The 72,089-nt window shown below is 35.2% G+C and overlaps 2 protein-coding genes across 2 annotated transcripts; both read left to right on the top strand.

Moving 5' to 3' along the window:
- Positions 1–24,834: 24,834 nt before the first annotated feature.
- Positions 24,835–47,229, top strand: LOC145954857 (uncharacterized). The gene is made up of 3 exons (XM_083069544.1): positions 24,835–25,395; positions 32,532–37,120; positions 47,169–47,229. Exons 2-3 carry the CDS (start codon positions 35,652–35,654, stop codon positions 47,227–47,229), a joined length of 1,530 nt encoding a protein of 509 aa, XP_082925670.1. The 5' UTR covers positions 24,835–25,395; positions 32,532–35,651.
- Positions 47,230–48,969: 1,740 nt separating this feature from the next.
- LOC109794925 (large ribosomal subunit protein uL6) lies at positions 48,970–50,017 on the top strand. The gene is made up of 3 exons (XM_083068075.1): positions 48,970–49,393; positions 49,478–49,600; positions 49,683–50,017. Exons 1-3 carry the CDS (start codon positions 49,022–49,024, stop codon positions 49,764–49,766), a joined length of 579 nt encoding a protein of 192 aa, XP_082924201.1. The 5' UTR covers positions 48,970–49,021; the 3' UTR covers positions 49,767–50,017.
- Positions 50,018–72,089: the final 22,072 nt, after the last annotated feature.

Here is a 72,089-nt window from a genome sequence, read left to right as displayed (position 1 = left end):
AAAAAAAATTATAATTTCTTTAATAAAATTTTCTACCTTAAAATGATCATTACAAACGAAAATCAATAAATTTAGAATTTACAAAGATGAAAAGAAAAAAAAATATTTTATAGGGACTAAAACCAAAATTTATTTATTTACAATGATAAAAAATAATGTTTACAAATTCTAGAATAATAAAAAAAACAAATTTTTTTTATAGAGACGAAAATCATTTTAAGTCTAATTTTATTTTTAAAGATAATATAAAATATTAATTTACAATTACATAATTAAAAAAAAAAAATTTTAAGTCATCTTAGTCATAAGCTTGAGACGGTCACACCTTCCAACAACGTCCAATGCTAACTTGGAAACAATGTAATTAATGTAATTAGATTTGATTTTATTATTTTAAACATGTACAATAAAATGTATTGTTTATATGTAAAAAAAAAAAATTAACAATTTTTATGCTTTGTTAATCCTCTAGTTTCTCAATTAGAAATTGTAATTGAATGAAAAGGAGTGAAAATTTGAATGGAATAAATTGTAACTAACTTTTATAAATAAAAAAGTATTTTAAAATAATATTTTCTTAATAAGAAGATGGATGTTGCTTCTATATATAAAAAAAGGCAACACTATTATTTTAAAAAATAATTTAGATACATAAAAAATCTATTTGTGTATTAAAAAATATTTTTTTTTAAAATTTTAACAAACGACCTATATCTTTATCCTTCCATAATTTTTCTAGTATTTTAATTTTATTTATTTTAATAATAATAAAATTCATTAGTGGTTTGGACATCTCTTACTCAATTTGAATAGTTTCATTAATTGAAGTTTATTAAGTTTTTCATTAAAGTTTGACATCACACATCACGAACCAACAAACTTCTTAAGGTATATGTTATTCATTTATTTATTTTATTTTTGCATCCTAAAACATGTTATGATAATACTATCCTTAAAATTCTACTCAAAGGACTAGGGTCAACCTAATGGTTAGAAAAAATGGGTTAGGATAGTTAGAAACATAGGAACATAGATTCAATCCCATAACTATCTTTGCAATTTTTCTTATCTTTACTAAAAAAATTTCATTCAAATTACATGCATCGTGCAACAAGTTCACAAAACCCATCTCATGCACACAAATGTGCTTCTCTTATTATCCACTTCAAAATCTTTTAAAACAATTTAATGATAAAAATTGTACAAAACATAAAACCAAATAATGTGAAACTTGAGAATTTTAAAATACTCCTAAAATACAATAAGAAAAGGAGTAGAAACTAGAAAATGAGATAAATTTGAAGTTATTTGATAAAAAGAGAAAATTATATATATATATATATATAAACATTTAAATAACAATATATTTTGATTCTAATTATATAATAATACAAATATATATTTTAATTATATATTATATTATATTATAATATAATCTATTATATATTATTTGTTATATCTCATCATGTTGGCATATGTTAAGCAACATCACAATGTTTTCTTCCTCCTCTAAATTCATTGATTTTATTCATTTTTTAATATATACTTATATATTATAAAATAATTTTTTATTGCATAAACGTATACTACTATGTGACATTACAGTATTTATTATTTTTTTGGTCTAAATTTATGTTTCGATAATTTATAAAAATACATTATTTATTTAAAGCTTAAATATATTCTTAATCTCTATAAAATGAGGGAGTTTTAATTTTAGTCCTTACAAATTTTTATTTGTTTTCATCCTTCTAAAATTTGTAAACATTGGGTCTCAAGTCTTCTTTCTCTTAAAACCTTAACTTTCAATTTTAATAAACATCATCAATTTTCAACAATTGAGTCACCAATAAGCTAAAGAATATTAAAAACTTTAAAAACAACTCTAAAGGTCAAGTTCTCCCCAAGATTTTGAGCTTCTTAGCTAGAATCCAAGCCTATAACACTTGATCTCAACTTCAAGGGAGGATCTAGATGCTCCTAGTGATGTTAGAAGAAGAAAATGTCTTGTTTGCCTCTAAAATTTATCTATCTAAGACTTCTTTGTAGAATTCAGAGAAATGAGTTTATAAAATTCAAGTTCTCTGAAAATCTTATATAATTTCCCTAGTTTTTTTTTGTCAACTTTGACCTTAACTTAAACATTTCTAAACAATTTAGCTCTCAAGTATCCTTTGACCTTTAGAGCTTTAAAAACAACAAAACAACATAACAACTCAAAGCATTATGATGGAAGAGCATGGACCAAGGGTCCAACCACTAGAGCAATGGCCAGAAGGTTACTTGAAGATTTAACTACTTTAGAGCTTAGTGGGCCCAATGGGCTTGGTGGGCCTAGGGTGCTTTTCACTTGGGCTTTACTTGCTTGACACCACTTTTATTGCATATTAATAGAATAGGAATTTACTTTGTTTTGGTCTTGTATTTTGGACCCTAAATTAGGATTTTTGGGCTTTAGGCTTATTGGGCCTAGAACTGGGCTTCACGGGCCTTTGGGTTTTTGATACCCAATATTGGGCTCATTTTCATTCTTGTAATTTTTCCTTTTCATTGTATTTCATTGACCATTGTATTTAGGTCATTAGCATAGGAATTATGGAGGAATAGTTTAGGATGATTAGGCAAACTAGGTTTAATTTAGCTTGCATTTTGAGTCACATGTATGGCGCCACTTGTGGCTGAACATGTGTGACTCAAATTCAACCCTAAATGTGAGTTAAATCAAATCAAGTTGCATTTAGCTCCTTGGTTCACGGCTAAACACATGTGAGTGGAAGATTTGAATTCAAATTTTAAAATTTGAATTCAAATCTTGGCGCCACATGTGAGGTTCACACCTTGGCGCCAAGTGCTCCTAATCCGGTCCTATAAATGCCTTGTTGCCTCCTTTGTGTAATCACTTTTGATGAATAAGAATTTCTGAATCATTTTCAGCCTATTCTTCTCAAGAGTCACCGAGAGAGAGTTTCCCTTCTAGCCTAGGAAATCCTACTCATTTCCTACCATTGAAGTGAGCTTTCACTTTGAGTCTTAAGCTAGGATGCTTCCATCCCTAGCCTAAGTTTTTCCTATTCCATCTTCCTCTTCCATCCAAACATCCATTCAATCGGTGCCAATCTTCAAGAAGGAGATCCTACGTGTGGTGAAGGAAAGGAGGAGCCAATCATTCACTTATCTTGACTCCACCATCAATTTTGGTATCTAGAGCACAGTTTCTTCATTGGAGATAAGTGTACTTGTTTTTGACTGATTGATTTTGTGTTCTTGTGTTCTTGATTGTCACAAATTGAGTTTCTACTTGGATCTATATTTTTTTGAAATCAATTTGTTCCATAGATCCAATTGTTGATTGCACTTTGAGTTTTAATCCGCAATCAATGCACTAGGATTCAACTTGTGCTTAGTTTTGGTTTGATTGAGTCACTTCTTTTGTCATTGTTTTGATTCGGCTATCTCTTTGAGTATGCATGTGTTTTGATTTTGATTTTTTTGAATCTTAGTTTTGTCAAGTCATGTTAGTCCTTAAAATGTCAAAATATTCAAGATGTGCTTGTATGTTCATATGTTGAAATTTTTTTGAGTCTTTTTGGAATTTGGCCAAGATTCATTTCTATTCATATGTGCCTTGCTTGTTTGCTTTTCTATTTGCATAATTGAGTTCATGTTCATCACTAGATCATTGGTGAACTCTTAGTGTTAGGTTTCCATTGTGTACTTGAGTTTTCAAATTTACTTTCCATATCAAATCTTGAATCAATCATTTGTACCTTGAAATTTTAAGTGAACTATTCTACTTCTAGTGCACTACTTGTATTGGATTCAACTTTTATAAGATTGCTTGCTGGAAAACAGAGAAAATACAGAGCATATTAAATCAAAATAGTTAAAAAAAAAGAACAAAAGAATCCAACAAAATTTTCAAATTATAGTGCACTAGTACTTCAATTTTCACTTGAAATTGATCATTCTAGTAGAACCGATTTATATACATTGGATTTGTGAAATTTTTGAGACAAAAAGGCAAGTATCTTCTCTGGAAAAGAAAATTGAATTCAGAAAAGCAAAAGGATTAAAAAAAATAAAAAAAATAAAATATAGCAAGAAAAGCCGAGAAGAACAAATTAGAAGAAAATACATCTTATTTCCCAAAGTAATTGGTCTACTAGTTTGGTTTCACTTTTCTAATTGCTTCCAAAAAAAATTTGGTTTTGTTAATCTACTCTAGTTCCTATCTAGGAGTGTTCCTAATTGTATGCTAGCCTCCTTTGGAGTCTTAATTTTTAGTTTTAATTTTTGGCTATCTTTGAGTCTTGTCTTAAATACTTGATTCTTCAACTTTTGGTATAAGCTTTCTAAATTGTGCTTTTGTTGCTTGTCTAGTTTTCTTTGATTAAAATTCTGTGCTGGAAGTGGCCTCAAATCCTAGCTTAAGAACCAAACATTGACTCAACAATAGTAGGAAAAGAGTTTGACACAAAAGGACTTGAAAACTTTGACCTAATTTAGTGATCAGAAAAAACTCCTAAATTTACCATCACAAGAGTGATTCTTCCATCCACCTTGTGAGCAGCCTACATTCATCCTTTGTTTGTGTTATTTGTGCAGGTTCAAGGAGCATCAAAGAGAAAGGATTAGTGGCAGAATAGAGCACTTAAACAAGTGTTGGAAAATTTGGACAACAAATCCGTCACTAACTTGGTCACTAAAGCCGCCACAAATTTTGTTTTAGGATTAGTTTAATTTCTTGCAATTTTCTTTAAATTTCAATCAATTTGTAAAGCTTGGAGGGAGTATTAAGAAGCTGGTCAGGTATATCTAACCCTTGGTAATCACTCACGTGTAGTACTAGTGGAAGTGGCTTGGAAATTTCATATGTTTCAAGCTTCCACTTAGGGCAAAATGACTGGTCACTTGATATTACTTTCTTTGAATTGTTTGTTCTTTAATTTGTGTATTTTGCTGGCTTATCTCGACTAGCATTGTGTAGAAGTTATTTGCTTACGTTTAGTGTTCAACAAAAACAATTGTGAAAAGCATTCAACATCAGAATTTTGTGAAAATTTTTGTGGAATTGAGAATACCACAAGGAAGTTTAGTGATTTCCACTTGAAAAGGCTTGGTTATTAAGTGACTCTTAGTAGCTCACCTCCCTTGATAGTGCAATTTGTACACTTAGACTTCCAAGTGTTAATCTTGTTCCTAGAAAAGACCAAAAATATTTTGATTTTTTTTGCGTAGCATATAGACTTCTTATTGCTTAATCATGAGTAACCTTTCTCATAGTGATAGTGACATTGAATCTTCTAAAAGTTTTTCTCAAATTGTTAAGGAGATTGAAGCACTAAAACTATGGAGACAAAAATAAGTACTTCAAAAAGAAAAAGAAAAGATTGAAAGAGAAGTACAACTTGTTGCTCTAGAGGAAGAGATAAACAAAATTAAGCAACAAGAAGCCAAACTTTTGGAAAAGCTTAAAAAGAAAAAAAGTCATAAAAGTTCTAATGGCCCCACAAGCCAAGAGGATGCAGGTAGCTTGAATGTGGATGAATATTATCAACCTATACCTAGGAGAGTCATTAAAGAACCAAAGGTTAGGGAATCATGAGTTGATCTTCCTTCCTTTCATGGAAAAGAGGATGTAGATGCCTACTTAGATTGGGAAATGAAAGTGGAGCAAATCTTCACTTATCATCAAGTAGGTGAGGAAAGAAAAGTTCCCTTGGCCACCTTAGCTTTCCAAGGACAAGCTATGTATTGGTGGACATCCTTGGTAAGAGAAAGGCGACTTCATAATGATCCTCCTATAACCTATTGGAATGATTTGAGGAGTGCTATGAGAAGAAGGCACATACCTTCTTATTATAGTAGGGAGCTTATGGATAAGCTCCAAAGACTCCAATAAAAGAACTTAAGTGTGGAGGAGTATAGGCAAAAGATGGAGTTGTATCTAATGAGGGCTGGAATAAGGGAAGAAGAAAGATTGGCCATTTCTAGGTTTTTAAGTGGTCTTAATTTTGATATAAGAGATAGAGTTGAGTTACTCCCTTATAGGGACCTTGATGATTTGGTCCAACTTTGTATAAGGGTGGAACAACAACATTTGAGAAAAAATACTTTTAAGAAAGACAAAACTCAATCTAGCTCTTATATCAAGAAGGATTACAAGAGGGAGGGTCAATTTTCTAAATATGACTCTTCTAAAAACTTTAGCAAAGGTCAAGAGAAAGAAAAAGAAAAAGAGAAAAATAAAAATGTTAACACTTCTAGTAGTAAATCTAGTGAAATCAAGTGCTTTAAATGTTTGGGAGAGGCCACATAGCTTCTCAATGTCCAAATAAAAAAGTCATGATTTTAAAAGGACAAGACATTTATAGTAGCCATGATAAATCTAAGTCTACTACTTCAAGTGATAGTGAGACTAGTGATGAAGACCATCAAGTTGAAAGAGCTTATCCTTATGATGGTCAATTGTTGATGATTAGAAGGCTTCTAGGAAGTCAACCTAATGAATCTCACATTTCACAAAGAGAGAATATTTTCCACACAAGGTTTAAAATTTATGATAAAACTTGTTCTCTCATTGTGGATAGTGGGTCATGTTGCAATTGTTGTAGCACAAGGTTGGTTGAGAAGTTAGACCTAACTCCAATTCCCCATCCAAAACCATATCAACTTCATTGGCTAAATGAACATAGGGATATCGTTGTAGACAAACAAGTGAAAGTCAAGTTCTCCATTGGAAACTATGAAGATCATGTGGTATGTGACATAGTTCCCATGGAAGCTTGCCATATTTTGTTGGGAAGGCCATGACAATTTGACAAGAAAACAATGCATAATAGCCTTAACAATGAAATCACTTTCACTCACAAAGAAAAGAAGTTTGTACTTCATCCTTTGTCTCCATCACAAGTGATAGAGGATCAAGTACATACGAAATTAAAAAGAGAATAAGAAAAAAAAAGTTGAAAAAAAAAGAAGAAAAGAAGCATAAATCTTCAAGGAAGAAGTAGGAAGAGACACCTCTTCCATTAGAAGGAATTCAACAAGAAGGAATTTTGAAACAAACTTTACTTGTTGAAAAGCCTTCTTATATTCTTCTTTGTAGGGGTATGCTTAGTTGTCATAATTTAAAACTTGAACCTAGTTCTCTACCACTTGAAGTTTCACAATTATTAAAAGAATTTGATGATGTATTCCCTAGTGAGGGTCTAATGGGCCTTCCACCTTTTAGGGGTATAGAACATAAAATTGATTTTGTGCTCGGGGCAAGTCTACCCAATAGACCTGCCTATAGGACAAATCCACAAGAAACTAAGGAGATAGAGAACCAAGTTCAAGAATTGTTGGACAAAGGGAGGGTGCAAAAGAGTTTGAGTCCCTGTGTTGTGCCTGTATTGTTAGTGCCCAAGAAAGATGGAAAATGGAGAATGTGTTGTGATTGTAGGGCTATTAACAATATCACAATCAAGTACAGACACCCAATCCCTAGACTTGATGATATGCTTGATGAATAGCATGTTGCTACTATTTTTTTCTAAAATTGATCTTAAGAGTGGTTATCACCAAATAAGAATCAAGGAGGGTGATGAGTGGAAAACTGCTTTTAAGACCAAATTTGGATTGTATGAGTGGCTTGTTATGCCTTTTGGCTTAACCAATGCACCAAGTATATTCATGAGGCTTATGAATCATGTCTTGAGAGAGTGTATAGGGAAGTTTGTTGTTGTTTATTTTGATGACATTCTAATCTATAGTAGATCTCAAGATGATCATTTAGGACATCTTAGAGAAGTTTGTTGAGCTTAGAGGAGTTTGAAGCTTAAAGAAGTTTTGATGATCACAAAATGTGTGTCAAGGGCAACAAAAAACAACAACAACTTAGAAGCACAAAAACAAAGTCAAAGAAAATGTCAAAGAAAATGCTATGTAATAGGAATTAGTGTATAAATTGTTTTGAATGGTTTTATGTGTTGTGTGTGCTTTGTGCATAAGCAAAATCTTTATCTAAACTAAGTAGAGAGTGTATGATGATGAGTTAAGAAGATTAGAAAGTTATTTTGAGACTTAAAACGAAGTTTTGAAAACTAACTCAAAATAATCGATTATCGTTAAATATAATCGATTATTCCAGCAATAGGCAAAATGGGATGCCTTGCTGCAATAATCGATTATTTGTCAAATAATCGATTATCCCAGAAATAACTCTCTGGAATAATCGATTATCCAGCAAAATAATCGATTATATTGTTCTTGGATGGTTTCCAGAAAACCTGAAGAACAAAATAATCGATTATTCTTTAAAATAATCGATTATCTGGGTCTGAAACTTTTATAAATAGTTTGAACTTTTAGAAACATCAGATATGAGTTAGAACTGATAATCAAATTTAGAAAAGCGTTTTTGTGGAGTCTTTGTGACAATCTTGGAGAGTTTTCTTTGTGAATCCAAGAAGAAAAACGTTTGTGAAAAACTTTGAAAGAGGATCATCATCATCATCACATTCTTGAAAGCGGAAGATTAAGATTTTCTTCTGAATTCCAGGTGAATTTGTTCCTTTATTTTGTGTGAATACTTGTAAAATCTTGAGAAGGGTTTCTTAAGTGGTAAGGTTTCTTGTAGTGGGTTTCTACAAAGGGTGCTTTCTTGGGGTCAAGAAAGTGGTTATCTTTAGTGTTGAAGTATATGCATGTGTGGTGTGCTTGTAAACCTTCTTCATTGAGATAGTGAAACAAATCTTGATCAGGTGCTGATTAAGGACTGGATGTAGGTCATATGTGGAGTGACTGAACCAGTATAAAAGACTTGTGCAATCTTCTTCTACCTTTATCTTTTACTTTGAGTAATATCTTGGTTGAACATTAAAGAAGATAATTCTTGATTAACACGTGTGTGTGAATATTGACGGTTTAATCTGAATTAAAGCATTACATTTGAACCTCAGTATTTTGTAATCAAGAAAGCATATAGCATTCATACTTCTATAAACAAGTCTTTGAAGAAACTTCATTGAAAATTCTGTCTTAGAAAAGTTTAAATGAAATAAAGATCCTAAATACTCTGAAATTTTTTAAAGGGTCATAGAATTCAATTCACCCCCCTCTTGGATTGTGCCACTCTTTTCTAACAATTGGTATCAGAGCAAGGTTCTTGAGAGTTATTCAAGATTTCAAAAATGGCCAACAACAACCTACCCTTTGGTGAGGGTGTGTCTATTCATAGACCTCCTGTTTTCAATGGTGAAAACTATGTCTACTGGAAAATTAGGATGAGAATTTTCATTGAAGCTATTGATATTGCTGTATGGGATGCAATAGAAAATGGACCCTATATCCCTATGAAAAAAGATGGTGATGAGCTTAAAGAAAAACATTGGAGTGAGTGGAGTGATGAGGAAAAGCAAAGAGCCCAACATGACAAGAGAGCCAAAAACATCATAACATCTGCATTGTCAATTGATGAATTTTTTAGAATTTCACAATGCATATCGGCTAAAGAAATGTGGGATACTTTGCAAGTCACTCATGAAGGAACAAGTGATGTAAAGAGATCAAGAAAGCATACTCTCATTAGAGAATATGAGTTGTTTAGAATGCAAAATGGTGAATCTATTTCTAATTTTCAAAAGAGATTTACACACTTGATAAATCACCTTGTTGACCTTGGCAGGAAATTTGAGAAAGAAGAGCTGAATTTGAAAGTGCTGTAATGCTTGGACAGATCATGGCAAGCAAAGGTGACAGCCATTGAAGAATCAAAGGATTTGACCTCCTTGACACTTGCTACTCTCTTTGGGAAGCTGAGAGAGCATGAGCAAAAGCTACACATACTTGATGAACATGAGCAGCAGGATAAGAAAGGCAAAGGAGTGTCATTGAAAGCCTTGAAATCCGCCAAAGGAAAAGAGGTGTGTGAAGAATCAAGCTCCGATGATTCCGAGACTGAGAACTTCAATTTGCAGGTGAAGAAGTTCAGAAAGTTCATAAGGAGAAAGAAAAATTCCCCCTACAAATTCAATAAGAAGACAAACAAGAAAGAGGAAGCAAGCACATCCTCCTTCAATTGCTTTGAATGTGGAAAACCAGGACACATGAAAGCTGAGTGTCCAAACCTCTTGAAGAAGCAACAAGAGGAGAAGAAAATCAAGAGAAATGGAAAAGGGAAGAGAGCCTACATTGCTTGGGAAGATAATGACTCAAGCACAACAAGTGATGAATCCGAATGTGAGGAGAACAACTTGTGTTTGATGGCTGGTGCTGACCAAGACACAATTGTAAGTGATTCTGACCTTGAATCTAATCCGGACTATGAACAGCTCCAAGAAGCTTTTATACAAATCCATGAAGAAGCTGTCAAATCAGGTGCCTTAAATTCAAAGCTGAAAAACAAGTTGAAATGGTATGAAAATGCTTTAATTAAAGCTGAACAAGAGCTTGAGGATTTGAAACATGAGCATGAAAATCTTCAAACTATTTTCAAATTTAATGAAGCTCATTGTGAAAACTCCACCTCCTCAAAAGATGTTTGTGAAAATTGCAAGACTTTTGAAAAATAAAATGCTGATTTAAAATCTACTCTTGCAAAGCTCACTAATGGAAATGCAAACTTAAATATTCTTTTGGGAAAACAAAGAAACACTTTTGATAGGAGTGGACTTGGTTTTAATCAAAGCATAAGCATGCCATTTAAGTCAAAGAAAGAAGCTTTTAAGAAAAACCAAAATCTTAGAAAATTTAAAAGCAATTTCTCTAGACAAACAACTTGTTTTTATTGCTGTAAAAGAGGCCATACAATAAGGAACTGCTATTCTAGGAAATATGGAGTTCCAAATGGAGAGATGGTTTGGGTTAAAAAGAGTCAAAGGCTGAGAACTAACCTACAAGGACCCTTCGCATGGGTACCTAAATTTTTTCTCTGAATCTTTGTTGTAGGAATGCTTGAGGGCCAAGAATTTACTTTGGTATCTTGATAGTGGCTGCTCAAGGCATATGACTGGGGATCCATCAAAATTCTCAAGTCTGAAATTGAAGAATGAAGGATATGTTACCTATGGTGACAACAACAAAGGAAGAATACTTGGTCATGGCAATGTTGCTAAGTATAAGTCAACTAAGTGACAAAGGCTTTAAAATTGAATTTGATAATACATGTTGCTTGATATGTGATAAAAAGACTAAAGAAATCAGATTCATAGGAAAAAGGATTGACAATATATACATGCTTGACTTAGAACACTCAATAGCAATTTCAAATACTAAGTGCTTAATAACTCAAGAAGAAAACATATGGCTTTGGCATAGGAGAGCTGCACATATTCATATGGATCATTTGAATAAATTGAGTAGGAAAGAATTAGTGGTTGGTTTGCCTAAACTCAAGTTTAGTAAGGACAAACTATGTGATGCTTGTCAAAAGTGCAAGCAAGTGAAGGCTAGCTTTAAAAGCAAAAATCAGATTTCCACAACTATACCTTTACAATTAATTCACATGGATTTGTTTGGTTCTTCAAGAACCATGAGCTTAGGTGGAAACTACTATGGTTTAGTAATTTTTGATGACTACTCAAGATACACATGGGTCATGTTTCTTGCAAACAAAAATGATGCTTTTAATGCCTTTAGAAAATTTGCCAAGCTTGTTCAAAATGAGAAGTGTTCAAACATTACCTCTATAAGAAGTGACCATGGAGGTGAGTTTCAAAACATAATGTTTCAAAAATTCTGTGAGGAACATGGTATAAACCATAATTTCTCAGCACCTAGGACACCTCAACAAAATGGGGTTGTTGAGAGGAAAAATAGGTCTCTAGAAGAACTTGCTAGGACAATGTTGAATGAAACAAAATTGCCAAAATATTTTTGGGCTGATGCAATTAACACAGCTTGTCATGTGTTAAACAAAGTTCTTATCCGGCCTATATTAAAGAAAATACCCTATGAAATTTACAATGGAAGGAAGCCTAATATTTCATATTTTAGAGTGTTTGGGTGTAAGTGCTATGTGCTGAACAATGGGAAAGAGCAACTTGGAAAATTTGATGCAAAGGCTGATGAAGCAATCTTTCTAGGATACTCAACAAATAGCAAAGCTTATAGAATTTATAATAAGAGAACTCTAGTTGTTGAAGAATCTGTCCATGTGGTATTTGATGAGACAAATAAACAAGAGACAAGGCAAACTGAAACTGAAGATTTAACTGAGTTGCTTGATCAACCTCTACTGGAGAATGAACAAAATGAAGTGCCTAAAGAGAGTGAATCACATGAGAAAATAAAGGAAACAAGTGAACAATTGCCCAAGGAATGGAAAACTTATAGGGACTTATCAATGGATAACATAATTGGAAATATTGGTAAGGGAGTTTCAACTAGGAGTGCCATCAAGAATATTTGCAACACTATGGCATTTGTGTCACAAGTTGAACCTAAGAGCATTGATGAAGCACTAAAAGATGAACATTGGTTAATGGCCATGCAAGAGGAACTAAATCAGTTTGAAAGAAATGAAGTATGGGATTTAGTGCCATTACCAAAAGATCACCCAATTATAGGAACCAAGTGGGTTTTTAGAAATAAGCTTGATGAATCTGGGATAATAATAAGAAATAAGGCAAGACTAGTGGCTAAGGGGTATAATCAAGAAGAGGGAATTGACTATGATGAGACTTTCGCCCCTGTAGCAAGGATAAAGGCCATTAGATTACTTCTTGCTTATTCCTCTATAATGAATTTCAAGCTTTATCAAATGGATGTGAAAAATGTTTTCCTCAATGGGTTGATACAAGAGGAAGTGTATATTGAACAACCACCAGGCTTTGAGGATTTTAAGAATCCTAATCATGTGTACAAGCTCAAAAAGGCACTCTATGGCTTGAAGCAAGCTCCAAGATCATGGTATGACAGGTTAAGCAAATTTTTGATTGAGAATGACTATGAAAGAGGGAAGGTGGATAATACATTGTTTGTCAAGAAGTTTAAAAATGATACAATGTGTGTACAAATCTATGTGGATGATATTGTATTTGGATCTACAAATACCTCTCTATGCAAGGAATTTGCTAAAACCATGCAAAGAGAATTTGAAATGTTAATGATGGGGTAGCTTATATTCTTTTTGGGGTTGCAAATCAAAGCAAATATTGCAATGAACTTCTGAAAAAGTTTGGTATGGAAGGGTGTAAGGAGGCTGCCACACCAATATCAAACAATTGCAATCTTAACTTAGATGAGAAAGGAATAGCTGTTGATAGTTCAAAGTATAGAGGTATCATTGGATCACTCTTGTACTTGACAGCTAGTAAGCCTGATATAATGTTTGCTGTGTGCCTTTGTGCAAGGTTTCAGGCTAATCCTAAAGAATCTCACATGAAGAGTGTGAAGAGAATTCTTAAATATTTGAAAGGTACAACCAATGTAGGTTTGTGGTATCCAAAGGGAGTCTCACTAAGTCTGATAGGCTACTCAGATTCAAACTATGCTAGGTGTAGACTAGATAGAAAGAGCACAAGTGGTACTTGTCACCTACTAGGTAGTGCACTTGTCTCATGGCATAGCAAAAAGCAAGCTTGTGTTGCTCTAAGTACAGCTGAGGCTGAATATATAGCTGCTGGAAGTTGCTGTGCTCAAATTCTTTGGATGAAACAACAATTAAGAGATTATGGAGTTGAGCTGAATAAAATACCTTTGAGGTGTGACAACACAAGTGCAATAAGTCTGAGCAAAAATCCAATTTTGCACTCTAGGACAAAACATATTGAGATAAGACACCACTTCTTAAGAGATCATGTTCAAAGGAATGACTATGTTGTAGAGTTTGTAGAGACTAGCAAACAATTAGCTTATATTTTTACAAAACCTCTACCAAGGGAAAGATTCAACCAATTGAGAATTGAATTAGGGATAATCAATGAATCATGTTTGAATTGATTATGCTTTGAGAGTGAAAGTTAGAGATGTAGGATGCAGTGATACATATATATATATAAGAGTATTCAAGTGGCAAATTTGACTTGGTGTAATTTGAAAGGTTAAAATTGCTGTGAAGCAAATCTTCTCTGGAATAATCGATTATCTTAAGATATAATCGATTATGTTAAGTAAACCCATGATAATAATCGATTATTTGGGTAATAATCGATTATCTGAGACACGAAGAATTCAAAGAGCCACTGGAATAATCGATTATTTTGGGAATAATCGATTATCTGGTAAGAAGAATCTAAAGAGTCACTGTTATAATCGATTATCTAGGGAAATAATCGATTATCTGAGAAGAGGAATCTGAAAGGCCACTGGAATAATCGATTATCTTGGGAAATAATCGATTATCTGGGCAAAGTTAGGAGAAACTACTCTCTGTAATAATCGATTATCTTGAAAATAATCGATTATCCATATCAGATTATGTTTTCAAAGGGATTTTGCTGATGCAAATAATCGATTATTTTCATAAATAATCGATTAACTGGGCGTCGTTTAAAATTTCTGAAGCATTTGAATGGTTAAATACGCGCCAAACCCTTAAAACCTCTTATAACTCTCCCACTCAAAAGTTGTTAGGGCAAAACTTCTTAAAACCTCTCCTTCTCTCATTTTCTCTCATTTTCTCACAAACCCACAAACCCTAACTCTCTCAACTCTCTCATTCTCTCCTTCTTCTTCAATACCCACTTATGGCATCTTCATCAAAGAGACCTAAAAAGCTTGAAGTGAGGGGGAGCAAACGCCCTCTACCCTCTGGGCAACTGATTTCAAAATGGTTTCCTGATGAGAAGACTCAAGAATACTACTTTGAGTGGTACGCTAGGCGAAGAATCATTCCTCCGAAGACTCTTAAGCTTGAATGGTTTAAGAATAAGGGTTTCAATTTTCCAACCCTTCTAGAGCAACAAGAACTGGGAAAGTTTTTGGAAATGGAGGGTCCCTATTATCCTGAGTTGATCAGGTTATTTCTCTGTTTTTCCACAAGCAATGAGGGCATCATGCAATCGGTGGTGAAAGGAAAGATGATTAAGTTGGACGGGCCAACATTGAAGGCTGCTGCGGGGCTGAGTGGTTCTGGACGAGAGAAACCCCAACCCTTCAATTTTGGGGATTTTGAAGAATTGATTACCTTCCGGGACTGTCAAAGGAACCCGGTGAATACCAACTATGAAAAGTTTCTGGCGGGAGATATGAAAAAGAATTCCCGTTTAATCTCTTTTATCATTGCTTGGATGTTGAAACCTCGCTTACATAACCATGCCCAAATGTCAAGAGATGACATTTTACTTATGCATGTGATTAAAAAGAAAATCAAGATTGATTGGGTATCAGTCGTTAATGATTGTATGTGGAAGGCAAGGCGGAAGGAAGATGGACCAATTTCGTATGCTTTGTTATTGTCAAAGATTTTTGAAAATGCAGGTGTGGACTTGACAGGGGAAAGAAAAATTGTTTTACATGCTTCGAACAAGATAGAAAAATCTTCCTTGGATCATATGGGAATGCTTAAACAGGAAGATAAATGGGTGTTTAAAGGAGATGTACCCCCGACTCCTGAACCGGCAACTGATGAGGATGGTGTTCCGTCACACGATGAGGATCAGCCACCACAGGTGGAAGCTGAACCTGGCAGAGAGCCAGAAGTGGAGCCGAAACCGTTTTCACCTTTTGAGCAAATCATGCTAAATAAACTTGATGCGGTGATGGAAATGTGTCGAAGACATGAATCTTTGTTTTCTGGTATTCTTGACAGGTTTGATGATCTTGATCATGAAGTGAAGCTGCTCAAGACTCACCTTGGCATACCTGAAGATGAAGATTGATTTCTGTTCTGTTTTTTTTTGGGTTCGATTTGGTTGTAATAGTCTAAGTTTGGAACAATTTATCTGCTTTATGGTGTTGAACAATTAATTTCTGGTGAAATTCGAAGTCTATATTGCTGATATGATGGGTTGATTGTGATATTAAATTCTGTTTTGCTTGGCTGATGGTATAATGCTCTGTTTTTGAGCATGTTTGTTCATGTTCTATTTTTGTTAAAATTGATATCTTGTGAGCAAATTGTTCTGAGTTGGATTTTGCATCTAGTAATTCTTGATTGATCAGGTGATTCTGGCTGAGATGGTGTTGCACACAAAGATTAAATCTAATGCCTATGTTATGTTATGCTTGTTTTGGTATAATTCTGAGTAATATGCATATGGCTTATATTGTAAAACATAGCTTGTTTTGTTTTTGATATTGCCAAAGGGGGAGAAAGGTTGTTGTGTGTATTGTGTGTGTGTTGGTTTTGCAGGTATTGTGCTTGTGTGTGTGTATGTTTTTGCAGGTTTGGTATGTTGAAATTAGAAGCAAAAATGGTTGGAGCCTAGATTGGTTGTCATCATCAAAAAGGGGGAGATTGTTGAGCTTAGAGGAGTTTGAAGCTTAAAGAAGTTTTGATGATCACAAAATGTGTGTCAAGGGCAACAACAAACAACAACAACTTAGAAGCACAAAAACAAAGTCAAAGAAAATGTCAAAGAAAATGCTATGTAATAGGAATTAGTGTATAAATTGTTTTGAATGGTTTTATGTGTTGTGTGTGCTTTGTGCATAAGCAAAATCTTTATCTAAACTAAGTAGAGAGTGTATGATGATGAGTTAAGAAGATTAGAAAGTTATTTTGAGGCTTAAAACGAAGTTTTGAAAACTAACTCAAAATAATCAATTATCGTTAAATATAATCGATTATTCCAGCAATATGCAAAATGGGATGCCTTCCTGCAATAATCGATTATTTGCCAAATAATCAATTATCCCAGAAATAACTCTCTGGAATAATCGATTATCCAGCAAAATAATCGATTATATTGTTCTTGGATGGTTTCCAGAAAATCTGAAGAACAAAATAATCGATTATTCTTTAAAATAATCGATTATCTGGGTCTGAAACTTTTATAAATAGTTTGAACTTTTAGAAACTTCAGACATGAGTTAGAACTGATAATCAAATTTAGAAAAGCGTTTTTGTGGAGTCTTTGTGACAATCTTGGAGAGTTTTCTTTGTGAATCCAAGAAGAAAAACTTTTGTGAAAAACTTTGAAAGAGGATCATCATCATCATCACATTCTTGAAAGGGGAAGATTAAGATTTGCTTCTGAATTCCAGGTGAATTCGTTCCTTGATTCTGTGTGAATACTTGTAAAATCTTGAGAAGGGTTTCTCAAGTGGTAAGGTTTCTTGTAGTGGGTTTCTACAAGGGGTGCTTTCTTGGGGTCAAGAAAGTGGTTATCTTTAGTGTTGAAGTATATGCATGTGTGGTGTGCTTGTAAACCTTCTTCATTGAGATAGTGAAACAAATATTGATCAGGTGCTGATTAAGGACTAGATGTAGGTCACATGTGGAGTGGCTGAACTAGTATAAAAGACTTGTGCAATCTTCTTCTACCTTTATCTTTTACTTTGAGTAATATCTTGGTTGAACATTAAAGAAGATAATTCTTGATTAACATGTGTGTGTGAATATTGACGGTTTAATCTGAATTAAAGCATTACATTTGAACCTCAGTATTTTGTAATCAAGAAAGCATATAGCATTCATACTTCTATAAACAAGTCTTTGAAGAAACTTCATTGAAAATTCTGTCTTAGAAAAGTTTAAGTGAAATAAAGATCCTAAATACTCTGAAATTTTTTAAAGGGTCATAGAATCCAATTCACCCCCCCTCTTGGATTATGCCATTCTTTTCTAACAAAGTTTTGATGATCCTTAGGAAAAACCACTTGTTTGCTAATGTTGGGAAATGTACTTTTTGTGTAGATTATGTGGTTTTCCTAGGGTTCATTGTGAGTAAAGAAGGGGTTCGTATGGACCCCGAGAAAATCAAGGCTATTCAAGAGTGGCCACAACCAAAGAATGTTAGTGAAGTTAGGAGCTTTCATGGACTTGCAAGCTTTTATAGAAGATTTGTGCCTAACTTCTCTAGCATTGCGTCACCCTTGAATGAACTTGTTAAAAAAGATGTACCATTTGAATGGACTCAAAAGCATGATCATGCATTTCAACTTTTAAAAGACCAACTTACAAATGCACCCATACTAGCTCTTCCTAATTTTGAAAAGACTTTTGAGCTAGAATGTGATGCATCTGGAATTGGCATAGGAGCTGTGTTATTGCAAGGAGGACACCCCATTGCATATTTTAGTGAAAAACTAAAAGGTGCCTCCCTCAATTACCCAACCTATGACAAGGAGTTGTATGCATTGGTTAGAGCTTTGCAAACTTGGGAACACTACTTAGTGTCCAAAAAGTTTGTAATCCATAGTGACCATGAGTCACTCAAATATTTAAGAGGTCAAGGTAAGTTAAAAAGAGGCATGCCAAATGGCTAGAATTCCTTGAACAATTTCCATATATTATTAAATTCAAGAAAGGTAAAGCTAACATTGTAGCTGATGCTTTATCTAGAAGACATACTTTGCTTATGTCTCTAGGTACTCAAATTCTTGGGTTTGATAATATTAGGGAATTGTATGAGAAAGATCTTGACTTTGGTGATATTTATAATAAATGCCAACAAAAAGCTTACAATGGTTTCTATATGGCTGAGGGGTATTTGTACAAAGAAGGAAAATTGTGTATACCCCAAGGTTCCATTAGGAAACTATTGATAAAAGAGAGCCATGAAGGTGGGCTTATGGGGCACTTTGGTATTGATAAAACCCTTAGTTTTCTTAAAGAAAGATTTTCTTGGCCCCATATGCGAAAGGATGTCCAAAAGAATTGCCTTAGATGTTTGGCTTGTTTACAAGCCAAGTCTAAAGTGATGCCTCATGGTACATACACACCTTTACCTGTTGCTTCAGCCCCTTGGGTAGACATTAGCATGGATTTTGTGCTAGGTTTGCCTAGAACCCAAAGGGGAATTGATTATATTTTTGTGGTAGTGGACCGCTTTAGCAAAATGGCCCATTTTATTCCATGCCACAAAGTAGATGATGCAAGCAATATTGCAAAGCTCTTCTTTAGAGATGTGGTTAAACTCCATGGACTTCCTAAGTCTATAGTATCTGATAGAGATACCAAGTTCCTAAGCCACTTTTGGCGTGTCTTGTGGTCAAGACTAGGAACTAAACTCCTCTTTTCTACTACTTGCCATCCTCAAATAGATGGTCAAACTGAGGTAGTTAATAGGTCTTTGTCTACTATGCTTAGGGCAGTCTTAAAAAGAAACCACAAATCTTGGGATGAGTATTTGCCCCATATAGAATTTGCCTACAATAGGGTAGTCCACAAAACTACCAATATTTCTCCATTTGAGGCCGTGTATGGGTTTAATCCTTTAACACCTTTAGACTTGATACCCCTTCCTAATGTTGAACATTTCATTCATAAGGAAGGTACTTCAAGAGCTGAGTTTGTTAAAAAGATACATGAAAGGATTAAAACTCATATACAACTTCAAAATGAGAAGTATGCTCAGTACAATAACAAAGGCAAAAGGACTATGATCTTCGAGGAAGGTGACTGGGTTTGGCTTCACCTTAGAAAAGAACATTTTCCCAAACAAAGGAAGTCCAAACTTAGTCCTAGAGGAGATGGATCCTTTCAAGTCTTACAACGTATCAATGATAACGCTTATAGGCTTGATTTACCCTCTGATTATGGGGTTAGCCCTACTTTTAATGTTAGTGATTTGAAACCTTTTGTAGGGGCTAGTGATGATGAGGAGGAGTCTTTAGATTCGAGGATGAATCCTTCTCAAGAGGGAGGGGATGTTGGAAGAGCATGGACCAAGGGTCCAACCACTAGAGCAATGACCAGAAGATTAGTTGAAGATTTAACTACTTCAGAGCTTAGTGGGCCCAATGGGCTTGGTGGGCCTAGGGTGCTTTTCACTTGGGCTTTACTTGCTTGACACCACTTTTATTGCATATTAATAGAATAGGAATTTACTTTGTTTTGGTCTTGTATTTTGGACCCTAGATTAGGATTTTTGGGCTTTAGGCTTATTGGGTCTAGAATTGGGCTTCATGGGCCTTTGGGCTTTTGATACCTAGTATTGGGCTCATTTTCATTCTTGTAATTTTTCCTTTTCATTGTATTTCATTGACCATTGTATTTAGGTCATTAGCATAAGAATTATGGATGAATACTTGTTTAGGATGATTAGGCAAACTAGGTTTAATTTAGCTTGCATTTAAGTTGCATTTTTAGTCACATGTATGGCGCCACTTGTGGCTGAACATGTGTGACTCAAATTCAACCCTAAATGTGAGTTAAATCAAATCAAGTTGCATTTAGCTCCTTGGTTCACGGCTAAGCACATGTGAATGGAAGATTTGAATTCAAATTTTAAGATTTGAATTCAAATCTTGGCGCCACATGTGAGGTTCACACCTTGGCGCCAAGTGCTCCTAATCCGGTCCTATAAATGCCTTGTTGCCTCCTTTGTGTAATCACTTTTGATGAATAAGAATTTCTGAATCATTTTCAGCCTATTCTTCTTAAGAGTCACTGAGAGAGAGTTTCCCTTCTAGCCTAGGAAATCCTACTCATTTCCTACCATTGAAGTGAGCTTTCACTTTGAGTCTTAAGCTAGGATGCTTCCATCCCTAGCCTAAGTTTTTCCTATTCCGTCTTCCTCTTCCATCCAAACATCCATTCAATCGGTGCCAATCTTCAAGAAGGAGATCCTACATGTGGTGAAGGAAAGAAGGAGCCAATCATTCACTTCTCTTGACTCCACCATCACATTATAAACCAACATACAATACATCATTATGTAATAAAAGTATTAAAGCAAATAGTGTTACACAATTTATAAGTCACCACTAATGGAATTGATGACTTTTTAGATGTTTGATGTTCAATATTTTTCCTTTTATAAAAAATACATCAATCGTAGTTGACTTTTTCATCTAAAACATGACAAATGCAAAATGGTTAACAAAATTTATTTAATTTTTATCTTTTTTTAGTTTTTATTATTGTTTTAGTATAAAATTAGAGAAAAGAAAATTAAAAAAGACTATAAATGATGGAAAAGTGTGTATCTTGAATTTTTTTATACAAAAATTAATAATAATAATAATAATAATAATAATAATAATAAGTGATGGAGGACCATCCTTGAAGACCATAGGACCTCTAACAAGGTCTATGGTTTGGAGGCTAGAAAAAGCTACTAGAGAGGATGTGTTTCTTAAACCTGTGCTTATCATGAGCATAAAGTATGTGTTTCTTCCTCGTTGCCTAGTCCTCTATTATATATACTTTGTATAGTTTTATTTTTCATTCCTTTATATGTAGTAGTTAAATGTATAAGTTGTTTTTATCCTTGAATTTAGGGGTGTATGTTTCTTTGTTTGTAGGTTATGCCTTTAGGATTTAGAGGCATGTTCCTTCTTGAAACGTATTCCTTTTGACCTTATATTCATGGTCACCATTTTTTTTTATAGTTTATTAGTTGGAGTGAAAATAGTCATTCTAGTGGTATGGCAATAGTTATTCTAAATAGTGTGGAAGTAGTAAAGGTGTGGAAATAGCCAAAAGTGATATTGAGCTTATTTTTCTTCTCTTGGCCTAAAGAATTGATTTGGTTTGGTTTAAACTTCATTTGGTTAACCAAATCAAATCAATTCCTTGGTTTTTGGTTTGGCCAAGACAAGCCAAAGGCCACCTTGGCCACCCATTTTGGCTACTCGTCACCTTGGAACTAATTTTCCAACCATCTAAAGACAAAAGGACACTTGACACTTACTCATTGGCTCTTCTAGATCTAGATGTGTTCTACATTTCTCAAACATGTTTCCTAGAGCTTGTTTGTTATTGGTGGAACTAGATCTAAGTTTCTCCTAGATGTCTAGCTTCCTCTCCAAGCTACCTAAGCTCTATATAGAGCTGTTTGGAACCATTTGTACATAATTTTTGAGCATTTGATTGAGTTAGCCAAAATTCTCTCTCTTAAAAGCTTAAGTCTCTCTTTGATTTACTTTCAATTATCTTATCCTCTTCCTAAGAGTGTGGTGAGATTTGAAGTGGTTTATCTTTTTTCTTGAAATGACACCACTTGAAAAGAGTCTTTCACCATTGAAGGTGAGTTCAATGGTTTCTTTCTCCACTGGAGACCTTGAAGAAGCTTGAGGGGTGTCAAGAAGGAAAAGATCTAGGAAGAAACTCGAAGGAGAAGCTACAACGATCTAGTTCCTCCTAAGGTTTTCCATCATTTGGTATTAAGAACAAGGTCTTCTTAGTAAACACTTTCCTTAAGCTTCCTTTCATATTTTGTTCGGTCAAATCTTTTTGTTTATTGTCTTTTTTTTTATAAGAATGTATTGTTCTTGATTATATATTGATTTTTATGGATTAGAATTGTTTTTGTGCCACAACTATAAATCTATAGAACAATTCACTTTGTCTTGAATTTTTTGATTCATTCATCAATCTATATGGATCAATCTTGTTGTGTGCCTTTTGGTTAATCTTGTTACTGCTTTTTTAATGTTTTAGGATTTCTTATATCTTGTTTGTTTCCTTGAAATATACGATCAAAAAAATCTCCAAAGGAAACAAGTAGTTAAAAATTCATTTTCCATTTCTTAATCCTTCTAATTTTGTCTAGTTGTCTTGTTTAGTCCTTTACTTGTCATTACTTTTCTTGTGTGCCTTTTTGTTCTTTTAAAACATATAAACATTAGTCTATGTTTTGATAAGTAAAAATTTCTGGCTGCATATATTAATACTCTTAGAAATGCTCATTGAATGATTCCTTTGCATGTTACTAGATTTAGCATGTTCTAGTGTCATATTTTGTGAACTTCGCTTGCTAACTCTTACTTAGTAATTTAAGGCCAGAAATTCCTTGAACATTTTGTGCTTTATTTGAGATATAAAATTAGTTTAAGGAGTTTAAAATGAAAATTAAAGAAAGTGTACAAAAAAAGAGAACAAACTAGAAGCAAAACTAGCTACTAGTAACATAAAAACTGATTTAGTACACTTACACTTCCTATACCTCTTTTCCACCACTTGTAAACCTCTTTAATTCATTGTTAGGCCTATATTTAGTGCTCATATTCAGTGTGAAAAAAAAAATAAAAGAAAGAGCCAAGAAGGAAACCAAAAGAAAAAGAAACAAAAGCAAAAGCTAGAAAAACAAAAGTATAAAACAAAGAAAGTTTAGAGCACTTGGCCTTATGATTTTTTGTGTTTTTTTTCCTTTGATTTACTCTCTATTCAATGGCTGGAAATACATTAAAATCTCTCAAAATTTTAACACAAATTTATGTTTCATTTTGTAATCAACTTTAGTATCATTTCTAAGACTATTCCTTTGAAAATTAGTGTTGAAATTGTATCTTATTTTCTTTTGTGTCTATTTTGCATTCTAAGTTTGTCACATATATTATCATTTGAGTTTAGCCTTTTCTAATTGTTCTTTTTATTCTTGATTTGTGCTTTTTAGCCTTTTCTAAATCTCTCTCTTGTTGGTTGTTAACTCTTGGTGGTGATAGGTTCACTTTTGAGTTCTCACACTTGAAAATAAGTTGATAATTGAGACATATTGGAACCACTTCAAAGAGGGCTGCAATATTTGGGAGATTGAGCTACCTAAAATATTGAGTGAAACACTTTGGTAAGGCTAACTTGTGTATTCATCTTGTAGGAAAAATTTGAAAAAAGGAAACTAGCAACGAAATTAAAGATGGAATTTTTCCATTGTAAACAAATCTATCTCCAAATCTATCACTAAATTTGTTTCCAATTGTTTGAATTGTATTTCATTTAGTTTCATTGTGGATTAATTTCTTTCCATTTCTTTGTTTTTTTAAGCTTGTACTTGACCTTTAAAAGTGTTTTGGGAAGCCTTTAATGTTCTCTCACCTCTCTTAGGTATTATTAGTGAAACTTAATGTTTGTTAGTATTTGTGGAAGTATCCTAATGGGCTCCAAGTATCACTTAGGCTTCCACTAGGGACACACTTAGTTTACTTGCTGTTTAGAAACGTTTACTATGTTAAGTCAGACGAAGCAATTCGGTAACATCCTAAATTTTGTAAATATTTATCTATGTATTTCTACAAATTATTATATATATTAAATACTACGTAAGTTAATGTGAATGAAATTTATCCAGCATTATTTAACCAGATTTTCTAAATTCAATAACATGTATTTTATTATCTAATTTGACTGTTTCTCGGACAGTGTTGAGAGCATGCTGTAAAATATGATAAACTCAATTCAAAAAAATTTAAGTAATCTATAACTTAAACAATAATTTATTGAGTGTAGATTAAGAATAAATACAGTTAAGAGAGAAAATCTCTAAATTAAAATTTATAGAAATTCTCTAAAGATTTAACAAGAAAAAATTATTCTGCTAAAACCTTAAGCTAGAAAATTGTGGAAAAATGTTCAAAAGGATATAATAATTTTATCATCGATATAGTATGCTTAGATCTATTAATAAAAAATGTATAGTTAGGTGAAATTAAAATACAAGTCTCAACCAATTAAATTATGACACAAAAGCAAATTCTAATTTATTTATTTAATATTAATTAACATAATTAAGAGATGGTCAAGAGACAAAAGTTTGTATTTTTAATGGTCAAGATTCTAATGATGATATTAGTACCTCAAAATTATAATTAATTTGTAAGATATTTTAATAATTCTACAATATTCTAGAAAGTTCTACAAAACTCTCCAAAGTAGATATCTAATTACCAAATAATTAAATGGGTTGGAAGCTTAACTATTAAGATATTCAAATAACTCAAGAAAGTTTTATAAAATTCTACATAATAGAAATCTATAATGGATTAGATGCTTAACCATTAAGATATTTAAATAATTCTACAAAATTCTAGGATGTTCTATAAATTTCTACAAAAAAGAGGGACACATAATCACCATGTGATTAAAATGAATTGAAAACTTAATCATTAAGATAACTAAATAACTCTACAAAATTCTAGAAAGTGAACATCTCATCACCAAATTATTAAATAAATTGGAAACTTAATCATTAAGATACTTAAATAATTCAAGGAAATTCTAGAAAGTCCTATAAATATCTACAAAATGGACACCTAATCACTATGTTATTAAAATATCTTAAGAAATATCAAGAAATATCTATAAATCTAGAAGATTGGAGAATGGAGGTGGAGACTAGTATAAATAGGAGAAACCACACACCAAAAAGCTCACCAACAACCCTTAACAACTAGACATAAATCAATGCCAAAGAAACACCCAAAAATACTCTATCTTTTCCACAACCAAGGAGTAAAACAAGGAGTAAATAACTATAATTTCAAGAAAAGGGGAAGAAAGGAAGAAGATAAGAGGAAGAAAAAGAAGTAGGAGAAGAAGAAATAAAGGAAATTAGGAAAAAACTAGCAAGCTTGGAGAAATCGGTATGGGTTAGATGTTTAATTTTATTCATGCCTATATAGTTGTAGAATAAGTATTGATCTTTACTTAAGTTTTGATGCATGGAACCTTAGGTTAGTTGATATGGTTTTTGATTGTACTTTTTGATAAATTTGATGTTTTAAGGTTGAATCTTGAAGTGGTTGATTGTTTATGATTGAATATTTCTATTGAAATTGTTTGAATTAAATTTGAAGAGTTTGATTGAGAATAATTTTTGAAGTGATAGATTAATAGTGATGCATATTGCATATTGCATAATGTTATTTTTGAGTCAAAAGATTTTTGGGGGGAAAAGAAAAGAATTTCAAAAAATAAATATTTAAGAAATGAATTTTGTACCAAGGATATTTGATAGAAAAAGAATGAGTTTTGTAATTTTGAAATGATACTTTTTATGTGAATTCTTTTCTTTATTTTTTCTATCTAAGACATTGGTGGCGAGAGATTCATTGTGATAGTGGGTACTGTCAACGACAGTTGGCAGTACAAGATGGATAAAGAAAAGGATAAAGTGAGAGAGAGCTTGATATAGTTGTGAAAGTCTGACTGAGGTATTTGTTTTATGCTACCAATGTCAGAAGATAGTAAACGGGGTTTGAGTAGAATGGGTAAGACGGGACCTCTAGTCTGGGGGATAGACCTTTGGTCTAGGGAGTGTTTGGGCATGGGCAATCCCATAGATGGCCAGTATTTATTGATTCTGTGTCGTGGTAGCTTGCGGGTGCACTGACGCTCTGACTACTGTCTACTTGTTCGCGTTTAGTGGGGCATAGTCGAATCACTGCACAGAGTGATGTTAAGCTCTATCTTCACTAAAGACTCAAAAGGGAAAATCTCCATGGAGTATTGAGTCAAAACGATTTTTTAAAAGTATATTTTAAGTCAAAATATGCATCTCATTCTCATAAGCATATTGCATTATTTGGATTATTATTAATGAAAAATCTTGTCAATTTGTTGTGTGTATTGATAATTGTATGAACTTATTATGCACTTCTATGATTTTCTTGTGTGAGAAATGAATGAAATTAAATGTCTAACCCCATAAATATTTTTAAACCTAGATATTGGAGATCTCATAATGCAGAAAAATTGGATGTGCAGTTAGAAGGTCAGATGCAAAAATCCAGAGCATAGGATGGGGGGTTTTATTTTACTAAGTTGTTATAAAAATGGTTTGTAATATCTAGTGACTTTTATTGAATAAAAATTTAATTAGATAAAATTTAATTCATTTGTTTAAGTATCTTTTCTACACATTATAATAATATAAATATTATTTACCAGAAATAATTAGTTATAATTAGCATATGTAATCTAGAGAGGGGGTTACATTAGTTGGTATCAGAGCTCTGGTTATGCATTTTTAGGGCTTGTGAGTGTAGGTCCATTAGGGTATAAGCTTCTTAAGTTCTTTGTAGAATTGTTTTAAATTGTTTGAGAATGATTGAATTTGTTTGAAAGTTTGTTTAATTCGTTTGATACTATATTCTTAGGAAATTGTAGTATTAGTTATTCAATTAGTTTAACCAAGGGGAGATAGTAAATCTAGGTAGAAAGGTCACCTAGACATGATATTGTGTTACTAGATTGATTTAGAGAAATTGTTCATGGCGCAAATTATATGAGAATTGGTGTAAGTTTTAGTCAAATAGTAAATTCTAGTGGATGGAACCATATTAGTCAACTTTAAAAAAAATGATCTACTTTAAGTTATAGGAGAATTTGAATTTGAAAGAGCTGAAGAATGGATTTAGATATTGAATGATATATTCATAGCTATAGAGTGTCTTGATAAATGGAGATTTTATCATATTAGGTTTTAGCTTTAAGGAGATACTAAAGTTTGGTGGAATGTTACCTAGAGGATGTTAGAGAGAAAGAGAGAAATCATTGCCTAGGATATATTTAAACTTTATGGAGAAGTATTTTACCACTAGTGTTAGAAATGTAAAGGAGGTGAAATTCAATAAGCTTATGACAATTTGGAATTTGCTACTAAATTTGAGTCATTAGCAAAAATAATCTAGATATTTGCACCTCACCTTTGATGGAGAAAAATAAATTGAGAAAAGACTTAGATATGAGATGAAAAAGGTTGTAACTTCATGGATAAAGGCAAAATAGTGGAACATATGGATAGTTTTGCAAGTGTCAAGGAATAAACAATCATAAAAAAAATTGTCTAACTGTGAATTTTGGTTGGAGGAAGTAAAATTTTTAGGACATGATAATTCAAAGGAAAGAATAAGTGTAAATCCTTCAAAAGTGGAAGTTGGTATGCAAGTGGAGAAACCTAAAATTGTACTTGAGATTAGAAGTTTTCTAGGTTTAATCGGATACTTTAAGATCCATTGAAGGATTTTCAAGTATAGCAAGACCTTTAACATAATTGACTAGGAAATCACCTTTTTATTTGGAGTCAAGAAATGGGATTAGTTTTTCAGGTGTTATATTAAATAGGATCCAAATTAACCTTATGAAGTATCAGGGGTTAGGTTGGGTATCAATGTAGAATAAGAAAATGGTAGCTTATGTGTTCAATTATTTGAGGCCACATGAGATAAGTTATCATACCCATGATTTAGAATTAGCCACTATAAAGATTTGGAGACATTATTTATGGATCTAAATTTGATTGTGACTGTAATAGTTAAAATGTTAATTTGATCAGGAGGAGTTGAATATGAGACAAAGAAGGTGGATGAAATTTATAAAGGATTATTATTTTCAATTATTATTTCATCGAGGAATGGCCAAGGTATAAAAGAAACAGAATTGATATTTGGATTCTTGAATTAGTATACTATTAGGGAAAAGGATAAAATAAAATGATATTAGGAATGATTCTATAAATAATGGGTTCTTAGAGGAAATTAAGGATATACAATAGAAGGGTGAATTTATACGAGGGAGGAAAATATTGATAGGAATAGATAAGGTTGGAGATTTTAATTTAGAAATGAAAAATATCATACGATCTAGTAATAGAATTTGTATCCCTAATAATATTGAATTAAAAGATTTATTTTTGGAGGTAAGACATATAAGTAAATTATTTATCTAAGGCCTATTAAAGTCCATACAGACTTGAAAGAGAGGTTTTGGAATGAAGAGGGGGCGTTGTAGAATATCTAGCACATTGATTAATATGTTAGAAATCTAAGATTGAGCATAAGAAACCATCTAACATGTTGCAACCATTGAAGATCCTAATATGGAAGTAAGATATTGTATTTATGGATTTTGTAGTAGGTTTATCTAAAACCTCTAGGAGTTGTGACTCTATTTGGGAAATTATGGATAAATTAACTGAGATTGCACATTGTATAATGGTATATATTAGGCATTACCTAGAAAGATCAGCACACTTTTACATAAAAGAAATTGTGATGTTACATGAAATACCTACTACTGTTGTATCAAATAAGGATCCTAGGTTTGTATCCAAATTTTGGAGGGAATTCTATAAAGCTCTAGGAAGTAAATTACACAATAGTTCAACCTATCAACCTTAAATGAATGGACAAATAAAAAGAACTATTCAATCATTCAAAGATCTTTGGAGAGCTATAGTATTAGAAGAAAAATTTAGTTGCATGGGAAGAAAATTTACCTTTAGTAGAAATTACATATAATAATGTTATCATTGTAGTATGGGTTTAAGATCCTGATGAAACATTCCATGGATGTAAATGTAGAACACCTTTAGTTTGGTGTTAGGATGGTGATAATTTATAAGGCCAGATGTGAGCCAACAAACCACAAATAAGGTAAGAATAATTTAGGAGAAAATGAAAATTCGCATAAACTCGGTAGAAAAGTTATGTTGATAAAAGGAGAAAACCTTTAGAATTTCAGAAAAGGGATCATGTATTTTTGAAAGTCACACTTGTTACTAGAGCTGACAGGTCTATAAAAACTAAGAAACTTACCCGTAAATATATTGGACCCTATCAAACTTTGCGTCGTATTAGAAATGTTGCCTACCAGATAACCTTACCACCATTCCTCTCTACCCTCCATGATGTTTTTCATGTGTCACAGTTAAGACAATATATCTCAGATCCTTCACATATCATGGAACTTGAACAAGTGCAGGTAAAGGAAAACCTAACATATGAACCAAGCCCTGTTAAGATTGAGGATGGGAGGACCAAGCACCTAAGAGGAAAAGATATTTCATTGGTTAAGGTTATCTGGGATGATATAAGAGGCGATGCTACATGGGAGTTAGAAGAGAAAATGAAAGTAGAGTACCCTCACCTGTTTATATAGATGACGATAGAAATTTCGAGGATGAAATTTATTTAGTGGGGAAGAATTGTAACATCCTAAATTTTGTAAATATTTATCTATGTGTTTCTGCAAATTATTATATATATTAAATACTACGTAAGTTAATGTGAATGAAATTTATGTAGCATTATTTAACCAGATTTTCTAAATTCAATAACATGTATTTTATTATCTAATTTGACTGTTTCTCGGATAGTGTTGAGAGCATGCTGGAAAATATGAGAAACTCAATTTAAGAAAATTTAAGTAATCTATAACTTAAATAATAATTTATTGAGTGTAGATTAAGAATAAATACAGTTAAGAGAGAAAATCTCTAAATTAAAATTTATAGAAATTCTCTAAAGATTTAACAAGAAAAAACTATTCTACTAAAACCTTAAGCTAGAAAATTGTAGAAAAATGTTCAAAAGGATATAATAATTTTATCATCGATATAGTATGCTTAGAATTATCAATAAAAATGTATAGTTAGGTAAAATTAAAATACAAGTCTCAACCAATTAAATTATGACACATAAGCAAATCCTAATTTATTTATTTAATATTAATTAACATAATTAAGAGATGGTCAAGAGACAAAAGTTTGTATTTTTAATGGTCAAGATTCTAATGATGATATTAGTACCTCAAAATTATAATTAATTTGTAAGATATTTTAATAATTCTACAATATTCTAGAAAGTTCTACAAAACTCTCCAAAGTAGATATCTAATTACCAAATAATTAAATGGGTTGGAAGCTTAACTATTAAGATATTCAAATAACTCAAGAAAGTTTTATAAAATTCTACATAATAGAAATCTAGAATGGATTAGATGCTTAACCATTAAAATATTTAAATAATTCTACAATATTCTAGGATGTTCTATACATTTCTACAAAAAAGAGGGACACATAATCACCATGTGATTAAAATGAATTGAAAACTTAATCATTAAGATAACTAAATAACTCTACAAAATTCTAGAAAGTGAACATCTCATCACCAAATTATTAAATAAATTGGAAACTTAATCATTAAGATACTTAAATAATTCAAGGAAATTCTAGAAAGTCCTATAAATATCTACAAAATGGACACCTAATCACTATGTTATTAAAATATCTTAAGAAATATCAAGAAATATCTATAAATCTAGAAGATTGGAGAATGGAGGTGGAGACTAGTATAAATAGGAGAAACCACACACCAAAATGCTCACCAACAACCCTTAACAACTAGACATAAATCAATGCCAAAGAAACACCAAAAAATACTCTATCTTTTCCACAACCAAGGAGTAAAATAAGGAGTAAACAACTAGAATTTCAAGAAAAGGGGAAGAAAGGAAGATGATAAGAGAAAGAAAAAGAAGTAGGAGAAGAAGAAATCAAGAAAATTGCGAAAAAACTAGCAAGCTTGGAGAAATAGGTATAGGTTAGATGTTTAATTTTATTCATGCCTATACAGTTGTAGAATAAGTATTGATCTTTACTTATAAGTTTTGATGCATGGAACCTTAGGTTAGTTGATATGGTTTTTGATTGTACTTTTTGATAAATTTGATGTTTTAAGGTTGAATCTTGAAGTAGTTGATTGTTTATGATTGAATATTTCTATTGAAATTGTTTGAATTAAATTTGAAGAGTCTGATTGAGAATAATTTTTGAAGTGATAGATTAATAGTGATGCATATTGCATATTGCATAATGTCATTTTTGAGTCAAAAGATTTTTGGGGGAAAAAGAAAAGAATTTCAAAAATAAATATTTAAGAAATGAATTTTGTACCAAGGATATTTGATAGAAAAAGAACGAGTTTTGTAATTTTGAAATGATACTTTTTATGTGAATTCTTTTCTTTATGTTTTCTATCTGAGACATTGGTGGCGAGAGATTCATTGTGATAGTGGGTACTGTCAAGGACAGTTGGCAGTACGAGATGGATAAAGAAAAGGACAAAGTGAGAGAGAGCTTGATATAGTTGTGAAAGTTTGACTGAGGTATTTGTTTTATGCTACCAATGTCAGAAGATAGTAAACGGGGTTTGAGTAGAATGGGTAAGACGGGACCTCTGGTCTAGGGGATAGACCTTTGGTCTAGGGAGTGTTTGGGCATGGGCAATCCCATAATAGATGGCTAGTATTTATTGATTCTGTGCCGTGGTAGCCTACCGGGTGCACTGACACTCTGACTACTGTCTACTTGTTCGCGTTTAGTGAGGCATAGCCGAATCACTAGACACTCAACACTCAAAAGCATATTTTAAGTCAAAAGGGAAAATCTCCATGGAGTATTGAGTGAAAACGATTTTTAAAAGTATATTTTAAGTCAAAATCTGCATCTCATTCTCATAAGCATATTGCATTATTTGGATTATTATTAATGAAAAACATTGTCAATTTGTTGTGTGTATTGATAATTGTATGAACTTATTATGCAATCCCATAGATGGCCAATATTTATTGATTCTGTGTCGTGGTAGCTTGCGGGTGCACTGACGCTCTGACTACTGTCTACTTGTTCGCGTTTAGTGGGGCATAGTCGAATCACTGGACAGAGTGATGTTAAGCTCTAGCTTCACTAAACACTCAAAAGGGAAAATCTCCGTGGAGTATTGAGTCAAAACGATTTTTTAAAAGTATATTTTAAGTCAAAATCTGCATCTCATTCTCATAAGCATATTGCATTATTTGGATTATTATTAATGAAAAATCTTGTCAATTTGTTGTGTGTATTGATAATTGTATGAACTTATTATGCACTTGTATGATTTGCTTGTGTGAGAAATGAATGAAATTAAATGTCTAACCCCATAAATATTTTTAAACCTAGATATTGGAGATCTCATAATGCAGAAAAATTGGATGTGCAATTAGAAGGTCAGATGCAAAAATCCAGAGCATAGGATGGGGGGTTTTATTTTACTAAGTTGTTATAAAAATGGTTTGTAATATCTAGTGACTTTTATTGAATAGAGAATATGCATGTACCATCTTCTACACCAGAATCGTCACAAAATAAGCTACACGTCGGATGAAGGTGATGTTGATCAAAAGAAGGAAATACACCAGATAAAGTTACCCACAAACTACAAACCTTGCAGTACAGCAAATACAATGCCTCCTTCCCAACACATATACAATGCAAAATAAAGAACAAAGCACGAGCAACCGATATAAAGAGTAAAAGCTAACAAGATATCAGATGAGGAGATCAAACGAAATCAAGTCCGGCACAAGAAAGAAAATAATGAAGCCTTAGATGATACAAAACAACTGACGATGGACAAACCTAAATCAAAGCATCCTAGACGGAGTCAAGAGCTTGCATAAATGACCAGACGGAGATTCAAATACACAGACAAAAACTAAGAATGCTGGATTACGTCTAAAGTCACAATGAGAAGAACTACCTAGCATCCACACTCTTAGAAGAACACATGAAGTCATCAAAATAGAAGAAGACAGAAAAGAAAAATGGACTAGCGTTTATCCACAAGTCAAAGCTGCATGTGTCAGAGCAAGTACATATACTTTTTAGAGAAAGGTAACGCCTCTGCAGCTACAATGCCAGGAAAGTACAAAGATGTCTAGGTCATGATTGAACCTAGACATAGAAGTATACAAACGTACAAAAAATTTCATGTAAGCCAAAATCACCGAGCAAACATTTAATGCAAAATTAAATGCATTAAATGCAAGATCTACGAAGCCTGTACAAACTAAATAAGAGAATCAAATGATGGCTAGTCAAACATCAAGATTAGGTCTGATCACGGATGGAAGAACATTCAACAAACACTAGATGAGGCCTACTACAAGTAAGAGACATTGAAGTATCAGAAGAAAAGCCAAAACATGACTAAACCTAGAACAAGAAAAGTTGTGTTAAACATTGTAGACCCCTAAAATTGTCCGGGTCGGAAATAAAGCTTGAAGACTCTCGAAGACTGAAGGATAATCAGCCAGAAGGACTCCTCGAAGGCCCTAGGAGGGTTCTCTGTAGGTCTAGAGGTCTTAGAATAGCTAAAAATAAGGAAGTGGAGGGAAAAAGCCCAATACGGCCGTACTGAACTTAATACGGCCGTATTGAAGCTTCAATACGGCCGTACTGAAGTCAGTACAACCGTATTGACACTTCAATACGACCGCTGCGAACTCAATACGGGCGTATTGAAATTTCTGACTTTCAATACGACCGTATTGAACTCCAATACGACCGTATTGAAGTTCAAAAATTTCAATACGGCCGTATTGGCCCTGTAGGCCGTACTGCGCCTATTCCCTATAAATATGACGTCAATTGGACGTCATTCGACACTTTTTCAGATAGTTTCAACCCTCTCCTTGAGTATTCTGGGGTTTTTGAGCAGTGTTCTGCCCTAGAAATCACTCGGAGAGTTGATCCGACGAAGTTCTTGAGCCCCGAGCCATTTTGCTTGAGGATCGAACCTAGTCGAGGGGAAATCTTTTTGATTCCCTTAGTCAAAATTTTGTTCTAGGAGAGCGAGGAGCGGGCTTGTAGAGCGAGGGAACGCCAAAACGCTTCCCAGTTCTTTGCGATATATAAAAGCACGCTTCAAGAGGTTTCCCTTCAATCCTTCCTTTTACTGCTTTCTGTGTGCATACTTAAACTGTCACCATGTAGATAGTCAATTTATAATTGCTTAGAATAAATAGGGGTAATTTAGTAATTTTATACTGTTCTTTTAAAAATAATCTGTCATAGGGAACCCGAAAGGGGCGCCGTGGGGTGCTAACACCTTCCCCACGCGTAACCGACTCCCTTACCCAACTCTGGTTGTAGTGGCCAAAGTTGATTTCTAAATCAATTGCCTTATCCCTTTTTCCAATGTTTTGAGTAAAACATTGGTGGCGACTCCACGAACCCTCCTTTTATGAAAACCACTAATCCATGGAGGGTCCCGCTTGGGATTAATATGGATTAGTGAGCCTTTTAATAAAATTGCTCGTTTGACGAGGTCTCAGTTTGAGAATAAGTCATTCTAGCAATCCACATTTTTTAAAAACAAATAACGAGTCCAACCATCCTTCGCGAATGCCGAAAGCCCGTTTCGGGCCGGTGGCGACAGATGGCGACTTCACTGGGGAAGCCTCGAGAGTCAGTCCCATTTAGTGACAGATTATTTTTAACAAATAATAGTTAAAATTACTTTATTACCCCTCACTTGTATGATAACATGTTTATCTATTTGGCTTTAATAACTGTTGTATGTTTAATTTTCCGCAATTGTTTGAAATAAAATTGCACACAAACCTTTGCACACAACAGTTCCCTCTATACCCGGGGGCATGAGTGGTAATCCATAGGGAGTGGATGTTAGTACGGCCGGTTGATGGGTTTATAGGAGCCTATGAGACCGTTGTCGGAAAACATCACTCAAGGTGATAACCATGAACTTGAGTCCGACGGTGCGTTGGAGCTTTCCATCGACCTACGACAAGAGGAATTGGGTCCCTATAATGGGGGCACCTTGGGGGCCTTTGACCAAGTGAGAACAGTTAGATCCTCCTTGAATATGCACTTTTCTGCAGGAGACCCCTACCTCGTAATTTGCTCGTGACTGTTCGTGGATGAGTGAATTGTTTGTGCATTGACTATGTGACATTGTATGAGCATACATTTGCATTTGTTAAACAAACAACATCCCTATTCTATTTAGATAAAAATAATAAATAGAAATAAAGATCTTCTAGTACATGGTGTTAACATCTACCTTCATTTGCATTCATATAGGTAGTTTCCCTTTTCACCCAAAAAATACAAAAATATACAAAATATTCAAAAGAAAAATATATATTTATCCCAAACCAAGCAATATCATGCATCATATTAGGAAAATCCCGAAAACATGATAATGCTTAGTTCAAATAAACACTATGCATGCATATTCATCTTCATCATCTCATATCATGCATTGTATTGTAGATTATGGAGAGATCTAGGGAGGTGCATGGGCAGTTGAAGAAAGTGGACTTCTTATTGTACCGTGCCGAGAGGTTGGATCACCTCTGTACCTTGATGCCACGAGAGGCTCGTTTGGAATTTGAGAAATCCTATGGACGAGTTCTCGACTTGATGAAGATCTGTGTGGATCCAGCCTTTCTGAGAGCCTTGGTCCATTTTTGGAGTCTCGAGCTGCACTGTTTCGAGTTCCCCCAGTTTGACCTAGTTCCTACTCTCGAGGAGTACGAGCTCATGCTACGATGGCCCAAATCAGCTGGGGTCTATATCTTTCATGATAACCATGTGGCCGTGGAGAGAGTTGCCACTCAGGTCAAATTACCATCACGATCAGCTGCCTTAGTGGGGAACGACAATATTAAAGGTTGGAAGCTTGCTATGATTGAAGACCACCTTTCTTCCTTGGCTGGTGAGGGAGATTGGTTAGCTTTCAACAAGACTCTAGCGTTAGCTGTATTTGGGATGATCCTTTTCCCCTTTTACGCTAACACAGTGGACCATGCTGCAATGGACGCTTTTTTCGCTTGGGACGCGCACATGAAGAGTCCCGTGCCTGCCATTCTTGCCGACACCTTGCTGTCTGTTCACCTATCACAACAGAAGCAAGGAAAAATCATCCGATGTTGCACCTCCTTGCTGTATGTATGGGGCATTACGCACTTCCATGCCTCTAGTCATATGGGGACCTTGCCCGACCCATTGAGGAGTTTCTCCAAGATCCCCGTACGCCGCCGATATGCTTCCGAATGGAAGGAAGAGATGGAACAGTGGAGCATTAATCACTTCACATGGGTTTGCCCTTGGTTCCATCCGAGCCATGTATTGACGAGATGCGACAGTTATCCAAGCATACCATTAATGGGTCTCAGAGGTTGCATAGCTTATTCACCTAGATTGGCTATGAGGCAACTCATGAGGACTCAAATTGTTCCTACCAAAGAGGAGCTTGGAGGGTTGTGTTTCTCCTTTGATTCCGAACATCAGAGGGACATGCACGCTGTCATTAGAGCGTGGGAGAAACCAATCTATGAGGGAGATCGAGAGCTTGGAAAGCCTCGGGTATCCGCCTCCACCGACTACGAGATATGGAGGAACGAGAGAGGGGTGTCTCAACCATCCACCTCTTGCGCAACCGCAGCAACAAGGAAGGCATTGCAAGAACAAGTCGACGCCTTGACCAAAAAGCTGGAAATTATGGGAGCTCAAATGAGAGTTCTTGAAGAGAAAAATGAAGAATCCAGTTTTACTATTGATGGTCTTCAAAGGCAATGCAAGAAGAAAGACCACGAGATAGAGCGGCTCAAGGATGAGTGTGCTAACCTCAATGAGGAGACTACTCAGGTATCCAAAATGCCAAAAGTTGAACCGAGTAGTCAACTCCAAGAAGTCAACGCAAAGATAGCACACTTGGAAGCCGAACATGCAAGGCAGGCACAGTTGATCAAGAACATGCAAGAAGATCTGCTCTTAACTCGATCCGACGCACAAAAATGGCGGGAAGTCGCTCAACAACAAACCGCAAACCTTTCCGATTTCCGCAAAAAGGAAAGGGAGGGACTAGCACAAATAGCTAGACTCCGAGAAGAGAAAGATCGAGCCGAAGACGAGCTTAACGAGTTGCAGGCCATGATCAACTATTACACTCAAAAGGCGAAGGATGCTCAGAAAAGTAGTGATGATATGAGCCAAGCCGTCCATTTGCAAGTTGAAGCAATAGCACGCCATGTGGAGGAAGCCGAAGACGAATGGAGAAGAAAAATGAACCCGCCTGTGGGTTTTTATCGGCTTTTCTTATATTGTAAAAAATTGCTTCAAAGCATTGTATGATAAGTTGTACACTTTCTATGATCAATGAAATCAAGTGTTGTGATTTATGAAATCTCTCAATTGCCTTTGCATTTCATAGTCATTCATTTGCATTTATCTCTCCCAATAAATCATTAATAAACATTAATAAAAAGAAAGAAATAATCGATGCGTATGTTCAAAGAATGGATCGCACGCCGTTCGTTATCAAGTGTAAGCCAACAACCGCGCCAAGCGAGCGCACATCAACTCCGTTGTTGGTAATCAAGACGAATAAAGGGGAAGGTCCGACACCATTAAGGATCACAGTTCCAAGGCCTTTCCCTTACAAATCAAATAAGGCTGTGCCGTGGATATACGACATCCACTCTTCTGCCGACAGCGATATCTCCAACATCGCTGGACTTGGGGGCATGACTAGGAGTGGCAGGATCTACACTCCCGAAGATCTTCATGACAAAACTCCCAAGAATAAAGGGAAAGAAAAAGAGGAAAAAACCGAGGAAAATAAGGAATCCGAGGAGGAGACAGACAAGCTGTTAAAATATATCCGACAGAGCGAGTATTCCATCATGGATCAACTTCATAAGACGCCAGCAAAGATTACTCTGTTGTCGTTGATCCTATGCTCCGAACCGCATCGGCAAGCTCTGTTGAAAGTCTTGAACGAGGCATACGTGTCGCACACTATCTCCCAAGACAAGTTTGAGGGGATTGTTAGTCACATCACGGCTAATGATCACCTCACCTTCATTGATGAAGAAATCCCCGCCGAGGGGTCAAACCACAACAAGCCCTTGCACATCTCTATAAAGTGCAAGGAGTATCACATCATTAAAGTCTTGGTAGATAATGGATCTTCCTTGAAAGTGATGTCAAAAAGAACGCTCAAGCAATTGGCAATCAAGGGAGCCCAAACGCGCCCGAGCAACATGATCGTTCGAGCTTTCGACGGTTCTACAAGAGAAGTAGTGGGAGAAATCAATCTTCCAATCCAAATTGGACCCACTATCTTTAATGTCGAATTCCAAGTGATGGACATTACTCCCGCATACAGCTGTCTCCTCGGCCGACCTTGGATTCATGATGCGAAAGCTATTCCTTCTACGCTCCACCAGAAAGTCAAGTTCATAGTGGGTGACAAACTGGTGACCGAACAAGCTAAAGATGACATACTCATCAGCAAGCCATCCAACATACTTTATGTGGATGCAGCAGAGGAAGCTTTAGAAACCGCCTTCCAAGCATTGGAAATCGCCAATGTTGAAACGTTTCCCCGAGAAATGAGGAAGGTAGCTCATACGCTCACAAAGAACGGATACTTGCCAAGACAAGAATTAGGCAAGGACTCCCAAGGAATCCCGGAGCTACCCATTATCAAAGACAATCCGTGGAAACAAGGGTTAAGATACAACCCTAACAAAGATCAAAGGACGAAGAGGAACCAAGATCCTTCTCGACGTTCTTTAAGCCAGATCTTTAGGAAGGCTGGTTCACAAACGTCAAGGCCAGCTGTTGTCATCAAGTGTCATTCTCCTTCCGATAGGGATGTATAGACTCAGTGACTATTAGAGATCACTCCTCGGGGACAGCCCGACCCCCGAGCCTCGATAGGGCACATGTTTCCATTATGATTATAATAAAATCATTCTTCATTAATTCTTTATTGCTTCTTTTCTCGCTTGCAATAAAATTCTAGACCACATTATTTTAACCCTGTTTGAATAAACATGAATGAGGTTAAAATCATCTTAATAATAATAAACCCACATCATTTTTATGTGGAAGTGTGTGTGTCAACTTGGAGCACCTTTTCTTGGCCTCAATAAGTGCCATCATGGATAAAGAAATCCTAAAGAGCAAAAGACCCGCTAGGAATCCCACAAAAGGGTGACCTAGGCAAAAGTTAGGGTTACAAAATAAGACCAAAAGACCCGCTAGGAATCCCACAAAAGGGTGACCTAGGCAAAAATTAGGGTTACAAAATAATGAATAAAAACAAAAGCCCGCTAAGACACCACAAATGGGTGTTTTAGGCAAAAATAAGGACGATCAAAAAAACAGAATAAATCCATGATGGTACCATCAATTGAATTCAACAAAGGGGCTCAAGAAAAGCTATCCAAGTTGTCAAAGCACAATCATTAATAACAAAGATGTGCTTAACCTCATAAGTGTTTAAACAAACAAACCTAAACACAATAAGCCTACCTTGGCCATCCATGCTTACAAAAACAATTTTTCAAAAATAAAATAATCCCCTCTAAAACACAAACTTTTGAAGATATATCCTTTCCTTCTTTTCTCTCTTGTCCCAACGATTTTTGAATAATCTAGTGGAAACATGGAGATATAGTGGTCAATAGGAGGGTTGACACATCTCTAAAGAAAGGGAAGAATCATTTGGTTGATGACACCAAAATCAAAATACGCATCATTCCTCGGTAACAGAAATCGGCAGAGCACAGTCCGTCTGGAGGAATGACAAAATCCAAACAGAAAAACGCATCGGTTAATTCTTTTGAAAAATGAATCAAATAGAATTAGGTGCATCATACTGCATACATGCATACAGATGATAGGTGTAATGGAAGATCGCTTATTCTCTGTTTATTGAAAAAAACAAAAAATATATATATATAAACTTCAGAAAAACAATACGCCCGTATCGTGTTCAGTATGCCCGTACCAAAATTAGGGTTATGAACAAATTTTCAATTCAATACGGGCATACTGAAATGAATAACGGCCGTATTGGCAATAACAGAAATCCTCCCTCACATCAATGACAAAATTCCTCCAAGAAGAAGAGGATAGGGGAAGCCATTCATTTTTTCCAAAAATAAAATAATTAAACTTGCATTTTGTGCATCGCGCACAATTAATTGCACATTCAAAGACCTCATCATGAGGCAATTGCATAAAATAGAAAAAATAGAAAAATTGCTTGTGTATGACAGCAGCAAACAAAATGCAAAGATTCAGAAAATCAACAGCGTCATACAGAATAACTGAGCCTGGAGAGGCTTGCCGAAAGAATACTCTCAGAATAACTGAGCCTGGAGAGGCTTGCCGAAAGAATACTCTCAGAATAACTGAGCCTGGAGAGGCTTGCCGAAAGAATACTCTCAGAATAACTGAGCCTGGAGAGGCTTGCCGAAAGAATACTCTCAGAAAATAATTGAGCCTGGAGAGGCTCGCCGAAATAATACTCTCTCAGAATAACTGAGACATTTCTGTACAGAAAAAGCCGAAAAACAACAGAAAAGGCAAAAATACAGAAAAAGCCAAAAAATGACAAAAAAGGCAAAAATACAGAAAAAGCCAAAAACGACAAAAAAAAAGGCAAAAGATTTAGAAAATCAATCGCCTCGTACAAAATAATTGAGCCTGGAGAGGCTTGCCGAAATAATACTCCCGCAAAATAATTGAGCCTGGAGAGGCTTGCCTAAATAATACTCCTGCAAAATAATTGAGCCTGGAGAGGCTCGCCGAAATAATACTCTTTCATCATAACTAAAGCCTGGAGAGGCTTGCAGAAATAATACTCTCTCAGAATAAATGAGCCTGGAGAGGCTCGCAGAAATAATACTCCCCAGAGGGAACCTCAGCTCAAGCTCACGGAAAAATCCCCAGCGAGGGCTATCAAAGCAAAATCGACGCAATCCCCAATGGAAGTGCGATCATCCAAACAGTATATACAAGTCAAAGGACTTAACACTTCCTCAGTGGAAGATAGCTCTCCAACTCAAGTGTTGAGTGAGGCTAAGCCTGCAGAGGCTTCCTAAATAATACTCTGGGATACATAAGATCCCTCATTCCCCAATCGCCTACTCAGAGGCATCCCTGCAAAAAGAGAAAAATCAAAAATATCAATAAGTATTCCCCAAGCGGAATCTGGCACTCAGCCGAACACTGAACTCCAATTCCTCAGTCGCCTACATAAGAGGCACTCCTTCAAAAGGAAAAATCATAAAAAAATCAATAATCATTCCCCAAGTGGAATCTGGCTCTCAGCCAATCATTGAACGTCAAGCTGATACGCCTAACAGAAGAGGCTAATCAAAATCAACGACAAAATCCCCCAGTGGATAACAGCCTACACAGAGGCAGCAAAATCAGAAAACCAAAAGAGACACCCGAACAAGGATAACCGGGATACTCCACCAACGTCGAAAGGACATCAGCCGATCATAAGGCACCGCTCACATCAGAAAGAGCATCTTTGTGTCTGCACCCCAAAGGAATCAGAAATTCCCCAGTGGGCACCAACTACGCAATGGAAAGTTGGGACACAAGAACCTATGAGTAACTGCACATCCCCTAGACGGATCCCTGCGTTATCCAGCCCCTAGTGGCACAAAATCAAAAAAAAAACAACCGTCGAAGCAGCATCGTGGACTGTGGAGACAAAATCATCACCAAATCCCTGGAAAGGAGATATTCACGCTACCCCGTCGTCACAAACACGGAGGTATGCAGCTTCCGGCTCGGGCAATGAGCGAAGCTATCTCTGGAAAAGGGGTACTCAGCGCTTACCGTTGTCACAAAGGTACTTAGCTTCCGGCTCAAACAAAGAGTGAAGCTAAGCCTGGAGAGACGGTACTTACAGCTTCCAGCTTGGGCAACAAGCAAAGCAAGGCCTGGAGAGGCAAAACTCACACTGCTTACCGTTGTCACAAGGGTACTTAGCTTCCGGCTCGAACAAAGAGTGAAGTTAAGCCTGGAGAGACGGTACTTACAGCTTCCAGCTTGGGCAACAAGCAAAGCAAGGCCTGGAGAGGCAAAACTCACGCTGCTCACCGTCGTCACAAGGATACTTAGCTTCCGGCTCGAACAAAGAGTGAAGCTAAGCCTGGAGAGGCGGTACTCAACCATCAGCGTCATCAGAGGCGCGTTGATGTCCAACTTCCGGCTCGGGCGTCGAGTGAAGTCGACCTTGGAGAAGGTAAACTCAGCTACCGAGGATGTCAGAAGCGCCGAGGTATGCACCCACCTGGAGAGGCTACTCAACATTTTTCCACCGGAAGACGCTACAAGTCAGAAGGTCGGCGCAATACCCGGACAATTGGGTCAACTCCTTTACTTGTCAGCCGATACACCAAAAGGCCGTCCGACTAAGTAAAGGGGGGGCAGCTGTAGACCCCTAAAATTGTCCGGGTCGGAAATAAAGCTTGAAGACTCTCGAAGACTGAAGGATAATCAGCCAGAAGGACTCCTCGAAGGCCCTAGGAGGGTTCTCTGTAGGTCTAGAGGTCTTAGAATAGCTAAAAATAAGGAAGTGGAGGGAAAAAGCCCAATACGGCCGTACTGAACTTAATACGGCTGTATTGAAGCTTCAATACGGCCGTACTGAAGTCAGTACAACCGTATTGACACTTCAATACGACCGCTGCGAACTCAATACGGGCGTATTGAAATTTCTGACTTTCAATACGACCGTATTGAACTCCAATACGACCGTATTGAAGTTCAAAAATTTCAATACGGCCGTATTGGCCCTGTAGGCCGTACTGCGCCTATTCCCTATAAATATGACGTCAATTGGACGTCATTCGACACTTTTTCAGATAGTTTCAACCCTCTCCTTGAGTATTCTGGGGTTTTTGAGCAGTGTTCTGCCCTAGAAATCACTCGGAGAGTTGATCCGACGAAGTTCTTGAGCCCCGAGCCATTTTGCTTGAGGATCGAACCTAGTCGAGGGGAAATCTTTTTGATTCCCTTAGTCAAAATTTTGTTCTAGGAGAGCGAGGAGCGGGCTTGTAGAGCGAGGGAACGCCAAAACGCTTCCCAGTTCTTTGCGATATATAAAAGCACGCTTCAAGAGGTTTCCCTTCAATCCTTCCTTTTACTGCTTTCTGTGTGCATACTTAAACTGTCACCATGTAGATAGTCAATTTATAATTGCTTAGAATAAATAGGGGTAATTTAGTAATTTTATACTGTTCTTTTAAAAATAATCTGTCATAGGGAACCCGAAAGGGGCGCCGTGGGGTGCTAACACCTTCCCCACGCGTAACCGACTCCCTTACCCAACTCTGGTTGTAGTGGCCAAAGTTGATTTCTAAATCAATTGCCTTATCCCTTTTTCCAATGTTTTGAGTAAAACATTGGTGGCGACTCCACGAACCCTCCTTTTATGAAAACCACTAATCCATGGAGGGTCCCGCTTGGGATTAATATGGATTAGTGAGCCTTTTAATAAAATTGCTCGTTTGACGAGGTCTCAGTTTGAGAATAAGTCATTCTAGCAATCCACATTTTTTAAAAACAAATAACGAGTCCAACCATCCTTCGCGAATGCCGAAAGCCCGTTTCGGGCCGGTGGCGACAAACATCAGATGAAACCAGATGGTCAACTCTGATAAAAGAACAGTTAAGGCAAGGCACATCATGAGAACCAGACGAATCAAATTGAATAAGACAAAGTACAACATGTGCACCAAACGACTATGAGTTCAATATCAGATGAAAATGTGTCAAGAACAACTTCTAGTGCAACATAAGGAATTAGACAAAGCATGAGACAAAGAACAGAAGCAAGTCAACAAGACATAAGAGAAGGATAACACAGACTGAAAGACACTTCAGACAAAAATGAAGTCTATCCATTCACACTGTTGACCAGATCAAAAGAAAATTCAAAGCATTAAACTCACATGCTAAGACAAAGGTCAAGATTGAGATGCATAAGACCAACAAACGCATACGAAGACTGCCACGCAAGCAATTAAAGAATCAAGTCTCAAAAGACAAACCAAGGCATCGTCTACGCTCACTCAAATGCTCTCAACGTAAACGCGTGATCAAATTGAAGAAACGAAGAAGAAGAAAAACACGCAAAAGTAAAAACATGCATGTGTCAGAAAAAGTACATCACTTTTTCCGATAAGGACAACACTATACAGCTACGTGACTAGAAATTTGTGTGGTGCCCTCTATCACCTTTACAAGTGAATGAGGACCAACTCAAATTGAAAGCCAAGAAAGATGAAGAGGAGAAAATAAAAAACAAAAACAAAAAGAAAAGAAAAGAAAAATTTCTCCCTTTGGAGAGAAAGAAGGGCTAGGTTCAAGAGAACCTTAACCATTGTCCCATCCTCATTCTTTTGGTGCCAAAGAAAGATGGCAATAGAGGATGAACACCATTTTTAAAAGCCATCATTAAATAAAGCTTAGGCACCCAATCCCTAAGATAGATGATTTGATGAATGAATTGCATTAGGTCACAAATTTTTTTTTTTGAAATTTGCTTGTGTGCTTGGATGGTGATGCCTTTTAGCTTTCCAATGCCTTAACACTTTCATTCATCTAAATCATGTACTTAAGGATTTCTTAAGTTAGTTTTAGTAGTTTATTTCCCTAATTGTGGTCTCACATCTTTTGAAGGGACCAATGGAATGGATGAGCTTAAAGATTTGAGATCAAATCCTTCTCAAGAAGGAGGGAATGATGGAGGATCATCCTTGGAGCTTCATGTGGGACCCATCAATAGGTCCATGGCTAGGAGATTAGAAGAAGATAGGGGAGCTAACACCCCTAGAGACATGCTTCTTGTGGTTAAAGGATATTGACCAATCTCCTAAGCCTTATTAGCATAGAATTTATCTTTTAAGCCTATTTTGCCCTTGTCTTTAATTTTCCCATTTTTACCCTTGTATTTTGGGTATCTTAGACAGGATTTATTTTACTTGTATTTCCCATTTTACCCTTGTATTTTGGGGTATTTTAGTCATAGGATTGATTTTCATTTGTATTTCCCATTTTACCATTGTATTATGGGGTGCCTTAGATTATAGGATTTTAGTGTTTTGGACTAAGGTATTTATTTAAGGCCTAGAAGTATTTTTTTGGTGAACATTGGAGTTATTTTTGGACTTGGCAAGGCTTAGGCCCAAGTGGAAGGCACCTAGGTTGCATGGTCCTATCATGCACCTAGTTGTAGCCTAGCCAAACCCATAGATTCCATCCTTGGCCTTGCATTTGAAGTGCATTTGGCCTAGCATTTTTGGCCATGCACTCCCCAAATGCAACCCTAAATGCTCCCTCCCCTATAAATACCCAAATCCATGCACCATGTAAATACTTTTGAATATATGAATTTGAGTGAGCATTTTTGCCTCAAATCCTCTCCTTAGTCACTAGGTCTACACGGCCTACCTCTCCTATCTCCTCCCTAGAGTGAGTTTAGGGTTCTCTTGAGTGGCCTTCATCTCCACTTGGTGAAGAGAGCCAACTAGAACACCTAAAAACACCATCCTCCCAACCTTTCTCCCATTCGCCCAAGACTCCACCTTTCACGCCCACCATTACTTAGCCTCACCCTTGAAGGAACGTTCACCCTCTAAGGTCACCATCTTGGCCTTGGCACGGAGCTCCTATTCACCATTGAACGTTTTGATCATCCCCTTGGTGGAAGGAGTCCATCCTTTAGGCTATACTCTAAAGCCCATGTAGGGTAGGTTTGGGCCCAATGGGCTTGTACTTTTCTTGGACCTTGTATTTTGGGTCATTTAGGTTAGGGTTAATTTTTGGCCATGTATTTAGGCCAATTTTTATTCGTTACATGTGAGTTTGAGTTTCATGTAATTTGAAGCACATTTAGGTTGGATTTGGACCATGTGGCTGGTCATGTGAGGAGGTGCACATGGTGTGACTCTAATCCACTCTAAATTTGACTTAAATTACATGAACATGTAAACTTCACATGTGGCTCCGGATTTGGTGCCATGAAGTAAGGAAGAATTCAAATTTTAATTTCAAATTTGAATTCTTTTGGCGCCAAGGATTAATATTAAACCATACCATGGTTCAATATTAACTCATGGTCTAGTAGCTTCTCAAGCACACTTCCTAAAGCCTATAAATCTCTTTTGATCCGTGTAAAGTTCACTTTTTGTCATATATGAGATTCATTTTCTTTGAAAATCAATCTCCCTCCGAAAGTCTTCTAAGGAGAACTCTTTCTCCAATTGACTCCTTGAGATTTCCTCTTTGGAGCCTTGGGTCATCCAAGTTCCAACCAGAAATTTAGTGAATTCTTGAAGTCAACATTGGTTCTTCCTTCTTGCTCCATCCTTGAATCTCCTCAAGGATTTGTGAAGAGAAGAGATTGTCCGAATGGTCATGAAGCTAAGTGTACTTGAAGCTTTATCAAGTGGTATCTAGAGCATTGGTTTCATCAAGAGATAAGTCCTTAATCTTTTGGTGAATGTTTTTCTTTGATCCTACATAATTCGTTTTATATGTTCATGAGTAGAGTTTCTTCCTAGATCTAAATTTCTTCATCTTATGATAGATCTAGTTTCTCTTTGCTTGAAAAATGATTCATATATTTTTGTACGAATATTTGATCTGTATGAATCTTGAGCTATAAAATACGTTAGGTTTCCATCTTAAGTGTGTTTCTTGATTTGTTGAGTCTTCTTCATTTTGAGTTTTGAATCGGTCATATGCATGAGTTTGAGTCATTTAGTTTTTGAATCCATTCAAATTGTCAATAGAAGTCATGTGTAGTTCTTACTTGTCTCATAATTCCTAATGTGTGCTTGTTGAATTTTTGTTTTGACCGAATAGTAAATGTGCTTTGGTGCTTTTGAATTTGAATCATTGAGTTCATGAATTACTATTAGATCATTAGTAATTCTCATTAGAGATAAGTTTCCTTTATGTCATTAGGTTGTCTATATTTTTGAAATTCGGATATCCATTTCTTGTGGTAATAGTTGCTGGAATTTGATTTGAAAAATTTGAATTCAAAATTTGAAAATAGTGAGTTGAACCATGGCACATGGAGTGGCTTTGTTTACACAAGAAAAACATGACTTACTTGCATGACATGTGAAAGTCATTTACATTACATTTTCCATTCAAATTTCAAAAAGGAAAACAAATCCGGTACCTAGGTTAGCCACATGGCTGAGACCTTTAAATTGAATTTCAAAAAAGCAAAAGGCATCTCCTAAAACAATACAAAAAGAGAACAAAAAGAAAATACAAGAAAATATTCATAGTAAAAAAAATATATATATATATACACAAAGTCAAAAGCCAAAAAGGAGTTTAAGTTCTTTGATTGCATTCGGTCAAGTTGAGTTTTAGTGCTGGAACATTAGAGCAATTATTTCATTTGTATACATATTGATTACTTTTTGATTTGTCAATCCAATCTAGCACCATTCCTAGGTTTATTCTAGGCCCCTCATGATAATGGTCTTTTTGGTGGAGCATTGAAAGACATTTGACACTTCCCTAAACACTTTAAACACTTAACTGCTAGTCCTAGAATTAGTATATGAGATTTCTTTTTCTTAGTGAGGTTTCCTCTTTTCATGTTCTCTTTAGATGACTCTAAAACAAATGTTAGAATAGAAGAAAGGAGATTAAATTGTTTCTTTTTAAAATTTGTCTTTTTTCAAATTAGTATCTCAAAAAGCAAGTCATCTGAGTACATATGACATTTTCTTTTAAATTTTTCTTTTTCCTATATTGAATATATTTTATTGAAATAATTTCTTAATTAACTTGTTTATGATTCAAAATATGTAGTGATATAACAATAAGTGCAATAAGCTAAATAAATAAGTAAAGAGATAAGGAATGAGAGAATCTGCGCATGATTTATACTAATTCATCCTAATTGGGCTACATCTAGTCCCTTCACAACCTTGTGGGATTTTTTTCACTAAAACAACAATCAACTACTACAACAAATTCAGCCACCTATTGATACAACAACTGCTTTGCAGCCACCAATTGTTAATAGCAACACTCAACCACCTATTGAGAAGCACAACCTCACAAGCGCATGATATATATGAGACTGCATACAAGACCTATTGTGATTTTTATGTTCTTTCCAACACCATTATACTCTTAGTACTGGTTATGAAATGTTTACAAGAAAGGGTTCTTGTATTGTTACAAAGAGCAAAGATTACAAGTGAATCTTCTACAATAGAGCTTTCACTAAGGAAGATATCTTACTTTTGACTCAATCTAAGTATTATTTGATTTTTCTATTCAAGCAATTATCTAAGTATTTTTTGAGTACAAAGTCTCTCCAAATTTCAATAGTCAAATATTCTTTTATAATCAAACCTCTATTTAATATATAGAGGTTGATTAAAATATAGTTATATCAATAAAACTAATATAAAGTATAAATAAAAATTTCATCTAAAAACACTCTAAATATTTGAATTTATGTAGTAAAATTTTATTATTATTTTTTATAAAAATATGTATGTGTTTTTGTTGGACTTTGACCTCCTAGTTACCAAAAAAAAAGAAGTTATTATATTATATGACAAAGATATATAACTTATTTTAAAAAATAATTATATAGATTTGTTTAAATTATTTTGTTAATTTTGGAAGAAGTAAATATAGATTTGAAAGGAGAGTGAAGGCCAAGAATGCAGAAGAGGTGTGGTGGGCCTAGCCCATTTTGTGATTTTATATGAGAAGGTAATAAAAGAGAAAGTAGGGTTTAGTGTGTGGGAACAGAGAGAGGCAGAGAGGTTTGAAGAATGAAGACGATTCTTTCGTCGGAGACAATGAACATCCCAGAGGGGGTGAGCATAAAGGTACAGGCAAAGGTGATAACGGTGGAGGGACCAAGGGGGAAGCTGGTGAGAGACTTCAAACATCTGAACCTTGATTTCGAACTGATTAAGGATGGAGAAGGGAAGAGGAAGCTGAAGATCGATGCATGGTTCGGCTCTCGGAAAACCTCCGCCGCCATTCGCACCGCCCTCAGCCACGTCGAGAATCTCATCACCGGCGTCACCAAAGGCTACCGCTACAAGATGAGATTCGTCTACGCTCACTTTCCCATCAACGCCAGCATCGCTAACAACAACAAGTCCATCGAGATCCGAAACTTCCTCGGCGAAAAGAGGGTACTTTTTATTTATTTTATTTATTTATTTATTTATTTTGTCACACCAAACGCATGCTTCAGTGTTTGATTCCGTCACCCGCAGGTGAGGAAAGTAGACTTGCTTGAGGGCGTCACCGTTGTTCGATCTGAAAAGGTTAAGGATGAATTGGTCTTGGATGGAAACGACATTGAGCTTGTTTCTAGGTCTTGCGCTCTCATTAACCAGGTACTTCCTTTTTCTCTGCGCATTCCCGAACCCCATCCTTTCCCAATTTAACTCTTTCCTTTTTTTTTTTTGCTTGCTTCAGAAATGTCACGTCAAAAACAAGGATATTCGAAAATTTCTTGATGGTATTTACGTCAGCGAAAAGGGTACAATTTTGGAAGAGTAGATTTAGATTGCTTAGACTTTCAGTTTTGTGTCCTCAAACCTTTCTTATATATATGAATTTTTTTTACTTTTATATGCCTTGGTGTGGAATATTTTCTGGAACTAGTAATCTAGCTTGCTTCGGTGCCTGCTGTCAATATGTTTATCATTTGGTATTCTGCGAATGTCATGTCTTGTGATGAGTGGTTAACTCAGCATGTGATTGATTAAACCAATAAGTTATCAAAATAGTGCAATGAATCATTAATTCAAGTACTGTGCTTGATTGAATATGGTTTATATGCAGTAACCATTAAAATTTCATTAATTTTATACGGGGATGGTATCAAGATTATGTACATGGAAATTCCCATTATATTTTTTCCCTCCGTTTGAGTCGAAACCCAATTCATTATCCAATTTCATACTGCATTTCTGTCATTTGCTTGTTTATATTATTAGTGGTGTTATAACAATCCCGCCATTTGCTGTCAAGACTATGCTAGTATCGTCAAATTTCATACAAAATTGTTTGTTGTTTAGTCCGCCAATATCATGTTTTGTGGACTAGGAAGGCCTATCCACACAACTAACAACTTTATTGGAGCTTTCCTTCCACTGTCCTAAAGGACTTATTTAGTTTAATCTTGGTAGGCCTAGAATTGTACATCAATCGATAACAAGTCTTTTGAATAGTTAGTGATATATGTAACAATATGGGTCATGGTCCTTGTATTACAAGGCCATCCTTGTATGAAATCTGTATGCAATGTGCTGAATTGATAGAGGGCTTAAATAGAAGAAAATGAGGAAAGAGCAGAATGCAGTATACGTGGGATTAAATATTAGCTTATAATTCTTTTTTTTATAATTTGACTATTATACACATATTAGCTTATAATTCTTTTTTTTATAATTTGACTATTATACACTTTAGTTGTATAAGAATAGTTGTGACTAAGTGGACTTTATATATATATATATATATATATATATATATATAGGTATGTATATATAGATTAGAGATTTACTGATTTCAAAAATAAGTTTACATACATTTTAATCAATAACTCATATTTTATATCAAATTTGTGGATTCAACCGTTGAATTAATTGTTTTTAGGTTTAAATATGTTTTAGGTCCCTTAAATTTAAAATTAGATTTTTTCAAAAAATCTTGTTTTAATCCTTCTACTCAAATTTCGTTAGGAAATATGTAAAATATTATCACAACAAATTTACCTATTGATGTTTCTATTAATGAAAATATCACATTAAACTTAATTGATAGTGTATAATTGTCTTAATTTGTTATTTTCGTTTTCAAATATGTTGTTAGTTATCTAAGAAATTAAAATAGATTTTTTTTAAATATAAGATTAAAAATGCTTTAAAATTTGAAGAGTCAAAAATAAATTTATTCTAAACTTGAGGAATTAAAATCATTTAAGTCTAATTTATAATGTATAGATTAAAATTGTAATATTTTTAAAATTTTAAAATTTATTTGATATTTTGTTTCATTAATTTAAATCAAGGTATAAAATATTTTTAGAAGTTTTTAATCTTTTGTGCGTGTGCATGTAGTAACATATATATATATATATATATAATATTTACTGGTGATTAAAATCTTCTGTGGATATAAGCCAGAAATTCTTTTATTTGTTTCTCTATTATTTTCAGTAAAAGGTTCTATGGGTTTTAAATCATATTTTTCCATTCATGATACTTGATCATCAGACCTTAATTAGGAAATCTGATTTCAGTTTAAGTCGGATGAAGTGAGTAGATTTGTGTTCGGACATGACTAAAAAGAATTATTATTTGTTGTGGAAATAACAAAAAGTAGGTAACCAATTAATCCGTGCTTGTGAAAATATACGGGTAAGCAATTTAACTGATAAGTGATTAAAACAATATCACTTGTAATGTTTTAAAAACTGCACCAGTCGAGCCGGTAATCAGTGGTCTAGCCGAATTTTAAGTTAGATCGGTTATGTATTTGATCTATTTTAAATCGGGTTGAATTGGTCAATTTTTCAGTTTAACCAGTTAGGGTCAAATTGGTTTAACTACAATTTTTTTAATATTTTTTTTAAGGGACTACAAACCACAAAAATAACAATAAGAATTGAATCTATTAATGAAAGAATAAAAAGTCTTATTAAACATAAGAATGACTACTTGTTCTAATGTATTTGTTTGTAAATATATGCAACTTAAATAATTTTTATAGTATATTATTAATTTTAAATTATATATTTAATAATATAATATCTATATAGATATTACATATATTATTTTGTGATATCAATTGCAAATATATTATATATGTAAATATTATTTATTTTTAATTTATATTAATATACAGTTTAGCATGAATTTTTTTTATGTATTTCTTTATACAAAATAAAAATAAAGATAATTTTAAATAAGATAAAAATTGAAATTTAAAATAAGATGAATTTATTGAAATTTATAAGTATAAAATATATTTAACATGAATATTTTTTTAAATAATTAATAAAAATTGGGTCATGCAGTTCAATTAGTGACTTATCGGTTCGACTTTTGATCCACTAATCCAGTACTTTAACTGATTTGATGAGCGGTCCAATTTTTAAAATTATATTTTTAAGTGTGATTCCCGTTAATCAATACCATTATATGAATAGGGAATTCTTTTGCGTAACCACATTTATTTTCATTTTTAAATGAAATTTTTTGTCCTTTTCTATTTTATAAAAAAAATTAAATTGTATGTTTAAGTAACACATTTATTTCCGTTTTCATATGGATATTTTTTTTCCCTTTTTATTTTATAAAAAAATAAATTGTATGTTTAAGTGCTGAATTTCAGCAACTGTTAGTTCTGCTTTGTTTAATTGTTTTGTTTTAGTTTTATTCTTTGCAATGAATAATTATGGATCATTAATTATTATTTTTTTCGTGTAGAATTTGTTTTTCTGCACAAAATATATATAGGCACGGAGGGGTCTTGACGAATATAATAAGCATTATGCTTAACCTCATATAGGCATTATGCTTAGTCAAACTTGACTGGGTGGGCTATATAAGAAAATAGGAGTGAACGCAGCACTTATCCAACACAACTAATATAAAGTTTTGCATTAAATTAACGTTGTCTTGCTAAGCAGTAATTTATTGGTTAAAGAATTAGTAAGTAGCTTTTTTTTTATTTTTATTTTATTTTATTATTATTATTATTATTATTATTATTATTATTATTATTATTATTATTATTAGAACTTAGGTAAGGGTTCGTAGGAAATTATAACAAGAGTCCATTAATAACACTTTTTTAGTAATTTTTTATTTCTTAGGGATAGTATCATGGGGAAGAAGTTATTCATATTTAGGAATTAAGATTCTAAGGAATTATAAATATTAGAAATCATGATTTATGAAAATAATTAAATTTTTTTGGTTATTCATAAATATTGTTGGAAATATTTGTACAAAATTTTTGAAGATTTTTTTTTATATGTTTACTTACAATAATATTTTTTTTTGATATATTTAGATAAGTTCATTAAATATGTTTATTTATTTAAATTTTATAACAAATATGACATTAAACTATTTTAAAAAGTTAAAAATTTATAGTTAAAATTATTTAAATATAAAATTCAACAAAAAAAATTAAAAAAAATGTTACAATAAATAGTAAGGATAAAAATGTAATTTTATTTCATTCAAATATAAAAAAATAAATAACAAAGTGTTAACAAATATTATTAAACTATATACAAATTTTTTTTAATTATATTATTAAATTGATAAGGTCAATAAATAATGAGATACAAGAGAAAGAAAAAGAAATAGAGATATTGGAAGGAAAGAGAGAGGAAGAGAGAGGAGCGAGGGAGATTGAGAGAGAGAGGGAGAGAGTAAGAGAGAGGAAGAGAGGGACATGAGAGTGAGAGAGAGAAAGAGATTTTTGGGAAAAAAAAAGGGATATTGTTATCTTTTTATATACATAAAACTTTATACTAAAGAGGAGAAGTTGGATTTCTAATCTTAGAAATATTTTTGTGGGAAAGTGAAATAAAAATGATTTTTAAGAAATTATATTTTTCGAGAGAGTGAAAGAGACAAGGAGAGAGGAAGAGACAAAGAGAGAGGAAGAGATGGGGTGTGAGAGTGAGGGTGACAAAGAGAGAAAGAGAGATTTTTCTTTTGTTTTTTTTTTAAAAGGATACCGTGATTTTTTTTTATACATAAAATTTATTCTTAACTAAAAAAAGTTGGATTCCTAATCCTCGTATGAATATTTTTGTGAAAAAGTGAGATAAAAATAATTTAATGATAAACTATATTCTCGAATTTTTTTAAATAATTATCAAATATAAAAAACAAAAAAGTAAAAATATTTTGCGTACCAAACATCTCATTAATGTTTCAAAGACTACTTAGAATTTATCATTAAAAATTAAAAATACACTATTTTAATTATACATTATACTATCCTCTTTTGAAAGATGGAAATATTACACTATCCTTTTTTCTTATATTTAAATATATAATTTAGTCCATTTAACTTAATGTTGTTAATGTAAATTACATTCTCTTTCCTTGAACTATATAAATATTATATTATTCACTTTTCATATTATAAAATGTCAAATAAATTATATTTTTGTTCTTTAGGGATAGAATAATTATATTACCACTCTTCTATTACATTAATTTAGATATCACTAAAGAATAATCATTATAATATTTTAAAACATATTTTGAATTTAATTATTCATAAAAATATACTTTTAATTTAATCATTCATATTTTTAGTTCATTATCCTTTATTTATTTGATTAAAAGATTATAAAATATATAATTAAATTTAAATTAATTTATTAAATAAATAAATAAAATATAAACCATGCACACAAACACACACACACATATATACACATACACGCACACACATGTGACACCCTCTACCTTGCATACATATATAAATTAAAATTCATAACAAGGATATAAAAGTCTCTAAATCCATGCATAAATAGTCAAAGTGAATCTCTATATGAGGTAAAAAGTCTCGCATAACAAAATCTTAAACAAACTCCATCCTAAAGTGAAAATATAAATCAAACAACTACTATCATAAATTAATAAAGAACATCTATAGTATAAGTGTTGGTGTCACATGTTCTATCAGAACATTCACAAGACAAGAATTAAGTCTCGTCACTAGCATCATCTTATTCTGATGAGTCTCACATGTATCAACATTCATAATAACAACATGGAACAAAGAGAGTGAGAAAACTTCCCACTCTAGCTTATGGCATGAAATAAGAGATGAATAGTCAAACACAATCGATACATATTTTAACAACAATAGTCTCGGTATTAAACATATATTTAACACTATCAGAAATAATAACTCATTCACAATACATCAAACATTAATCTTCATATATAATTCAGTTACATGCAAATATGGGGTACAATGGACATGAACTCTATTTGCATATATGTGGTACCGATTATAAGATATGCTTAATACATATTTAATGATTTGTCAATTTACATGCATATGATGCGTGTCACACAGACTTTCTATCATATCATGAATCACTACACATACTCAACAATTTATGATGCATACGATTTGTCATTCTTAGAATAAATATTGACAACAATTTGCCATACATATTATTTATCATACACAATTCAAGTATCTCATTCCATCAGAACATCAATAACATTCATGTTTATCTTACACTCATCAAGCCCTAAAATCACTCCACGAATACATTTTAATTTGAGTAAAGAACATGTTTCATAGACAGGGTGGTTCCTGATGGAAACCAATTTCGTACCAATGTAGCTCATCCAAAGAGCAGTCACAGCTTTGGGACGGTTCGCGCTTGGCATAATTTGCATCATGCCTAGCGAGATAGCAATAGGGACTTTCCTGAAGCTCCTACGCCTATAACATCGCAATTTTCATAAATTAATTAAAGTATATTTTAATAATTATTTTGATGCTTTTAAAATTAATTATAATATGTTTTTAATTATTGTTTAATCATTTTATTTTAATTAGTATTATTTTAATATAATTATGTTTTAATATAAAGCATGATTTTAGTGAAATTTAATGGTATGATTAAGATTTGATTTCATGAAATGTATTGATTAAGAATATATGTTATGTTTAATTAAAAAGGAAGAATGATGCTTATTTGTTTTAATTATTTTATAAAAGGGTAAAAGGAGGGATGTAATCATCTTTTTGCCTAATTACTAAAATTTTAAGTAAAAGCTATCAAAAGTTTACGTATTCTTTTTTCTGTCTTACACTCTGCTCTACACTTCCTATGCTTTGAAGATTTGGGAGAACAAGGGGAAGGAGGAAACCAAGATTCTGCTCATGTTGCTTCACCAGTTAATCTAGGTAAGGGGAGAGTGAGAAACCTTGCTCAGAGTGCGGGGTTAAATGCTGGGTAGTTAGGATTGGCCCCCAATCCTATGTATGTGTATGTTAAAGATTTGTGAGAGTTTTTTGTTTTTATTTTTTAATGTTCCTTTGTATTCCTTGTTTGATTCTGAGTATGAATATGTATTTGATTCTTGAAATTGATATGTTTTGATTTGACGTAGAGTACTCTTTGGGTTCCTATGGAAAACCCTAACGAAAATAATTAGGAATGTGGTTAATTGGTTTGATTTGATGTGTGGATGACTAAATTGAGTGTTATTTCGTGTTCTGAACGTATATTGGAATCTTTGTACCAATTAAGTTATGAAACTTAATGAATTGGTATAAAAGTGGTGGAGTTCGCATTTTTTAATATGCGAGTTTTACGTTTCGCATTGGGATAGAGCGAATCATGGGCGTGACTGGTGAGTCACGATCGTGATTGACTCTGTTAAGAACCCTCACTTTTGCACATGAATCACGAGCGTGACTAGTGAGTCACGACTGTGATTGATCCTGTTTGAGAATCCTCCCTTTTTGCGAGTGAATCACGGGCGTGACTCCTCAGTCACTACCGTGATCTTCCTTGCTTGTAGTTTTCATGAATTCTTTCACTCTTTATGATGCCTCGACCTATGTCTCACGTATCAATATGCTATGTGTGATGCGCTGTCTTATGTTGGTATGGAATGTGATGAAGGTTATGATTTTACGATGAATGTGGCAAGCGTGTGTTAGAGTATAAGTGAAGAGTACATGACTAGTGAATGTGTGACATGCATCATGAGCATATGTGACTCTAGGTGTGCTGCTTAGGCCGCATGCCAGTGTACTCATGTGAATTCCAAGTGTGTCTTTGGGCCACCAGTGATATATTTATGATTACATGTGCCCCAAATGTGTTGTTGTATCAACATACTAATGACAAGAGATATGTGAATGTCGTATGGTGCCACATGCATGTAGTGAGTAGTATGCATGACATTGAGACATGAGGGTGATTATGACTACTTTGGATGTGCTATGCATGTTGATGGAAGAACTTTGGAGGAGGCCGGATTGATGTAGCTTCCTTCAAGTCTTTCCCTAGATCTTTGGCTCCTAGAATCCTTCCAATGCTTGTGTAAGGCTCCAATGGAGGGAGGAACCTCACGGCCACCTTAAGATGGTGGGGAAACCTCTCAAGAATGCGCCACTCTTGGTGAAGGGATAAGCATTCTTCAACCCGCCACACTTGTCTTTGGAGAAGTGATAAGAGATTGGTTTTGCACAAAGAGATTTAGGACCTTTGGGAGGAGAGAAATCTGATCTCTAATCTGAATACTCAATTCTCATTAATGCCAAAAGTGTTATACAAGTGAAAATTTGAGGCTATATAGGCGTGGCCACCTAGGGGTTAAGCTAGACTAGACCATGGTTCACTAAGAACCATGGTTGAGTCCGTCCAACTTAGGGAGCAAGAAAAGGCTAGACCATGGTTCACTAAGAACCATGGTTGAGCCTTCCTAAACCGCCCTTGTGTAGGAGAGAAAAGAGGTCCAAGCATTTGGCCAAGTGTGCACCAATGTGAACACAAGGTGTGAACACAAAGGTGTGGACGGTTTTGATTGGTTTCATTTAACTCCACCCGGTTTGAAAATGGTTCATTTGGTTTAGTTAGGTTCATTCAATGTGAATGGAACCTAGCTAAATCAAATCTATGAAAAATTAGGAGTTAAATGAGTCCAATATGTAAAACCTTTATCCTAAGACCACATTTGGCTAAAATGCTAGGAGCACACTTTAGTCTACTAATGCCACTCCTATGCCTACTTCTAACAAGAAAAAAAAGGTGCCTCCAAAATACAAAGGCAAAACAATCCTATACAAAGTCTACTATATACAATATATTCAATGGGATTACTCAAGATACTACTAAGGAGAAAAGTACACAATGCTCATGGTGAGCAAGGGTCTAAGAAGCACCTCCTCCTTAGATGTCTCTTCTAGCTTCCTTACCATGGACCTTGTCAAAGGTCCAATGGCCTTCATGTATTCCTCTTCCTTGGATGGTCCTCCATCATACCCTCCTTCTTGGGAAGGATCTGTCCTCAGATCTACCTCTTCATCATCCATGTTAGTATTCCTTCCTCTATAGAAGCCTCCTCTAGCCTCCTAACCATAGACCTAGTTAGAGGCCTAATGGTCTTCATGTGTGAGCAACCTTGGATCACCCTTCACCCTTCTTGGTCTTACTTCTTCCAAAGGGATCCTTGGGGATTAGATTTCCATCATACCCTCCCCCTTCGAAAGGATTTGTCCTCAAATCCAGTGGTCCTTCCACAAAGATAGCATCACCTACAATGAAAATAAGAAATAAAGCATTAGGGATGACATATTCATATAACATATGTGGAAAGTGCACCCTATGAGGAATTCCTTCTATAGTCCTAGCAAGGGTCCTTAGACTAGGAAGGATGGGTTCTATAAGAATAGGATCCTCACTATAGTGTAGTCTGAGTGTAAAACTAAATCCTAAAAATGTTAAAGTGCTAAAACTATAACAAACTAATGAAGTAGTCCTATATACCAAGATATCTTGCCTAAAGTACCCTATGTAGTAACCTAGGCTTCTACAAGAAAATAAAGTGAATATAATAAGGAAACTACCTAGACAACCCTTGATCATATTATATGTTAAATACATCAAGGAAGAGGGTGTAAAGAGTTTAGAAAAGTCATAGAATCTAATTTGGTCTTGAAGGGAAGTAGTAAAATTAAGTTCAAAGAAGTTTGAACTTCCCTTAAGATCAAAAGTAGAAAATAAGACACCATGAGATGTATCTGATAAACAATATAAACCAAAGGTTGGGTGCTTTATTAGAACAACTAAAGTAGGAGAAGTCCTAAATAGACAATGGCCGTCTACTTTGGGCACCACCAAAGTAGTAGCATAAGAAGTAGAACTAGGTGAAGTCCACTTCTTCTTCACAAGACTAAGAACTTGAGATCCATTATTTTCAAAAATATTTAGATGGTGGATCTTAAGCTCTAAGGTTGTGGCAGCAATAGAAAAAGAGCTAAATTCTTTATGAAGAAGAAAAGTCTTTTTACAATTATTTTGAATTAAAAAGTGACTTTCCTTTTGCATAAGATTTTTGGAGGAGACACTATCCTCCTTACTCTTTTCCAAGAGTAGTGTCTTTTTAGTTTTAAGAAGGTGAAGAGGTTGTTCAACTAGAAGACATTTCTTGATAGAATGTTTTATTAAAAATTGACTTCTAGGAACAATTTCCTTGGAGGAGACACTACCCTCCAACTCTAGAACCTTCTTTTTCTCCTCTTTTCTTTTTTTTGATTTCATAAATACTTGATCTTCTAACACTTGTGAAGGTGAAAGAGGAGTCAAGGTATGTTTTTTACCTAGATGGACTAGGCGGATCTTATTGGTGACACCATCATGGATGGCTTGTCTATCATGTTGCCACGGTCTACCAAGTAAAATATGACTTGCATCCATGGGAATGATATCACATAAAATTTCATCTTTGTACTTCCCAATGGAAAAGGGCACATTTACTTGATCTTTGACTTCTATAGGTCCATCCTCATTAAGCCACTGAAGTTTGTAAGATTTAGGATGGGCTATAGTAGTCAAGTTAAGCTTATCAACTAACCTTTGGCTTACAAAATTGTTACAAGAGCCACTATCAACAATGAGAGAACATGTTTTCTTGAAAATCTTGCATCTAGAATGAAAGAGATTCTCTCGTTGTGATTGGTCTTGTTCCTTAAGTTGGTTAGTCAACAATCTATGGGCAATTAATAGATCACCCTCACATGGCGCTTCCTCACTAGAACTATGGCTTTCGTCCTCTTCATTTGAGGAGGATGAAGAAGATGAAGTGCTTTCCTCACTTAGGATCTCATTGCCCCTAATGATCATGGTTTTTTTTTGTAGGGCATTGGGAAGCTATGTGTCCCCTTCCTAAGCACTTAAAACATTTTATGGAGCTAGTCCTAGTATCATGGGAAGGTCTTTCCTTAGGTTTCTCTTTTAGTGACTTATCCTTTGAATAGGAGGGGGTACCCTCCTTCTTGAAGTCTTTCTTAGGGTAGGGGGTAGTTTCCTTCCTAAAACTAGGTTTTCTTTTTAATTGTTGTTCTACCCTCACACAAAGTTGAACTAGTTCATTTAGGTCTCTATAGGGCAATAGCTCAACTTTATCCCTAATCTCTAGGTTTAAGCCACTTTGAAACCTAGCTATGGTGGTTCTTTCTTCCTCCCTAATTCCCGCTCTCATCATAAGCAACTCCATTTGTTGCCTATATTCCTCAACACTCAAATTTCTTTGTTGGAGTCTTTGGAGCTTGTCCATTAACTCCCTCTCAAAGTATGGAGGAATGTGCCTTCTCCTCAAGGCACTCCTTAGCTCATTCCAATATTGGATTGGAGGCTCATGATGAATTTGTTTTTCTCTAACTAGGGCAGTCCACCAATACATGGCATACCCTTGAAAGCTAAGAGTAGCCATGGGAACCTTTCGGTCTTCACCTACATTGTGGCAAGTGAAGAGTTGTTCAACCTTCATCTCCCAATCTAAATAGTCATCCACACTATCCTTGCCATGGAAGGGAGGAAGGTCAAACCTAGGTTCTTTAGGAGTTGTTTTATGCCTAGGCCTATGGTGCCTAGGGGGTCTTTGGTAGTAACCATCATCATGATGACTACTATGCAACCCTTCACTTGTTAGTGAATGTGTGTGCGAGTGATAGCCTTTGGGCCTAGAAGGTCCATGACCCTCATGGCCGTGGGGTTTGCTAGTCTCACCCACAACAAGTTTATTTAACAATTCTCTAATTGTTTCATTGTTTTTTTCATTTTCTAGTTCTTTTTTTCTAATGTATTCCTTAAGTTCCCTAAGTTCTTCCTTAGTACTCTTATGGCTCTTAGGGGAGTGATGACCATGCACACTACTATTATGAGAATGATCACTCATTTTTGCAAGGTAAAAGGTTTTCACAAGTCTTTGAAAATTGCAAAGTGAGTGATAAAAGTTTTCACAAAAGCTTGTTTGGTGTAGTATTAAGTACTTAGAGGTCTAAGTATACAAGTTGCACTATCAAGGGAGGTGAGCTACAAGGAGCCACTTAATAACCAAGCCTCTTCAAGTGGAAATTACTAAACCCCTTTGTACTTTTCTTACAAAACAAAGTTCCACACAAGACAAGTAAAGTAGTGTGTGTGTGTGCACGAAACCCCTAGTAGGCAATAGAAGCCTTCTAAACGAACCTAGGAGCTAAACAATTAAAATGAAAGCAAATAAAGCATATACTAGTCGCTTATCCTAAGGTGAAAGTCCAAGTAGCACCTAAGGCTTTTTGGGACACTTTCACCAACCTAGAAATCCGGTTTATGAAAGCTAAAACTAAATCTAGCCGGTTCCTAGTGGAAGCCCAAGGTGGCACTTACAGCCTTTGGGGACCCTTCCACAAGCACTAATCGAGGCTAATAGAAATTAAGTAGGACTATTTAGGAGGTGGTGGAGCTTACTTAATGTCCAAACAGCCACCCCTAAATGCAAGTTGAATACAAGAGAAATCACACAAAACTATTCAACAAAATTATGAAGTTACAACTCAAATAGTCAATACAAAACAATGGTTCTTCTTGGCCTATCTTCCACCAAGGCAGCTGGGACAGTTTGGTGCAGTTTTGAACCCCAGGGAAACGCCCCAAATTGGCTGGAACCAAGTCCTCTTCAAGGTCTTACAAACAGCCACAAGGTTCCACCAAGGCCGCCACAAAGATACACCAAAACCGCCACCAATCTACACCAAGGCCGCCACCAATTGCCACCAATTTTCACCTACAAATTCAAAGCAAATTTTGGCTGCACAAGGAGCAAACAAGTCAGCCTCTCTTAATGTGTTTCACTCAGCAATTATGTACCTCAATCCTCCTTCAAGGCTAAACTCCTTTGAGGTCAACCACTTGCCTCAATTATACCTTCCTTCCAAGTGTAATGACTTGAACAAGGCCTATAACTTCACCAAGCTTAGCAAGCAAAACAAGAGAGGAAAGAGGCCAAAGAAGTAAAACTGAAAAGCACAATTTGGGAAGGGCAAAACTCTAATGGAAATTGATGAGACAAACAAAGAGAGCCAAAAAGACACAAAGCAACAATTAAGACTAATTTCAAAGCTAGCACTCAAAAGATTTTCCTAAGAATGGCACTAGATTTGATTACAAAACCCAAAAACAAAATTTGTGCAATGCTAAGATGATTTTTAAAACTCTTTTCAGCCACTGGACAGTGAGGAAACCACATACAAAAATTCGCACAAAAAACAATAGGCCAAGTGCTACAAATTGCTAATTTTTCAACTTGAATTTTTCTAGTTTCTTTTCTTTTGCTTTCTTTTTCTTTTTCTTTGCTTTTTGAAATCTTTTTCTTTCTTTTCTTTCCTTAAACACAGAATGTTAAGCACTTTAAACAGAGGCCAATCACAAATTCAAAGGTTTCCAAGTGGTGGAGAAAAGAAGAGAAAGAAGAGGAGAAATTCCAAGTGCACTTAGGCAAAATTTTCAGCACTTTTTAGTACTAGTTTTGTTCCATTTTGTCACTTCTTTTAGCACACTTAAAGAATGTTTTCTAGGCACTTCTTTCTCTGTTTTCTTTAATCAAAGCAAGCACAAGACACACAAAAGAATTGCTGGTCAACAATTGCTATGAAACTAATAGCAAAGAATTTCACAAAAATTGACTCTAGAACATGTTAGGTCTAATAACATGCATAGGAATTAATTTGTGAGCACTCTAAGAATGATTTTAACATGCAACCAGCAATGACACAACTCAAGTTCAGAGATTAATATTTCAAGATTCAAAAAGAAAAAGGGACTACACGGATTTAATGACAAGCAAGAACTACACATGACAACTAGGACAAAACTAGTAGATTACAAAAAGAAAAAGCATGCATTCTTGTTTCTTTCTTGAATTTTCTTTTAAGACCGAAACTTGTAGGGACACAAAAGAAAATAAAGACAATCCTAATTCATATAGAAAGACAAACAAAGAGTACCTACAGCACATACCAAGATTGATTCACAAGAATTATCAAAAATGAACCAAGAAAAGCAAGACAATGTGAGTGAATTCTATAGATTTATAAATGTGACACAAGAATCACTCCAAGAACATACCAAGACTCAAAAAGGACAAAGAAGACAAGGAGAACAGCAACAAGACTCTACCAAGATGATTCAAGACATGCAAAAGAAAAGAAAGAAAGCAATGGAATCGGATTACTTGGAGACCTAGCTCTTGATACCAAATGATGGAAGAACTTTGGAGGAGGCCGGATTGATGTAGCTTCCTTCAAGTCTTTCCCTAGATCTTTGGCTCCTAGAATCCTTCCAATGCTTGTGTAAGGCTCCAATGGAGGGAGGAACCTCACGGCCACCTTAAGATGGTGGGGAAACCTCTCAAGAATGCGCCACTCTTGGTGAAGGGATAAGCATTCTTCAACCCGCCACACTTGTCTTTGGAGAAGTGATAAGAGATTGGTTTTGCACAAAGAGATTTAGGACCTTTGGGAGGAGAGAAATCTGATCTCTAATCTGAATACTCAATTCTCATTAATGCCAAAAGTGTTATACAAGTGAAAATTTGAGGCTATATAGGCGTGGCCACCTAGGGGTTAAGCTAGACTAGACCATGGTTCACTAAGAACCATGGTTGAGTCCGTCCAACTTAGGGAGCAAGAAAAGGCTAGACCATGGTTCACTAAGAACCATGGTTGAGCCTTCCTAAACCGCCCTTGTGTAGGAGAGAAAAGAGGTCCAAGCATTTGGCCAAGTGTGCACCAATGTGAACACAAGGTGTGAACACAAAGGTGTGGACGGTTTTGATTGGTTTCATTTAACTCCACCCGGTTTGAAAATGGTTCATTTGGTTTAGTTAGGTTCATTCAATGTGAATGGAACCTAGCTAAATCAAATCTATGAAAAATTAGGAGTTAAATGAGTCCAATATGTAAAACCTTTATCCTAAGACCACATTTGGCTAAAATGCTAGGAGCACACTTTAGTCTACTAATGCCACTCCTATGCCTACTTCTAACAAGAAAAAAAAGGTGCCTCCAAAATACAAAGGCAAAACAATCCTATACAAAGTCTACTATATACAATATATTCAATGGGATTACTCAAGATACTACTAAGGAGAAAAGTACACAATGCTCATGGTGAGCAAGGGTCTAAGAAGCACCTCCTCCTTAGATGTCTCTTCTAGCTTCCTTACCATGGACCTTGTCAAAGGTCCAATGGCCTTCATGTATTCCTCTTCCTTGGATGGTCCTCCATCACATGTTGCATGTATTGTGTGTGGGCTATTTAGCATTTGTTTGTGCACATCGAGGCTTAGTGAGACGTTTCTCACTCCCTTTGTTTATGTTTCCTATTTTATTGTGATATGCAGGCGAGCCTCAGTTAGATGCCAAAGATTTTAATGGGGAAGTCTAGTCGAGAAGCTCTGATTACATCGTGTGACACCAGGGTTTAGCATTAAGGAATTTTTTTTTATTGTGTTTTGATGGAATTCATTATGTTATTTTTTTTTACCTAAGGATTTATGTTTAAGCGATTTTATGTTCTATGAAAGGATTTTTGTAATGTGAACACTTTACTCATGATTCAAAAGAGAACGTCTTATTTCAATTGATGTATTTTTGAATTTATTTTATTTTAAAGAGAATTATGTCTTTTTTTATGTTGAATATAAGATGCGGGATACAAGGTGTCACATTTAGTTGTATTAGAGCCTGATTGTTTCAAAACCGGACTTGTGTGTTATGTGCTTTCTATGACTCTGTTGTGTACTATGATAATGTGTTAAATTGTGTTGATTCAAAAGTGTTTTAACCGTGTGTATTTTCTCAGATAGATGGCTAGTAGGAATGATCTTGCGATCACTGGCGCCCTTCAAGCGTTAGCACAAGCTATAGGCAATGATAAGGCTGGAGGTGTTCCAAGCTAGTTGAAGCTATTTTAGCGGAACCACCCACCTTCCTTCAAAGGAGGATATGACCCCGACACTGTGATGATTTGGTTGATAGAGATTGAGAAGATCTTCAACATGAGGGAGTGCCCTACTGCTCAAAAGGTGAACATGGCAACCTTCATGCTGACTGTTGATGCATACTACCGGTAGGAAGGAGCCTTGTAGAGGATGGTTGAAGGTGTTGTACATCTTAATTGGGACAACTTCAAGAGGGTGTTCCTTAAGAAGTATTTCCCTGATGATGTGAGGACTCAGAAAGAGGTGGAGTTCTCGGAGCTAAAGCAAGGGAATTACTGTAACAGCCCAATTTTTGCTGGGCCAAGGACCCAATTCGTTGCCCGAAACGGGCCGTTTCAAAAGTGAAACGGGCCGTTCCGGAATAAGGAAGTGCTTAGAAAATGAAGTGGGAGAACGACCGTTCTGGTTTGGAGAACAGGCCGTTCTGGAGGGAGAACGGGCTGTTCCGGATAGAGAATGGGCCGTTTCGGGGGCAGAACGGGCCGTTCTGCTGGGTTTGAGAACAGGCCGTTCCGGTTTTAGAACGGGCTGTTCCAGTTGAGAAATTTGCGTAGGTTTGAAGGGTCCAGAACGGGCGTTCCACTTTTGGAACGGGCCGTTCCGGTAGGTAAGCCTGAAATCCTATAAATAGCGCCCTTACCTCTCATTTTCACATATCTCTCATTCTCTCTTCTTATTCTCTACTGTTCTCTCTTCTTTTCCTCTTCTTCTCTCTGAAGACCAAGGGGCATTTAGAGGAGGAGACCAAGAGATTCCTGTTTTAGTTCAACTGCTGTTTATCCAGGTACGGGGGAAAAGGGGATTATTTATATGTAGAGTTACATGAGAGAATTGGGTAGAGGAAGAGCCCTTAGGGTTATGAGTAATTTTATAATTATTTCTGTTTGGAGAATTAATTGTCTTATGTGATTCTATATATATTTAGGACTACGGATATATGTTTAATTTGTAAAAATGATGCTCTGGGAGAGAGAACGAAATTATAGAAAAATGCCTGTAAGTTAGGTTGTGAAAAATTGGATGATTTCTATTTGAGGAATTGAGGATCCCATTAGATTCTGTATGTGTTGAGGATTATCAATATGCTAATAATTTGTAAGAATGATGATTTGGGAAAGAGAACGAAATTGTAAAAAAGTGCCTGTGAGCTAGGTTTTGGAACAATTGGGGATTTTACTGTTTATGTTAAAATTATATTAAATTGATAATTCTATTGTTTATTATATTAATTTATGAATGTTATTGTTATATTATTTAATAAGAATTGATGATCTAGATGTGAATTGCTTGAGGGATGTGTAAACCCTTATTTTGTTAGACTTATCTATTGAGTATGTGATATGGAATTGTGTATGTGATATGGAATCGTGATATGAGATGAGATGTTGTGTGGACATGATTAAGAATGTGATTGCGATGTGTTTCCTCACATTAATGACTAGGGATGGCACGACCCCTGGGTAAGTGGTGCTACAGGGAGGGCGTGACCCTAACATGGTGTGGGATGAGTAAGACAGTTAACACACACCACTTATGTCGATTATGATAGCCCTGGCATAGGGTTAATTGCAAGAGACTGTATGGATTGTAATGTGATTGTGGTTCCTCACACTCATGCTTCAGGGATGAGCGTACTCCTGAATGATCAGGGATGATACGAACCCTGAGTAGGTGATGCTTTAGGGACGAGCGTACTCCTGGATGATCAGGGATGATACGAACCCTAGTATGGTGTGGGTTGAGTGAGGCAATTAACCCGTATCACTTGTGTCAGATCTGGCGAGGTCTTGGCATAGTGTTAATTGTAAGATTGGCTTGAATTATGGATGTGGAAATGATATTTTTAATCATAAAATTGTGTGGATTGATAAATTATGATACATGCTTGTATATATATGAATTATGATGAGATTTCATTATGATGTGGTTGTATGTACTTTGCATATAGATATTTTCTTTTCTCACCGTATAACTTTTGGATGTTTTAGGTGAGGAAGATCCGGGCTATGAGTGACATCTAGAATGCCAACAGTTGAATTGTGGGTATGCTCTGATATTGTGACATCGGGGCAGAAAATTTTTAGGACATAGATTTTATATGGATTTGGAATTGTAAATATGATTTTGAAAATAATTTGTAAACTTTCAAGTTTTATTTTCAATTATTATGTTGGTTATTGAGAAATGAATATGAAGGTTTAATGTGAACCCTTCTACCAACGTTAAATTTTTTTTAGTTTATTTATATGATTAATATTTATATATGTGTTGGGGTAGTAAGGGTGTCACATTTAGTGGTATCAGAGTAGGTCGATCCAATCGGCCGTGAGTTATGAGTCTACTATGCTTGTTTAGTAGATGAATGATAGAATGAATTGATTTTGGAATTTATTGATATGCTAGTATGATGATTGATTTTGTTTGTTGTTATTTAATTGTGTGTACTCTAACAATGTTTTGCATTATGATGAGGATAATGATGATGTTTCCCTTGTGTTGTTAGTGTTGTGCTTACTTGTGCATTGTTTTCTCAGAATTTGGCTGAAAGACATGATATAGCTTAGTTGATGCTATTCATGAATGCTTATTTGTTTTGATACTTCTTACTTACGTAAGAGGTAGTGGTTGAGTGGTATCGCTCGTATTACGAGCATATGTGCCAATTGTAGTGGACAGAGTATTGCTAATCAACTAGAACTATTAGGACTTTGAATGTGGGTGAGACATTGATTTGTCGAGTGTATTAAGAGTTTTCGATTGGTAGATTTTCTAAAAGTTATAGTTCTAGTTATTGAATCTAAGAGGTTATGTGTTGAGCATTAGAGCTTTGAGTGTTCTTGATGAAAGGGCAGAGTGTTGGTGATTTCCTTAAGTTTTGATGCTTGCATATTAACCTTGTTAGGGGTTAGGTTGCATAAGGATTTTATTTCAACTCTAAGTCTTTTGTGGAATAGGTGAGTTATTTTCGTTTAGGGATTGTAGTTGGAAGCTTGGATATGAGTTTGAGGTAAAGGAGTGAGTTTGAAAGGATTGAGGTATTTTTGTGGCCTTAGATGTTGATACACTATTGTAGTTCGGTGTAGAGGAAGTTCTTTTTGTAGTTTTGTTGTGCCAGTTTGAGTACCATATTGACAGAATTAGATTTTTGTAGTCTTTAGGAAAGTTGTAGCCTTGGGCGTTATCTTTCTAATGGAACTAGAATTAGATAAAACGGAGATCTAGAACTCCAGTTATAGTTGCTTTGATGGTTGGAAGTCTAATTGTAAACGTTGAATATATTTGTTGGATTTTTGAATTTTTAGCTAAGAAGATGATTTTTTTTTTAGAATTTCATGTCTTCATAAGAGTTATAGCTTATTCTCTTAGTTTTCTTTTGAGATAGGTTTGAGATCATGTGGAGGAGCATAACTCTTTAGGTGTCATTTTTTTTCGTTGCCAGTTGTTGATGGAATATGTAATGTGTCATGATGTTTTGAGTTGTTAGGCAATGCAAGGATGAAAGCTGATTTGGATATGATATTCTGAGGTGTTGTCATGTGGATTGAGATGTCTTTTAAGGTTGTATGATGCTATGTGGTAAAGTTGGTTCATGTACATACTATAGGGAGTAAACGATGATTGATTCGTACATACTTAAGGATGGTATATATGAAGGTTTAAAGTAGGTATTCTAATATGATTTGATATGCATGTATGTGGATATGAGAATAGATGACCTTATGGATCAATTAGTGGATGTTTGTGTGTTAATAAGAGGTTTTGACCTTAGGATGTGATATCATCATATTAGAGCTAAGTATGAAGATATATCCAAGATAGATTTAGGCTAGATTATCTAAGTATGATTTTGATTGTATGAGGTGAGTGTTCTAGGCCTTGTAATTTCTTGCGCGGATATAACGTAGATCTACCTATGGTAGAAGTTGTGCTTAAGTGGGAGATACCAAACGTCAATTAGTGAGGTTAGGAGTTTTATTAGGATAGTTTATAGGAAATTTATTGAGTAAATTTTTAAGATAGCGGTTCACGGTTTAGGCTGCTCTCGTTTCTCTCGTCGCTACTACGGGAATCTCTGTTGCTTTCTTTTCCTCTAGGTATTAAGATGTTTCAGTTCACCAGGTTGTGTACCCATGGATTCAGCAGTAGTTCGAAAGGTTAATCTATATCAGAATTTCCTGGACCTATGCTTATATTTTTAACTTCCCAAAGCATTTCGTCGCTTACTTCTCTGGGTCGCTTACTAACCTTTGACTGGATTGACTAGGAAAGAGTTGCCTTTGTAAGGGATAACAAATGTGAGAGTAGTTTTCAAACTCTTTAAGGAAAGATTGACTAGTGTTAATACTACCGTATTTTAGTAAGTGTTATGTGGTATATAGTAATGCTTCTAAGATGGGTTGGTCGGAGTATGGATGCAAGAAGGAAGGGTAGTAGCTTATGTGTCTAGGTAATTGAAAATTTATGAGAGGAATTACCTTACCTATGATTTTAAGTTAGCAGTTGTAATATTTAGAGACACTTAAAGACACTGCCTATATGATTCTAAGTTTGAGGTATTTATTGATCGTTAGAGCCTTAATTATCGGTTGACTGAAGGAGCTAATTATGTGACAAAAGAGAGAGTTTAATTTCTGGAGGACTAATATTTCAAACTTAGTTGTTAATTGAGTAAAGCCATTGTGGTGACCGATGTTTTGTGTAGGAAACCTTTATATTTATCTTCCCTTATGATTAGAGAGATGAATCCTTTTGGCTCAAATTAGAGACTTAAGTTGGGCTTATAAGGTTACCTTTAGTAGTGTGAGACTAGGTATGACTTGAGTAACGAATGAATTGTTAAAGGAAATTGGAGAAGCATAATTAGTTGATTCATTTTGGTGACAAGATATAAGGCTATAGGATAAGGTGATGGATAAAAGTATGACTTGGTTGTAGATGGAGTGGTGAAATTAAAGATCTGATATGAATACCTGTCGCCACCGGCCCAAACGGGCCTCGGCGGTCGCGAAGACGGTCGAGCTCGCTTTTATTTTGGTTTTGAAAATGTATTGGATTATTAGAACGACTTGTTCTCAAACTGAGACCTTGTCGATCCTATCCAATTTATTCATTAAAACGTCTCACCAATCCATATTAATCCCAAGCGGGACCCTCCATGGATTAGTGGTTTTCGTAAAAGGAGGGTTCGTGGAGTCGCCACCAATGTTTTACTCAAAACATTGGAAAAAGGGATAAGGCAATTTGATTTTATAAATCAACTTTGGCCATTACAACCAGAGTTGGGTAAGGGAGTCGGTTACGCGTGGGGAAGGTGTTAGCACCCCACGGCGCCCCTTTCGGGTTCCCTATGACAGATTATTTTCTAAAATAACAGCGTAAAATTACTAAATTACCCCTATTTATTTTAAGCAATTATAAATTGACTATCTACATGATGACAGTTTAAATATGCACACAGAAAGCAGTAAAAGGAAGGATTGAAGGGAAACCTCTTGAAGCGTGCTTTTATATATTGCAAAATGAACTGGGAAGCGTTTTGGCGTTCCCTCGCTCTACAAGCCCGCTCCTCGCTCTCCTAGAACAAAATTTTAACTAAGGGAATCAAAAAGATTTCCCCTCGACTAGGTTCGATCCTCAAGCAAAATGGCTCGGGGCTCAAGAACTTCGTCGGATCAACTCTCCGAGTGATTTCTAGGGCAGAACACTGCTCAAAAACCCCAGAATACTCAAGGAGAGGGTTGAAACTATGTTGAAAAGTGTGGAATGACGTCCAATTGACGTCATATTTATAGGGAATAGGCGCAATACGGCCTACAGGAGCAATACGGCCGTATTGAAATTTTTGAACTTCAATACGGTCGTATTGAGTTCAATACGGCCGTATTGAAGTTCAGAAATTTCAATGCGCCCGTATTGAGTTCACTGCGGGTGTATTGAAGTGTCAATACGGGCGTATTGATTTCAGTACGGCCGTATTGAAGTTTCAGAAACTTCAATACGCCGTATTGAGTTCGCTGCGGCCGTATTGAAGCTTCAATACGGCCGTATTAAGTTCAGTACGGCCGTATTGGGCTTCATTCCCTCCACTTCCTTATTTTGAGCTATTCTAAGACCTCTAGACCTACAGAGAACCCTCCTAGGGCCTTCGAGGAGTCCTTCTGGCTGATTATCCTTCAGTCTTCGAGAGTCTTCAAGCTTTATTTCCGACCCGGACAATTTTAGGGGTCTACAGCTGCCCCCCCTTTACTTAGTCGGACGGCCTTTTGGTGTATCGGCTGACAAGTAAAGGAGTTGACCCAATTGTCCGGGTGTTGCGCCGACCTTCTGACTTGTAGTGTCTTCCGGCGGAAAATTGTTGAGTAGCCTCTCCAGGTGGGTGCATACCTCGGCGCTTCTGACATCCTCGGTAGCTGAGTTTACCCTCTCCAGGGTCAACTTCACTCGACGCCCGAGCCGGAAGTTGGACATCAACGCGCCTCTGATGACGCTGATGGTCGAGTACCGTCTCTCCAGACCTAACCTCACTCGACGCCCGAGCCGGAAGCTAGACACCAGTGTGTTAACATCACCCTGATGATTGAGTACCGCCTCTCCAGGCTTAGCTTCACTCTTTGTTCGAGCCGGAAGCTAAGTACCCTTGTGACGACGGTAGTGGTGTGAGTTTTGCCTCTCCAGGCCTTGCTTTGCTTGTTGCCCAAGCTGGAAGCTGTAAGTACCGTCTCTCCAGGCTTAGCTTCACTCTTTGTTCGAGCCGGAAGCTAAGTACCCTTGTGACAACGGTGAACGGTGAGTACCCCCCTTTCCAGAGATAGCTTCGCTCATT

This window comes from Cajanus cajan, chromosome 2 (genome assembly GCF_000230855.2).
Source record: "Cajanus cajan strain Asha chromosome 2, NIPB_CcT2T_4, whole genome shotgun sequence".
Taxonomy (NCBI): Eukaryota; Viridiplantae; Streptophyta; class Magnoliopsida; order Fabales; family Fabaceae; genus Cajanus; species Cajanus cajan.
Note: the sequence above shows the minus strand (reverse complement) of the source record. Positions and strands in the feature narration are given on the sequence as shown.

Coding starts and splice junctions, on each gene's coding strand:
- LOC145954857 (XM_083069544.1), top strand. CDS start 35,652: ATGGAGAGATCTAGGGAGGTGCATGGGCAGTTGAAGAAAGTGGACTTC. Junction 37,121..47,168: donor GAACATGCAAGGCAGGCACA/GTTGATCAAGAA, acceptor TTATGTCATTAG/GTTGTCTATATTTTTGAAAT.
- LOC109794925 (XM_083068075.1), top strand. CDS start 49,022: ATGAAGACGATTCTTTCGTCGGAGACAATGAACATCCCAGAGGGGGTG. Junction 49,394..49,477: donor ACTTCCTCGGCGAAAAGAGG/GTACTTTTTATT, acceptor CGTCACCCGCAG/GTGAGGAAAGTAGACTTGCT. Junction 49,601..49,682: donor CTTGCGCTCTCATTAACCAG/GTACTTCCTTTT, acceptor TGCTTGCTTCAG/AAATGTCACGTCAAAAACAA.